This window comes from Varanus komodoensis, unplaced genomic scaffold, assembly GCF_004798865.1.
Source record: "Varanus komodoensis strain SLA01 unplaced genomic scaffold, ASM479886v1 scaffold79, whole genome shotgun sequence".
Taxonomy (NCBI): domain Eukaryota; kingdom Metazoa; phylum Chordata; class Lepidosauria; order Squamata; family Varanidae; genus Varanus; species Varanus komodoensis.
Window position 1 is genome coordinate 633,289 of NW_025336467.1, and position 70,256 is coordinate 703,544.

A 70,256-nucleotide genomic window follows, 5' to 3' on the forward strand; every position below is an offset into this window, starting at 1 on the left:
CCAGCTCAGCTGTTCCAAATCCTAAAAGACGATGCAGTAAAACTGCTACACTCAATATGCCAGCAAATTTGGAAAACTCAGCAATGGCCACAGGATTGGAAAAGGTCAGTTTACATTCCAGTTCCAAAGAAGGGCAATGCCAAGGAATGTTCAAACTGCTGCACCATTGCACTCATTTCACATGCTAGCAAAGTGATGCTCAAAACCCTACAAGCTGGGCTCCAGCAGTATGTGGACCGAGAACTACCAGAAGTACAGGCAGGGTTTCGAAGAGGGAGAGGAACTTGAGATCAAATTGCCAACATACGCTGGATCATGGAGAAAGCTAGGGAGCTCCAGAAAAACATCTGCTTCTGCTTCATTGACTATGCTGAAGCCTTTGTGTGGATCACAACCAACTGTGGCAAGTTCTTAAAGAGATGGGAGTACCAGACCATCTTATATGTCTCTTGAGAAACCTATTTGTAGACCAAGAAGGAACAGCGGGAACTGAACATGGAAATACTGATTGGTTTGAAATTGAGCAAGGACTATGGCAAGGCTGTATATTAGCCCCCTGCCTACTTAACTTATATATAGAGCACATCATGAGAAAGGCCAGCCTAGATGAGTCACAAGTGGGAATTAAGATTGCTGGGAGAAATGTCAACAACCTCAGATGGTCTGAAATTATATGACAAAGCTACTCCAATGGCAGACAGCGAAGAGGAACTAATGAGAGTCGTGATGGGAGTGGAAGAGGAGAGCACAAAAGCTGGCTTGAAACTTAACATTAAGAAAACGAAGATCGTGGCATCCAGTCCCATCCCTTCCTGGCAAATAGATGGGGAAGAAATGTAGGGAGAGACAGGTTTTAGTTTCTTGGGCTCCAAGATACCCACAGATGGTGACTCCAGCCAAGAAATTAAAAGACACTTGCTCCTTGGGAGGAAAGCTGTGGCAAATCTAGACAGCATGCTAAAAAGCAGAGACATCACCCTGCTGACAAAAGTGCGTATAGTCAAGGCTATGGTTTTCCCAGTTGCAATGTATGGCTGTGAAAGCTGGACCAGAAGGAAGGCTGAGCGCCAAAGGATTGAGGCCTTTGGATTGTGGTGCTGGAGGAGACTCCTGCGAGTCCCTTGGACCACAAGGCGATTAAACCGGTCAGTCCTAGAGGAGATCAACCCTGACTGCTCTTTAGAAGGCCACATACTGAAGATGAAACTCCAGTACTTTGGCCACATAAGAAGTGGAGAAGACCCACTTCTTAGTTGGCCAAAAAAGAAGACCCTGATGTTGGGAACAATAGATGGCAAAAGAAGGGGACGGCAGAGCTTGAGGAGGCTGGGTGGGTCCCTGGGGCGGTGGGTGTGAGCTTGGGTGGACTCCGGGAGATGGTGGAGGACAGGAAGGCCTGCAGCAATGTTGTCCATGGGGTCACGATGGGTCGGGCTCAACTATGGGACTGAACAAAAAATACAATGCTGTTAACTTGGCAGTCTTATCAGCTCTTACTCATCTGCAAAACGAATAGCCCTGGCAGCTTCTCAGGCAAGATCACTCAGATTCGTCATGAGCTGGACACCACTAGTGACTTAGATCCTCTAGGGGAGGTGCCAATGTCTCCGTCTGGTCAGATATTATTGGATGAACTTCAGTTATTGTGGCCTGATGATGTGGACAAGGTGCTTGGACAAGTACGTCCCACCACCTGTTTACTGGACCCCTGCCCATCGTGGCTGCCTACCAAAGACAAACACGGGATTGGTGCCTGGATCCTGGAGGTCATCAACGCCTCTCTGAGGGAAGGCGGGTACCTGCCCCTCTAAAGAAGGTGGTAGTCAGGCCGGTCCTAAAGAAGGCATCCCTGGATCCAGAGATGGCCATCAATTATAGACCGGTGGCCAACATCCCGTTCCTGGGCAAGGTGTTGGAGTGGGTGGTGGTGGGACAACTCCAGACACTCTTGGATGAGACTGACTATCTGGACCCATTTCAGTCCGGCTTCAGACCCAGGTACGGTACTGAATCTGCCTTGGTCGCCCTGTACGATGACCTGTGCAGGGAGAGGGATGGGGGGAGGGCATCCCTGTTGGTCCTCCTGGACCTCTAAGCAGCTTTCGATACCATCGACCATGGCATCCTTCTGGATAGGCTTGCAGGATTGGGGGTCGGAGGCACTGCGTGGCAGTGGTTCCACTCCTACTTCAACAGCCGATTCCAGAAGGTGGTGCTGGGGGACTTTGGCTCTGCGTCCATTTTGTCCCCCTTGCTATTCAACATCTACATGAAACTGCTGGGAGAGGTCAGCAGGAGGTTTGGGCTGCGGAATCATCAGTACGCTGATGATACCCAGCTCTACCTCTCGTTTCCACCAATCCAGGTGAGGCAGTGGCTGTGCTGAACCGGTGCCTGGCCAAGGTAATGGGATGGATGAGGGCCAACAAACTGAAGCTCAATCCAGACAAGACGGAGGTCCTGTTGGTGGGTGGCGTGGGCTTCGGGGTGGGGGGCCTGGACCTTGTCATGAATGGGGTTGCACTCCCTCTTAGGGACAAGGTTCACAGCTTGGGAGTGCTCCTCGATCCGGAGCTGTCTTTGGAACTTCAGGTGACTGCGGTGGCGAGGAGCGCTTTCCTTCAGCTTCGGTTGATCCATCAGCTGCGTCCCTACCTGGAGAACGACTGCCTGGCGACAGTGACACATGCATTGGTTACTTCCCGACTGGATTTCTGTAACGCGCTCTATGTGGGGCTGCCCTTGAAGACAGTCCGGATACTTCAGATGGTGCAAAATAGAGCTGCCAGGTTGCTGACGGGGACTGGGCATTATTCCCATATGAGCCCAGTCCTCTACCAGCTTCACTGGCTCCCCATCAAAGTCCGGGCTCAATTCAAAGTGCTGGTCATCACCTATAAAGCCCTTAACGGCTTGGGACCAGGATACCTAGAAACATAGAAACAGAGCGAGTCAGAAGGGGTCCCCCGGGCCATCTAGTCTAACCTCCGGCACCAACCGGCTCTGCTCATGACATGCCCACCATGTGGACGTCCAGCCTATCCTTGAACACCCTCACCAATGGGGCCTCAACGACCTCCCATGGAAGCCCATTCCGCACCCTCGGAGTCCTAACTGTCAGGAACGACTTCCTGGCATCCAAATGGAATCTTGGCTCCCAGGGTTTTGCTCTGTTGGAACGCGTCCTTCCTTCCTTCGCAGGGGAGAACAGGTCTCTACCAACCTCCGTGTGACACCCCCTCACACACCTGTTTGTCACCAACAGATCCCCCCTGAGTCTCCTCTTCTCCAGGCTGAAGAGACCCAGTTCCCTCAGTCTCGTCTCATACGGCTTCCCCTGCAAACCGGCCACCAGCCTTGTGGCCCTACGCTGCACTGACTCCAACCTGGCCATATCCTTCCTGTAATGAGGGGCCCAGAACTGAGCACAATACTCCAGTTGTGGGCTCACTAGAGTCATGTAGAGTGGCAGTAATACCTCTCTCGACCTAGAAGTCACGCTTCTGGCTATGCAACCAAGGGTGGCGTTCACCCTCTTGGCCACCGCATCACACGGCTGGCTCATGTTCAGCCTGCAGCCGACCGGCACCCCGAGGTCCCTTTCACAAGTGCTGCTCTCCAGCCACTTGTCCCCTAACCTGTACTTATGACACCCATTCCCATGCCCCAAGTGCTAGACCTCGCACTTATCCACACTGAACGCCACCCTGTTGTCTCCTGCCCACTTCCATAGTCTGTCCAGAGCCTTTTGGATCTGGAGTACCTGCTCCTCAGTTGTGGCCACTGCTCCAGTTTTAGTGTCATCTGCCAATTTGATCAGAGACTGGTCACCCCTTCTTCCATGTCGTTAATGAAAAGATTAAACAGGATCGGCCCCAGGACAGAGCCCTGGGGGACCCCACTTGTCACTGGCCACTATCCCGATGATTCCCCGCCAATGGTCACCCTCTGCTTTCGGTCAGTCAGCCATGCCCTAATCCACCAGACAGTGCTTTGGTGTATCCCAAAACTCTGTTTCTCCACCAGGATATCATGGGGCACTTTGTCAAAGGCCTTGCTGAAATCCAGGTATACCACATCCACTGCATCCCCTCCATCCAGCCACCTCGAAACCTTGTCATACAATTCCACAAGGTTTGTCTGGCAGGACCTGTTATTGCGGAAGCTGTGTTGTGTGGCTGCCAGCCTCCCTTCCCTCCCTGGCATCACTAGATCTCTCACTCTTATGAGCCTTTCCATTGTTCTTCCTCCAATGGACATAAGGCTAACAGGTCTTTAATTCCCCATGTCCCTTCTACTACCCTTTTTGGAAATTGGGACCACTGATGCCACCCTCCAGTCCTCTGGAACTTCACCCGTTCTCCACGAGGCCTCAAAAATGGAGGCCAGCGGGCGTGAGAGAACCCCTGCCAATTCCCTAAGTGCTCTCGGGTGTAACCCATCAGGGCCTGGTGCCTTTGTAATGTCCAATGCCCTGAGGAGCTCCTTGACTTCTTGGGGGATGAATCTAATTTGTGCCCCTAAATCCCCAGCTTCATCTAATCTCCCATGAGGACCTCCCCCGTCCTGCTTTGGGGAGAACACAGAGGCAAAATAGTCATTTAGCATCTGTGCCTGTTCCCTCATATCAGTCACTGGATCTCCTTCCTCCTTATTTAGTGGTCCCACCACTTGTCTCCCCTTCCACTTCCTATTTACATGCTGAAAGAAGCCCTTTTTGTTGCTCTTGATATTCTTGGAAAGTCTCGGCTTGTAATCAGCCTTAGCCTTGTGAAGAATCCTTCTGCAACGGGCCTCCTCCTCCCGCTATACCCTTTTGTCTATTTGCCCCAGTAACCATTTCCTACAGAGGTTCCTCTTTCGTCTAATCCCTCTAACCACCTCCTTTAGCATCCATGGCGGCGCTCTCCTCCGCCTCCCCACCTTACTGACTAGAGGTATCATCAAGGCTTGCGCCTCCAAAACCTCCCTTTTGAGTGCCATCCACCCCTCCTCAACTCCCTTGCCTTCCAGTAACCTGTCCCAGGAGACTTTCCCCAGTCTGGCCTTCAATGGCCCAAGTTGGCCCTATTGAAGTCCCAGCTTCTAGTGCTTGACCTGCTGCACGTCCCCAGTCCCCTGATCTCAAAGCAAAGGATGGAGTGATCGCTCGCATCCAGAGCTCCCCTAATCTGTACCCCATCTATCAGCGCCTCCCTATTGGTCAAGACCAAGTCAAGGATGTTTCCCCCCCTCGTCGCCTCTCGGACCCTCTGTGTGAAAAACCCTCCCTCTATAGCTTCTAGGAAGCGACGTGACGTGGCTGCCACCGCCGAGTGAGTCTCCCAAGTAATATCCGGGAGACTGAAATCTCCCATAATTACTGTGTCCCTCCCCCGAGATATCCTTAGAATCTGGCCTGTCAGGACATCATCCAGGGTCTCAGGTTGACCTGGAGGGCGATAATATACCCCCACTGTCAGGTCTCTTTCCCTGTGGAAACCCCTAAGTTTCACCCAGACTGCCTCTCCTATCCCTTCCCTGACGTATAAAGCTACGCCCCCACCTCTCTTTCCCTTCCTGTCCTTTCTAAAAAGGTGATACCCCTCTATGTTCACGTTCCAGTCTTGCCTTTCATCCCACCAGGTTTCCGTGATCCCCACCAGGTCAGACCCTCCCATTCCCAGGAGAGCTTCCAGCTCTTCCTGCTTGTTACCCTTGCTCCTAGCATTGGTGCACATGCACCCCAACTCCTTCCCACCGCTCCCTTTCCTTGGAGTCCCCAGCCTCCTCCTTCCTCCCATCCTCCCTGATACCTGGCCCCTCTCTGTAGGAGGCCTGTCAGTCCCTGCAGTACCTCTAAAACCTGATCCTCCCTGCACAATTGTCCAGTGCAGACACGTTTCTGGGGGGCCTGACCCCCCCCCCCCGGCTCAGTTTAAAGTCTTCCTGATGAAGTTCGCTGGAGCATCTCCAAAGGACCTTTTCCCATCCTCGTGAGGTGCAACCCGTCCCTTGCCAGAAGTCCATTGGCAAGAAACCGGGTGCCATGGTCGAGGAACCCGAAGCGTTCCTTCTGGCACCGCACCTAAGCCAGTCGTTCACCTCGGAGGCCCTCCTGTCCCTGCCTGGCCCAGATCCCCGGACCGGTAAGATCGACGAGAAGGCCACTTGGGCCTTTAGCTCCCTGAGTTTCTTCCCCAAGGCCTCGAAGTCCCTGGTGGTCCCAACCACACCCTGCCTGGCCACTTCGTTTGTGCCCACATGGATCACCTGGAGCGGCTGGTGACCCCGGAGCGAACAAGGCGCTCCACTCTGTCCTTCACGTGCCGGATGCGTGCGCCCGGCAGGCAGCAGACCTCCCTTGTCTCCAGGTCGGGGCGGCCTCAGTGCCCCTCAGCAGGGGGTCCTCAACAACAATCACCCCCCGCTGTGTCTTCCTGGTGGTGGTGGGCGGCCGTGCCCTGGCCCTCGCCTCTCCTGCAGCGGCCCCCTTGCTGCCTGACGTCCCAGGCTGGGGGTCCTGCTGGTCCCCCAGGCCTCCTCAGCCCCAGCCTCCCCAAGCGGAGAGAACCTGCTCCCAGCTCCAGATCAGCGCCAGGGAAGGAGGAGGCCGTGCTGGGCTCCCCTCCTGTGGGTGACGTGCCTCCGTGCCTCCCCGGCTGCTCCTCCCGTGCCCCCTCGACCCTCTGTCCTGAGGGGGCTGCTCTGGGGGAGCCTGGAGGGCTCTCCTGGCCTGGGACACCTCACCTCCTCCTCCAGGAGGGCCACCCGCGTGCACTGAGGGCGAGTGTCTCCCTGCCTCTCCTGGGGGAGAAGGGCGGACATGTCGCAGCTGCCGCAGCAGCAGCAACACCGCGACTCTCGCCCGGCCGTCTCCTGGCCTGCCATCGGTATCCCTTCCGAGACCTGACCTTGGTCCCCTGCCTTGTCTGTCCTGCAGCTCCTCTCACCCAACCAGTTCTCCCAGACAAAAACCGACTCGCACACACACACAAGGATAAAATAAACTTAAATTTAAATTGGAAGAAAAGCAAAGCAAAGCACAGCACAAAAACAAACAAAGAAACAAACAAACACACCTCTGTGTCCCAGGGAAGGGAGTGCCTGGACAGCCCGGGCTGCAGCAAAGGGCCGCAGACAAGGGACGACGCCAAGAGGCCCGAGCCAAAAGGGCGGGCAGTGGCCGAGCACGGCCCTATATGCCTCTCAGGCCACTGGCCCCGCCCCCTGCTCCCTCCTGGCCCCTCTGGCCCTGCCCCCTCCTCCCCACTGCCCCTGCCCTGCTCCCCTCCCAGCGCCCCCCTTGCCTGCGCCCGCCCCCTGGCCACCCAGCCCTCTCCCCCAGCCGGTGCCTCTGCCGCTCTGCCAAGAGGCCCGAGCCAAAAGAGCGGGCAGTGGCCAAGCGTGGCCTCCTCAGTCCCTCCGGCCCCGGCCCCGCCTGTCTGCTCATACCAAAAGGAACGCCTTCTTCCATATTTGCCCTCCCGCCCCCTGAGATGAGCAGTGGAGACCCTCCTCCGGGAGAGACATCAGGAGGCAAAGTACCCGGAGGAGGGCCTTCTCTGCGGTGGCGCCCCACCTGTAGAATGCGCTCCCCAGAGAGGCCCACCTGGTGCCATCGTTATTTGTTTTTCGGCGCCTGGCTAAGACCTTTTTATTGAAACAAAATTTTAACAATTTTTAATATCACCTATGGGTTTTTAATTTACAGCCAGGGTGAATCTGGATTTTAATTTGCACTATCTGTATTGTTTATTTATTGTATGTAAGCCGTCCCAAGGCTCTTGCGATGGAACGGGATACAAAAATTCTAAATAAATAAATAAATCCAACTTCTTAAAGTAACAGCAAATGCTAAACAGTAACCTGCTCAGAAAGAGGTGCAGGTTTGATTTTATAACACAAAGGCACATGTAAGGAACCTTTTTCTACCAGGATTTATTTGGATTTTCCCCACAATACTGGAACCATAGGATCATGCCACACCACCCATTCTCCAGTCTAAGTCACCCACTAGAGTGACCAATGTGGTTTCTGCCCTTTAATAGCATTCCAGTTGGGCAGGAGCTAGCATGGTGCCACCACCTCCAAGACCATGCTGAGAAATGGGGCATCTGAAACTTGCACAGCTAGGACACTGCAACTGGTATGTATGGACCCCACAAATCTCTGACAGATATAAACACATCATATTTGGAAACTTCCATCTGAACACAGGATATGGAAAAATATATTTTGCATGGAGTGCTTTATTTAGCTGCAAACTGCTTCAGGTATTAGTTTTAAAAGCAGAAGTTAATTCTGAAAAGAACAATACTCTGCCTGTGTGTGGATTTTTTAAAAACAAAATACCCCTTGGTGTTTACGGCTCAAGTTGTACATAGGGGGGACAGCAGAGGAAAGAATGCATGATTATTTCGTTATTTTTAAATATATATATTGTGTTTCTCCAACAGATCAAGCGTAGGAAGCGTTAAAATATGCAGGAAGGCTTTGTGAGGAATGCTGAGTCAGGTAACGCCCCTTCTATTTCTTTTTAATTGATTCCACAACCAATTTTCGCTTTGGGAATCCCTCAACGGCTTGCACTGGCTAAGACAAAGTGGTGCCATCTTTCAGAATGGCCGCAAGGGATTCAGCTCAGGCTTCAACACGAGGTGCCTTTGGGATCCCTTTGCCCATACCCAAAATGGCCTTCCGAGACAATGTTGGTAAATGGGGAGCCCGTATTCAAAACGGACGAGGCGCCACTAGCCACCTATTCTAAGATGGCCGCCGCCCGGCCTTCACTGCCCGCTCTCGGCATGGCCCCGCGCGTTTCGCGGTGCACAATCGAGCCGCGCGCCGGAGGTTGGGCCCGCCCCCGTCGTTTAGCCTCAGCCAGTGACAGCTCTCCCCTGAAAGCTCTTCGCCGATGCCGCGCGACTCAATGGCCCGCCTCGTCAAGCCGACAGCCCAGGCAGCCAATAGATTTCCAGCGCCGAGAGGGAGCAAAGGGCGGCCCCTGTCCTCGCCGCCATTTTGTGACTCTATATAACACGTAGCCGTTGGGTTCGCTCCTGCTACTCCAGCGCCTGCACTCCGCTTCCCTTCGGGCCGCCTTCGTGTGCCATGGACGGGTGAGCCGATGAGGCAGGGTGGCGGGCGGAGAGGCGGGGCGGGCTCGGTGGACGCGAAGTTATGCCGGCGGGTCCCTGAGCCAGCCGGACCGCCTCGCGTGGCGGGGGAAGCGAGGCCGCGCGTCGGCTTCCCGGCAGGGGCGGTCCTAAAAGCTCGTGAAGGTGGGGGGAGAAATGAGGTCGAAGCTGGGCTCCTTCCCTCCCGGGGCTGAAAAGCTCGGGCGCTCTCCTGTGCTTGGGGGAAGGGGGCGCGTCGCCCCCGCACCCCTTTCTCAAAGGCTCCAGTCAGCGCTGCCCCCATCCCGCCGCCTTTAAAAGTTTGGAAGCGCGCGCGCGCCCGCCCGCCCGAACGCCCCTCCCGGCGTTCCGAGCCGCGCGCGCCCGCTCGCGCCTCTCCCCGCTCGACTTTCGCCTGCGATCGCGCGCGCGCTCCCCTCCCCCCCCGTGGACATTCCATTCTCCCCCCTTCGTTTGCGGGGCGCGGCCCCACCGGCCAGGTGCGGCGTCCTGCGCGCGCACGTGCCTCTCGCTGCCCGCGAGGTTTTCAGCCAGCCTTTTCCAACCTGGCGCCCTGCCCTGGAGGCGGTGGGCCACTCTCAGCCGGGTTGGGGGTCTGCTCTGAAACTTTCCCCTGATCCCCCCCTCCGCCAGCGGGTGGTTCACTCTGGAGGGGGAGGGAGTGGAAACTTACTGCTCCATTACAACCTACCCCCCCTCCCGGTTTTGGGTAACTTTCTCCCGAGGGGTTTGGGCGCGCCCGAAGTTCTGCTTTCGGGCGGGGCTCCTGGCCACGCCCCCTCCTTCCCCATTTCTGCTCCTTGTTCCTCTTTTCTGGACGCCCTGGTCTTGCCCCAGGGGCCGTTCTTCCCCGAGGCCTCCTGCCTCGCCCGCCCCCCCCCCACCTCGCTTAGCGAGCCAAAAAAAGAAGGAAGTGGCTGGCTTGGTGGGGGAGGCAGGAAGTGACAAAAGGCCCACGAACACGTGCGAGAAAGGGCTCAGACACTTGTGCCAAGGGAAAGAGGGAGCAGCATGCTTCTGCATAGTTTCTGGCAGTTTTATAACAGGTACGAGGGTGACTTGTCGGTATAGACAAAAGGCTGCCAAGTGATTGTCACCCATCCCTTTGAAATCTTTTTGTTTGCTGCTGAGAAGAGGGTGTGTTATGGCCGCAAGCAGAAAGGGAAAATGTGCACAAACTGGGAGAAAGGTTAAAGTCTGATGAAGCTTTACTTCCTCCTCATTTAAATGTCCACTCATAATAGGGCAGGGGTCCCATTCGCCTGGTTCAAAGTAAACTTCCCCACTCACTCTTTCTCTATGTAGTATATGTGGTGGGGGGATGGGCAGGAAAGTTACTTCCTTCCATTACTATGGATTGAAGTGTCCCTTTGCTTCCTTCACAAATTCTTTCCCTAATCACTTATGTTGTCCTCCTCACATTTGGGGGCAAGGACCTTTTTAACTGTTTTCACTTGTTTCAGATTCCTGATTTCCCTGCTTTCCTGAAGACCATTTATTGGCTTTGTTCAATTAACAAATATTCCTCCTTTTCATTACTTGTGCAGTGGCCATATATTTCATATTTCTGCAGACAAAATGCAGCAGTAGTTGGCGATACCTGCTCTTTCAGACTCCATACTACTGACCGAAGTATTCCTGAATACTCAGTCATTTTACAAAATGTGTTGTAGGAACCATCTTCCAAATAACCTTGTAACACTTTGAGTGCTATACTTGGAGAAGACTTTCCTGTCAGGTCCATCCATGTAAGCACTTTTACCCCCCATGTAGCCCTTTTTATTGGAATCTGGCCTTCCTCTTGTAAAGGCCCTACTGCAGTGCCAAAGAGGAAGGTGGGGTTCTGTGGCAAAAGTGATTCTTGCTTAAAGAAATGGAAGCAGCCCTAACGACCACACCTCTGTGCTTGTTTGAAAATGTTCCAGGGTATGCCCCTTCCTTTACTTGTTTGCTTTGTTATAATAAAATGATTCAATGTGTTGTTGTGTTGTACCTTCTGCGTTATCGCCTGCTGCAGTTTTTTCTGGGTGGCAGGAAAGTTCTGCTTTTCTGGGCATTACAGCAATACTTTGCAGGTGGGGGGCTGCTGTTTTCTGCCATCACTGCTTCCGCTTGTACATTGGATGAAAGGGGAAGGCGAACACTTCCTCCTATGTTGTGCATGAGAACATAGGCTTGCCCTGCAAGATCACATAGGTGGGGCTTTGTTACCTGGGTGTGTAGGCTGGCTTATGTTAGAGGTGACTTTACTTTTCCATCCAGAGTCATCTATAGGTGACCTTGAACTTAACAATTAAGTGTTCCCCACATGGAAAGGCAGCCAATTTTAAATAACCAACTGAAGATTCCATCTGCAGCAGCCCACCACTTTCTTAGAGAAATTAGTGGCGATTTTAGACATAGAGCTACTTAAAATGCTAGAGATGCTAAGCAGAAGCTTGCTTATTGGAGAGAAAGATCAGACAGTAGCTATAATCTGAAGAAATTGCAGAGGTATTCTTGTACTATTCTCCCCCCCCCCCGGCCTCATGCAGAATAATAACTGGAAAGAGTTGTAGATGTGGTACAGTTGCTGTCCTTTGAGTTGAGAAGCAAGACCTAAATAAGTGATTACTGATGACAGATCTGCCTTTGTTTCTGGGTCACTCTTCTTTCCACATGTAAGTGATACTCTCTGCCTTGCTAAGGGGAAATGTGGAATCAAATCCTGTTGGAAATGTTACTCACTTTCTTGCTAGCTTGCATTTAATATTCTTGCCTGTTAAGGTGCTGAACCACGGCTTTGGATGTATTCGGAGCTCCTGAGCCTGGCACAGTTTTCATTTGCATAACTTGTGCCCCAAAGTGTGTCATCCTACAGGAGAAAAAGTCTATTAATTGAACTTGCTTATGTGCCTTGGAGAGCAGATAAAAACTTTGTTAAAACTGGGTCTTCACTGAGCGGATGGCAGAAAGGTCACAAACTGAAAACACTGTCTAAATGGCTAACTTTGATTTCTTAGCAGTAGCTGTTAGGCTTTTTGAAACCTAACCCATTTCCTTAAAATAGGTCACTAAACAAATTGTCCCAAATAAAGTTTGTTTCTTTACATTTTGCTTGTAGGAGCCCTCCTGCTCTGTAACAGGAAATGGGAATGCTTGTACGCGGAGACGGCTTTTGAGCAGGCCTCTGAAGGTTGTTTTCCTTGTGAGCTTCCTCTTGCTGATTAACTGGAGCAAAACAGCATTCCAGTTCTGAATTGAAGGAGAGTGCTTTCACTCTGTAATTTGGACACTAAACCAGGGGTCCTCAAACTTTTTCGATAGGGGGCCAGTTGAAAGGCCATGGCTACATGGGCGGGCCGGTGAGGTGGGGGTACCTGTGAGTGCAGGCTGGTGCTGTCAGGTGCACACGAAGCGGCATCGGGCAAGTGCAGCGGTGGCTTGCTCACTCACAGACCATCTCTGATTGAGCAAGCCACCACCTTCCTCCCCCCCACCACATGTGCATGGGGGAGGCAGGCAGTGGGCCGTAGTTTGAGGACCCATGCTGTAAATCATTCCTTCTGTAATTTGGACACTGTACACCATTCTTTAGTTGGGCTTAGGTGCTAAGACACAGATGGGTCTAATTAATTCGCTTGAGTTTGCATTCAAGATCTCGACAAAACCCATCTGTTTCTTCTGGCAATTCTGAACACAAGTGGGGATTTAAAAAAAAATCCTGTGTTTCTTAGTAGAGCTTTTTTTTTTTAGTAATGGTTTGTAACAATGAATCTTCCGTTGCAGCCATTCTTGAATCAAATGGAGTGGCAGCTGTGAACAGCTGGGGTTGTGATGACATGGCAGAGGTTGACGTAAGAAAGAAACATTCAGGCAGCTGGGAATAAATGTAGGGTCTGCTTGGTTTCTTTAATGTTAACACATTGGAACTAATTGACCCAAATGAGCAAGGGAAGTAGTAAATTAATGCTTACCTTAACCTCTTGATGAATGACGTTTGACTCATCTGTGAAGGATTAGCATCAGAAATGGAAATGTCCTTTGCAAAGCAGTCGGTAAGCTGAGTTTTGTGTACTCGGGAGGATTGTCCATTTTGAGGCCTGTTTTGTCATAACCTTCATAACGGATTGGAGGAAGCGAGTCAAGCTGATTAAGCCTAAGGAAGAGTATTGAGGGGAAGATGGTGCTGGTTGGCTTTTGGTGTAGTTGTTGAGGTGGCATTAATGGCAAAGGGGGCTGTGCCCTCTGGCAGCACTGGGAACTTGAGAAAGGAAGGTAGAATTAGAGCACCAGTGGACTAGGGGCTTGCGGAGTGCAAGCTCCACTGTTGGGGCTGGAAAGGCACTTGGACTGGAAGCATACTTTCCTGGAAGCATGAGGTGGAAGGTGATAGGCCCAGACCTGTTAATTGTACTTTCCAGCCAGATTCTCTGAGTTTGCTTGCTTGCAGTAGAGGACCATATTTTAAAGATGCCTTTGAAATACTGCACTTCTCTACTCAGTAGAGCAGGATGGAGTTAGGAGTCCAGCTTGAAACAGGTCTGGTTATGCTTTGTTCACCATGATCAGTTTCAGCGGGGCGTTGACTGGGAATTCTGGGTGCTGCAGTCCAAACTTTTGGAGAGCCCCAGGTTGTGGAAGGTTTGAAAGGTCTTTTATCATACCACATGTATTAATTGGCATGCCTTACCTAGTGCCAGGATGTTTGTTACCAGCAACGGTGGCTCTGGAATTACTGCTAGCAATAAGAAGCCTGTCATTGTCATCATTTAATTTCCTTCTGTTGATGATTCCTCCTCCCCTACCCCATATGTACCTGAAACTCCATAATACTCTGTGCATCTGATGAAGTGAGCTGTAGCCCATGAAAAAGTTATTTCAGAGTAATTCATTAGTCGTTGGTGCTGCGGGACTCTGTTTTCACAGCGATTAAGTTTCTCTTGCAGTGATTAACTTAATGAGGGGATAAATGTCACGATGTAGCTTTTATGGACTCAAGTTGCATGAAGCACATCTGTCCTTTGACTTGGAAGTGCTCCAAAGTCAGTTGTCATTCTTGGGAACATCAGACCCTTGCCTCATCATAGACGTCCTGTGTTTGAAAAAAATGTAGTTTCCTAAATATCTGAACACTTGGCTGTTTGTTCCCTGTATCCTTTTAAAGCATACAAATCTATCTTGCTAAAAAGTGTGTATTTTCTGTCAATAGTGCTGGATAAATGTGCAAACTAATTTTGTAACCCTTTCCTTTACAGCATTGTCCAAGATATAACAGTTGGTACAAAGGTAGGTACTTATCTTTCTTGGTTAAGATAATTGCTAATTGGTTTCAGCAAATGTCTTGTACTGTAAGCCATTACATTCCCAAATACATGCTGCTTTAAAGCACTGGCTCTTTGTGATTCCATTATGTGGTATAAGCTTATACAGTAGTTGTCACACCACAGTTGTGCTTGAACAATGGCCTTTTGGCTTTCAAGCTGGCTTCTAGGAAATTGAGTTCCTTCGAGGCTCCTTGGGCAAGATTTGTAAAGGCAGAAAAACAATGTACTCACTCTCAAGCTTCCCTTGAAACATGCAGTTCCAAGGACATATCTTCATTCTAGAGCTGACATCGGTGAGATTTGACAAAGAATATGCATGGACAGGGTCTGCAGCCTAAGAGTGCTCTCGACCCAGAGCTGTCTCTGGAAGCCCAGGTGACGGCAGTGGCGAGGAGCGCCTTCCTCCAGCTTCAGCTGGTCCAACAATTGTGTCCTTACCTGGATGAGCACTGTCTAGCAACAGTGACACATGCCCTGGATTCTTGTAATGTGCTCTACATGGGGCTGCCCTTGAAAACTGTCTGGGTACTTCAATTGGTACAAAATAGAGCTGCCAGGTTACTGAAGGGGACCAGTCATTATTCTCGTATAACACCAGTCCTCTACCAGCTACACTGGCTCCAAATTAAAGTCTGGACCCAATTCAAGGTGCTGGTATTAACCTATAAAACCCTAAACAGCTTGGGACCATGATACCTGAAGGAACGTCTCCTTCCATGTATTCCCTCACGTCCCTTAAGACTTGCAGGAGAGGCCCTGCCCCTGGAACCCTCCTTGAAGGATGTAAAGAGGATATCTACCCTGAGTAGGGCCTTTTCTGTGGTGGTGCCCAGACTGTGGAATGCACTACCCAGAGAGGTTTGCCTGGCGCTGAACTTATATTCTTTTTTGACACCAGGTGAAAACCGTTTTATTTAACCATCATTTTCAGAATTAGGGATTTTAGATGCTTAATTAAAATAAAATGCAACTGTTAACTTGTTTATTTATTATGAATGTGATTCATTCATTTTTGCTTATTCTTGATTTAACTTGATGGTATTATTACTGATTGTATTTATTATCTTTTCATATTATGGACGGTATTTTTATTGTTGATATGTTTTGAAAGCCATCTTTAGATGTTTAGTGAAGGACAGGATAGAAATGTCTTATTAAATGTCTTACATTAAAATGTCATAGAAACTTCTATAGTGTTCCACAATTGTATGATAACAAGGCACCTTGATGCTTGGAGAGTTGGTTTACAGGTTAAAATGGTCAGTCACCCTATTTGTGGCATTTTTATACTGCTTCTATTTAGTCAATGACCCTTAGGGTGGTTTACAACATATTAAAAATTTAAAGCATAGCATACACAGCCAAAATTTATAGATTTAATCCCAAAATAAAACCAAGAATAATATCACATTAATGGAAATGAAACAGTATAAAACCAAGAATATACTCTTCATAGAAAAATTATAATATTAATTAAATTAGGAACAGATTAAATAACCACAGAGTCCTATAAAATGAAAGAGGGTACAGTAACACGGCACGTGACCCTGGCTCTGCTCTTAAATAAAACCTTTCCTCAACACACTTACCTACAGAAAGGCTAGTAAGATAAAAACATGCTGGGGAAATATAAAGGGAATTGATGGTTTAACTGAGAAGGTATAGTTAAGGACAGAATTTTGTAACTTAGAGGAATTTAAAGGCTAATAAGCTGCATCCCACTCCAAATTCAGCTGGGAGAGATGGTTACCTATAGCTTAATGTGTTGGTAACTTTACAAGTTCTCCCTTTAATTGTGAATTTTAAGAGAATTTTAAGGCTCCCTAGTCTATTGAAGGTCCCCCTAGCAAGGCCCCTTAGTCCATGGAAGTTAGTTCTAATTCCATCTGAAGGCAAGGGAGTTGTACAGCCCAGAGGCCCACAGGATGGGCCCAGGTTTGACAAAGGAGAAAAAGCGGTGTTGGCTTTGGGTAGATGGATCAAGGAGAGGGCCTGGAAAAAATCCAAGGTACCCAAGTTCCCAGGTGTGCAAATATTTGTGGATGGTGCCTCCATTTTCTCTACTCTGGCCCAGCACTAAGAAAATGAGGTGGCTGTTAAAATATTTGCCTGTGCCTAAGCTAGGAATTAGGTTTTACTTGTCCTTGCTGTTTATAATCAGGGTAGAATATAAAATATTCCCAAATATTCTAATTCCAAATGTACTTTTCAAACACTGATTGAAAAAAAACCCTAACCTGTCCTGTTTGTGCCTAAACTTGTTCCACTGGTAATATGACACTAAAATGCCTGAATACTGCTACAGAAAGGGTGCAGACTCTGTAATATACTTCAGTTGTACTCAACAAGCTTGGGAAGCCCTGTTAGAGAGCAGTTTGGTTTGCCTGGCTGGATAGACCTGGTTTTGTAGGGAGGCCAGGATCTTTGCCATGGGAACAGCAATTACGGCTTTGGGCCACGGGCCAGGAATGCGAGAGAAGGAATTCCAACCCTCAGCTTGCATCTTCAGTTCAAAGGCTGTAACAAGCTGGCTCTTGGTGGGCCTGCTGCAGCAGGCTTTGCTGCATCTGTGAACCACATGTGCCGACACAAAGGGATGTCGACTAGCATTTCCGCAGTCTGAAAATATGAAAAACACGTAGGGTATGCTGCTAACATTGCCCTACATGTGAGGAGACTTCTGTTCTCTGCAAAACTTCCCACTTCTTGGGTTTTTTGAATGCATCTGCAGCAGTCACACAGTGGAATCCTTGTTAAGAGTGGATGGTTGTCTAAAGAGAAACTTTCCTGATTTGCTTTTGCAAAAACATGAGAGCTGCATCTATCCTTGCAGCGTTGATGAGGCATAGGACAAAGCTGAACTTTGTTGTGTTGCAGCTACGGTGTTTTCAGATGTCAGCCTGGTATCCTGGCTTCATCCTTTGCAACACCCTTGTCGGATTTTCCTCTGTCAGGCGCATCTTCTTGCAGTATCCACAGTGTGGTTTTGCATGGCATGGTTTTCTGGGTGCTGCTGTTGATCTGCACGGTTTACCCATATGTGAGAGCTCCTTGAGTGGATAGCCTCTTTATAAGACCACATTGGCAGTTTCTCCCCATGGCCATGCCTGCCTGAGCACTGCTTGAAGGTCAGTTTCCCATGGGCCCCACCTTCCTATGTTCCTTCTCCTGCACTCACTGTCCAGAACCAAGGCTGTAGCATTCAGCCCCCTCCAGGGAGCCTGGCCAGCATCAGGTGCCTCTGGACAGTTCCCAAGGTCAACCTGTTGCAGGCCATCCAGGGTTTTGAGTGCAGTGTTTGTTTGTTTGTTTGTTCGTTCGTAGACCAGTAGCCAAGGTCTATGGAGGCTTGAGGCACGTTATCTTCCCTGGATCTCCCCCCCCCCATGTCCTGTGCAATACAGCATTAGCTGTGCCCCCTTTTTGGCCACCACCACTGCCCTGTGTTTGCAGTGATACTTAGACTGCGTTGAGCAACTCACCTGCTGTGATAAATTGCAGTATGCTTACCTTCCTAGAGCAGGCTAGTTTCAAATGTCACTGGTTCGTACAGCACAGTATCTTAATCTCTAAAAGATAGTCTTGTGCAAAGCAGAACAGTTCTTCAGATTATCCGTTACTACAGCTGTGCTCTGAAATTGAAATTATTCTGAAAGTTCTGAGAACTTTCTTCATCATCGTTCCATTTTAAAGCAAATTGCAAGTTTATAGCCCTTATAAAGTTTAAACTTCTACAGTATAAAGGTTGCTGAGTAGATAAAACAATCCATTCAGAGGCAAAGTTCGGATGATGGAGGCCAGGTTCCTTTTCTTTGTCACAGTGTAATTCAAATGTTTCCACAGGCCCAAGTTTTAGTTTTTCCTTTTCCAGTTGCAGGTGGGGTTTGAATTTGAATGAATCTGCACCCCATGAATTGTGGGCCATTCCAGATTTTGCACACTTGCTGCCTTGTTCTCATGCCAGTCTCCAAGTGCCTGGTCATCAATGGTCATTCACTTTCAAGTGGACACTTGAACCCATGCTGAGCACTTGCTAATGGCAGTTGGAGCAGCGTTGGTTTTTCATGTGTAACAAAAACTGGGCTTGAGATGCTGTGCTGTCCTCACCAGAACAGTAAAGCTGTTAGATTTTGTTTGGGTGGGAATCATGTGGTACCTTTATAATTGTAAATGCCGATGGTAATTAGCCTGGGTATGGAGTTACCCTATCAAACAAGAATGACTGCTTAACTGGGTTACTCTGAAGTCAGGAATTCTGAGCTATTTAACTGTAGCCACACGCCCCATAACCACTCAGCAGGGGAGTCAGTTTATGGCTTCTCTCCATAGGAATCTGGGGCTTATAAGAGTAAGACTTTGTGTTACTATGCCTCTCCAAGCACAAACAATACTTCATGAAAGGGATAGAAGCTGACCAGCTGTGTCCTGAGAAACACAGACTTTGTACCTTTTCAGATGGCCGATGTGGTTTTCCTACTCTATCATGTACAGCCTTATTTATGGGAATTAGTGTGCTGTACTTCTCCACACAAGTGAAGGGGAATAGGTATCCCATGGAAGTTAAGGTGTTGTACAGAGACTCTCAGAAAGGCACTTGGTGAAGTTCTTTCTGTCTGGGAGGGGCAAAGGAGCTATGCTTTGCTCCAGAAGCACCCAAGAGTTCAAACACTATGCTGAACTTGTGTGATAACGGGAAGCTTAAGTCCATTTGCTTGAATATCTCCACTGACAAACTGGAGCTGTGGTGCAGTCACAGGAGTGGTCCATATGGGAAATGAGAGCAGAGGTGCAGCTGTGAATTGTAGTTTCCTGAACATCTGGGAATCACAAGCCTCTAGGTCACTGTAGGTCAGTTTGCCTGCATGTTTCGAAACTCCATCTGTGTCCTGACTTCATTGCTAGGGCTCTAGCAAACCATAGTGATGTCCAGTTTGAGTGGCCACGTTGCACGCGTCCGGAGGAAATGCCAAAACTATTAGCTATCAGCAGCGTCTCCCAAGAAGGGCGCTGTCGACAGCATTATGGACAAACGGCCAGAATTGGTGTGCCTTTGAAGAGAGTGTGGGCAGGGCTGCCTTAACAAGAAGAAAGAAAATTGTTTGTTTGCCTCCAGATTGAAATGAGGCGCCTTTACCACCTCCTTGCTGTTTGCTCTGGGCAAACAAAATTAAATCAAATGTCTTCAGTGAGTCAGTTCCCTGAAGCCTACTTAGCCTACTTAACTTGTTTGAGGCATTAATTTTGAGAGCTGGGGGAGTGGATGGCTGTTCATACGACATTAACTATTGGGATTGTCCACTGGGTTCTAGATCCTCAGAGGTAGCATTTCAGCGAACAAAATATTTTTATATTAAATGGGGAAGGTGACACTAATCGCTTGATGGATCTGAAAGGTGAGGCTCCAAGTTTAAGTTACAAATGCCAGTTTGTATGGCCACTTGGAAGCTCGGGGTAGAATGGTGTAGCGGAAGGGGAGGTGCTTTTTATTTTCAACAGCCTCATCCAGAGCTAGAAACCCCTTAAGCTCCTGTGGGTCCTGTCACCAAGTCTTTGGGGATCCATTTTCCACCCGCACAGGCTGTATTCCTGTGGCTGCACTGCTGAAACTGGCCAGAGCAGCACAACCAAACACCAGCTGTTTGTTGCTGAACTTGCGTAGGGCTAGTTTTCAGGCTAAATTTTGGCTTTTTATGCATCCATAGCAATTGGCTTGGCTTTGGCTTGGCTAGTGCTGTGAATTTTGGTGGGACCTACCTGTGGCCCAAGCGGAGTGTTGGCCACTGAGTGGCCTCACAGCTTTCTTTGAATGCCCTAGACCTTAAGAGTTCAATACAGGAGCTGTCTTGAGAAGCTGTGTGTCTTCCCAGAGGAACTAATTTCCAGTATTTGCTGGTGGGCGGTGAATTAATTTAATGTCAGGTAGCAATCCAGAAGTTATTTCATTTCAGCATTTCATAACATTTCAGCATTATAAACAAGGCAACGGCTTTTAATCTTTCTGTCGTTGCCTTAGCTGGAATGCCTTCTTTTGACCTAGGCAAGAATGTATTTGTAGCACATTCTGGAAGCTAAGTTAAACCTGCCTGGCTATGGTGTTCAATGAAATTAGAGAAATTTTAGACATAAATTTAGAAATGTCACCAAGAATAGTGTTATTGTTGTTGATTGAAAAATAAGACATAAGTGAAGCGAAGAAAGAATTGATTCTAAATTTGATAATGGCAGCCAGGTTAGTTCTGGTTAAATATTGGAAACAGAATTGGGTTATTCAAAGGAAGGAATGGTACAATGAAATATGGAATATGGTTGTTAATCATAAATTGACTACAGAAATGAAAACCAAAAAGGGATAGTGAAAGTAAATATGAAATATTGGAAGATTTTGTAAAAGTAGTACTGATGGAAGGGAAAGGCTGTAAGCCTAAACAGGACTATATATATGAATTTTTGGAGGGGATGGGGTATAATTAAAGTACATTATATACTGTTAATTGTTACTTCCATTTCATTTCACATATTGTATCAATTGGTCTCCTGGGGAGTGGGTGCACAGTGTTCATTGTTAAGTGAGATGCTAATATTATTGATATATCTTAAAGAATTTGTTCTTGTATTTCAATTGTATTTATGTTTTGTTTAAATAAAAGGTGGGGGGGGGGAATTAAACCTGCCTTTGAATGCTAGAGACATTGTCATTCTGAGCTTCTTGCTGTCTCCAACTGATACATTTGGGTAGTATCCAGGATGGGAAGAAAGCTTAGAAGTCTCAAAATGGGGCTTGTTTGGAAAGGGGGTTGGGGAGGATATATGAAATTACCTTCTCCAAATCTATGCCTGCAGACTGGTGCCCAGGGCAGCCTTTATGCCAGCCCTTCCGTGTGCCCACACCCATTGGGAGATCAGTGCACAGCTCTCCAGGCTACTTTTGCATACAGCCCACCCAGAAAAAAACAGTTGCTTAGTTGACCGAAGCATCCTGCCAGAAATTGTTTTCCAGAAAATGGAGCAGTATAGATACACGGGAGCTGCAGGTGGGAAGGATTTGAGGAAAATATCCGGGCCAGTTTTCTGTAAGCAGTTAAAATGCCCATTAGTGGTCTTATTCAAGCTTTTTTAGCATATCAGATCTGAATATCTCCCATCATCTGGACTGTTGCCCCAGTCTTGTATATGATTGGAATGGCCCTGCAGCCTGCATTCAAGACCACCAACCAAGTGTGTGTGAATTGCACAAGACCCAGATACACTTCTGCATGTGGTCCTTTTTAAAGAGAGATCTGCTCCTGGTTTGTGCTGGTGCTTAGTTTCCTTGCTTGCTGTGCATTAAAACGTGAGTGGGACAGCCAACACTCAAACTCAGTGTTACATTTGAGCCAATAAAATGTGCTTCCAGCTGGGCAGAGCTGCAACCTGCAGTGTAAGTTGTGTCAAGGCTTAGTTGCCACCCTTGATAAAAGCGCCTGAAACTGGCTATGTGTGTTCTGCATTTTTTGTAACAGAATGTTTGCTGTCCCCTGTGTCCAGTCCATGGTTAGAGTGCATTCAGGACTGTGCCACAAAGGAGACAAGCTAATCCATGTCTAGACAGAAAAGAATCACAGCTCCAGGTATGCCTCAGCTGGTAAGTGCAGCTGGAGGTAGGCTGACATGATGCTGTCTAAACTTGCGTGGGGTTACACCATCAAGGAGGCAAGGGCTTCTGGTTTTATATTGGGGTAAACGACCTATTCCCCCCACTATTCCCGACAGCCACGATTTCCATCTCTGTCCATGGGCCATGTGGGTTGCCACTGGCAGAAGTTGTAGTCCCAGATATTTAGAGGGCATGAGGTTCCCTGCTCCTGGTTTGCACTAACAAAAGTTCTGAATGGGTGGTTTTCTCAGGCTTGCTTTCGAGCCTGCCTGGTCTTTCTGGGGCTTGGGCTGTAGGGCCACAATAGGCCTGCGAGGTTGTCCGTGGTCACCTGTTACAGACCGTGTTTACAAAACTGAATCAGTAAGCCAGTGCTCTTGCGACTCTCAGTTCGGCATCCTGCTTGCAACTGCACACATCTCTTGCTGTAATGCCAGCCCAGTGCTGCAGAGTAGCAGTGATACTTTTAAGATTCGACAGTGCCTGATAGCAGTCCCACAGGGTTCTTCTTTTGGCCATGCTGAAGGCACCGTTGACTGGTAACTCAGGAGAGTCAAGTGGGGGCTATGTGTACGTTCAGCTTGTTTAAGTTTATGCAGTGGCTTTCTCTCTCCAGCTTGTGCTTAACCTTATGTACAGACATGTTCTGAATCCTGAACTGTAATGAAAATTCACCCTCACTGAAATTCAGGTAATGACATAGTTAGCATACTCCCGAAGAAGGCAGCAGCTGCATTTTTATTGCTTTAGGTGTGCAAAACAGCATCTCTTTTTGAAAGGGCAGGAAAGATGCTTGTCCATCCTGGCTAATATTTTTTTTTTTTTCAGAACTGAATATCTCTTTGATTTTTGAATGTCACAACCTTTCCCCGTTCTGTTGTTCTGCAGCAGTGTTTTATTACCAGACTCCAAAAGCAAACTAAAGAACCAGATAGATTAAGTTTTTTGAGTGGAAAATGGGGCTGTTAGGCCAATCCCACCTGCAGTCCAGTTGTCATAGCGACTTGGGTAGGCTTGGGCAACCTGGCAAGTGCGTTGTTAATAGGCCTTCCAAAAGTCACACTGACTGTATTGCAGTAGTCATCTCAGTATGTTACCTTTATAGCTGTGAATGCAGTACTTTCCCCTGGCTTTGCACTTTGGTAATAAAGTGTTTGTTGAGCAGGCTCAGAAATATTTGGTCTGTTTCATACGCACATGAACATTTTATCTCTGACCTCCAGGTCTCACAGCAGGCAGGTAAGACCTGGCACTTAGTTATGGAGCAGCTTGATCCGTAGGCAAGTCGCTGTGCCTGAAGAAATGATGGGTTAACATCAGTAGTATTTTACTTTGTTCGAAAACCTGGTGGCTTCACATGGGATTGGGCTGCTGTTTTCCTTAAACCTGCCCGCTTGCTTCCAAGGCAAACTGTGTGGGTCCCTAATCTGCCTTGTATTGAGGAAGGGGAGGGGGGCTGGCTGCCTTGGAGCATGGTTAACACTGGATCTTGGGCCTGAGGTGGTGCTAGCTTAAAAGCTAACACTTCAAATGCAAGGGCACATTTGTGGCAAAGTTGAATGCCTCCTTAGGATCGCTTTACATTTGCTCAGAAGTCAGTCTGGTTCAGCAGCCTCAGTGCATTTGCCTGTGGTACTTCAGCCAATCCAGTCTTGTTGGTGTTCCTGCAATGCATCTTGGTAGCACTCATGCCTCTGTGTTCTCAGGTGGATATTTAGTTGTCGTACAAGTAACATTGCAAAGCCAGAAAGCAATCCGTTGTAGGGTTGGAGAGCCTTAGAAAGAAACTAGCAAGAAGAATGCCAGAGGTGAACAAAATGTAAGGGCTCTAAACAAAACAGCTTTAGCTTTCAGGTGCTGTGCTTAGCAGCGGCATTAAAGTCAGGCTGGTCGGCTTTCACTGGCATCTTTACTTTGTCTTGTTTGTGTTCAAGGCAGTTTCTAGCATCGCAGTCCCTGTTTTGGAAAATAAACTCTGCCTTTGGTCTTTGGAACGGTTGGAGTGGTTGTGCTCCCTTGCTTGTTTTGTTGTTATCCCAATGCTTTTGCTGATTTTTCATGTGGGTGAATGAATGGGTGGTTGGAAAATTAAGCCTCCCCCTTGCTTTCCCCAGCCTTCTGCTCAGTTTCTCTGCCACTTCAATTCTGGTTCGTTCTCTTATTTCCACAGTACCTAAGTAGAAATTAGCAAAGTGCTGTCGACTTACCTTTTTTCCCTTTCTTGTTTCTCTTCCAGCGGGGATCTGACGAACTTTTCTCTACTTGTGTCACTAACGGACCCTTTATCATGAGCAGCAACTCTGCTTCTGCAGGTAACATTGCCCGCCCAGAGAATTCAGCACTTCCTTGGGGCCAGTGGCCTAGTGGAGGTCAGCCATCTTGCCTTATTTAGATCCCCTCCCTCGGTGCTTATCCCAGGCTGCTCTGCAAGATTTGGCCACAGCAGCCTTCCCCAGCGGAGCTGCCACTGTTGACGCTGTCCTTTATTTGTTGGTGGATTTCAGCAGGCAGCCCTTCTCAGACATAATACCCTGGCCTTTTCTGTCTAGAGGCCCATGCAAGGTCCTATGCTAGTGGCATCCTGCACAGCTTTAAAGTATCAGGAAAGGGCCAACCCTAGTAGAAGGGGTTGTTGTTGGCATAAATCCCAGCACCCCAGTCCCAGGAAATTGCTCGGATGGTGTGCATGCTAGATTTGTGACTTCTGGGAACGGAAAGGTGCCTCTTTGTTTGGGGTGGGTGAGCTGGCTGTGGCTGCTGGCCTTCTTTTCTTGCTCCCTCTCACTGTTGGTACCCGCAATCATAATTGACTTAAAGCCCCCTCTTAAGTGTAATGGCTGCAGTATTTGAATGTCTGCTGAAAGACCTGTTGGATTGGCATTTGCCACTTGGATGGTAAACAACAGGAGAGTCATTAAAAAAAAATCCATTATCTTGTCTCCATTGTCTTAGCCTTTGGGCCAGGGTGGCCCTGTGAATCTGAACGCTTAGTTGTTTGTGGTAAGCTGTTAGTTAATGTAGTGTGGCAGAATGTCGCCCAGAAGCCCTGCGTGGCACTCCCAGGGCTCTTCTGAGAAGCCTGTGAAAGGTCACACATGGGTGGACCAAACGGTGCCTTAAAATGCCATCTTCCTGGTTTCATGCCATTGTAGCAGTGTGTTGTGCAGCTCCCGGGGTTCATTCCTGGCACTGGCCTGGGCTGGCATAGTAAAAGCTCCATCCTATTTAGAAGAACCACACACAGGGGCTTTGCAGCAGAGGGAAAGGCAGTGCTCCATAAGAATGTGGTTTCAGGCCGGCTCCCTGTTGTTGTGGCCTGCCAGCCAACCCCAAAAAAACTGCTTCTCCACAAACCCGAACATGGTAGCTGTCAACTTGGGGAAGAACTTTTAACCAAATTGCAGGCGTCTAAAAATCTTTGGACAGGAATATTGCTGAGATACAGCATGTGCTGCCAACCCCCTTCTCAGCTGCATTTGGAAGGAAAAGAAGTAGTCCTGTTCGGTAGTGGAAGGGTTAAAGAAGTTAATGTAGAACCACTGTGAAGCTGCTGAAACTTACTTTGGACTGCTCATGAGAAGACCAGCATGCTGGGGAAAGTCAAAGGCAGTGGGGGAAAGGGAGATGAAATCAGAGCTGGGTTGACTCCAGAAAGGAAGCCACAACCTTGAACTTGGATGAGCTGAGCGGGGCTGTCATGCAGAAGCATTTTGGAGGGCATTCTTTCATAAGTCAGAGCTGGCTCGACGGCGCATAACAAAAAACCATCTGGCAGCATGTTCTCAGGCTGCCTGTAGCCTTCTTAAAGTATCCCTTACATGTACCAGTTGTTTTGCTTTGGCCAGCCACAAGTTGCCGTGGCTAGAGCTGGGCCCCTGAAGAAAGTGGATCTCTGGCGGCAGGGGCAAGACACCTGGACTTCCTTTGTGGGAGCTTTGTGCATATTCGATACCTCTGCCGCTTGTACAAGTATTCCACCCATTCCAGTTGCCACCTGTAGCGCTCCATAACAAATGCAACATACAATACCTACCACCCCTTCGTGAATCACTCTTGCGTGTGCTGAACTCGGCATGTGCGAGCTGTTGACCCTATTAAGGTGCTAGCAGAGGTGGTGTGATCTCTCGTACCAACAGGTCTAAGTGGTGGTTGATGGAGGGATAGAACTGGATCACGAAACAGTCCGAATGGAAATGGCCGTTTATATGCTTGCAGCAGAAGCTGTGAAGTGGGTACGCAGCTCACGTTCTGTGTTGGCTGGCTAAACCGGGCCAGAAATACAAACCATTCCTTCCTCATCTTATTCCAGCCAATGGGAATGACAGCAAGAAATTCAAGGGTGACAGTAGAAGTGCAGGAGTTCCATCCCGAGTAATCCACATCCGCAAACTGCCAAGTGATGTTACAGAAGCTGAAGTTATATCCTTGGGGCTACCATTTGGCAAGGTCACAAACTTACTCATGTTAAAAGGAAAGAATCAGGTATGTGAGCCTTTAACGTAACAACTGTTGCTCTGTCATCATCCAGATTTCCCTGAACTGGTTTCCTCCAGATGTGTTGGATGGCCGCTCCTGATCTCTTGGGGGTGACAAACATCATGAGGCAACATATCTAGCAAGATGCCGGGCTGGGGAAAGATGTTGGCATTGTATAGCTTCTGTAAAGCTTTAACTTCAGCCTTCAACTCAAACAGCATGTATCTGTTTGTGTGGGCTTCACCCACACAAGGCAGCCTACATAAGAACAAAACATAATGCCACTTAAAAACAAGGTTGCAGCAGCTTGTAAAGGACTTGTCCAACCATTCCAAGAAATGCTGTCTTCTCCCATGCACAAGCTCAATAATGGAATTATAGCCATCATACAGCCCCCGCCCCCTTCCATGCTTGAAAAGCCTCCCTGGAGTCATAGTTGCCAGCAGGAGAAGCCTTGAGCCTTAATACGATATTACTGGTGCTTCGGCAGCAGCGCTCAGCGTGTTGATTAACCCTGAGAACTATCCAGGATGGGGTAGTGGACAATGGGGCATCAAAGGGGGGGAGGCACATTTCTTTTAATGGCTGTAGAAGAAGAGGGCAGGTCAAATGAGGAAGTGCTGCAGCATGTGTGGGTCTGAAGGCAGTCGCTGAGAACGCCAAGGGCACAGAGGAAATTAAGGTCAGAGCTGAAAAATGACACCAGGGTTGGCCCTCATGTGCAGAAGCCGCACTCGCATATCCTGCTGTTTCTGAGTCAGGCAGTCTAGAGCAATGGTACCTGCAGCACATGAGTCTGGCTTCATTCCAGATTCTGAAGTGGCTGGGCGTTGTTTTAGCATACATACAGTTCCAGGTTCAAGGCAGGGAGGGTTGGGAAAAGGCCCCAGCAGGACACCCCAAGACGACGCTCCGACTGGCATTCTTCTAGCCGGTGCCTCAGTTGGGATGTGTGCTTTGCTCCGTGCAGACGTCCCCCAGCTGGGGAGCGCCCAGGAGGAGACAAGCCAGCTTCGTGGCTGAGGCGCTGTGGCTCCATGGGCGAGAGGCGCGAACCGGCTCGGGCACAATTGAGGATGCAGCCACGTGGTTTCTCTTGGGTGGTGAAGGTGGAGGAGGAGTACAGCAGCTGAGCCGGTCCCGCGTCCCTCTGGGCTGTTCCCATGGCCAAGTTGGCCTGTCTGCTGTGGCTGGCACTGGACCAATGGCCTGCCTGCAAAAAAGAGTTCGGCATATTTTAGGGAGCCTGGTGGAATTCATGGAGAGAAGTTGAGCTTGAACGTAAGAAAATTAGGCCGGTGACTTACCGAGCCTGCAATTGGGTTGAAGTGGCTTTATGTTCATGTCAGCAGCTTCCCATTTGCAGTATTTAAATTCTGAAGTCAGAGGGCAGTCATGGCATGTAATGCCTGCGTTCTTCCCTGCCAAGTGCCTTAACCTGTTTCTTCAGGCAGGCCAAGGTACGGTCACAGTTCTCACTGGGGATGCAAGGGGCCATGTGTGCAGACGGCTTGCTCATAGGTTCAGCAGCGACATTCAGGGTAGGCACACTTGCGCTCGTGCATAGAAGTACACAGGCGTTTCTCTTTTTGCAACATCCTTTCAGGCTTTCATCGAAATGAACACGGAGGAAGCCGCTAACACCATGGTGAGCTACTACACCACAATCACTCCTGTTCTCCGGAGCCAGCCCATCTACATCCAGTTCTCCAACCATAAAGAGCTGAAGACAGACAACTCTCCAAACCAGGCCGTGAGTCCAGCTTTGCCGCATCCCCGGGCACTCTGCTCTCACCCCTGTCCCGTGGCTTGGTTTTGCGCAGGAAGGAACTCGACAGCGTCAGCTTTGGGCCTGGTGGTGGGTCTGGGGGAGACCGTGCCAAACTCTGACACCAAAGCCCTGAACCCTGCTTCGCACCCTGCCACTCGCTGCAAAGCATTCAGACCTCGCATTGCCCCGGCAACAGTCCTGGAACTTAGGCTGTGGTCATTCCCCTTCAGCAAGTGGAAAGCCTGGGGTGGAGAGTAGCTTGCATGAGTACTGCCGGGTCTGTTTGCCACAGGCACAGCTGGCTCTCAGTATTGCAACGGGGTTGGTGCAGAAGGACAGTAGGGTAGTGTGCTTGCCCACCCGCCTGCTGCCTGATGCACGGAAACGTTTTGGCTCCGCAGCGCGCCCAGGCAGCCCTGCAAGCAGTGAACTCAGTCCAGTCTGGGAACCTGGCGCTCTCTGCCTCCGCCGCCGCAGTGGATGCCAGCATAGCCATGGCCGGTCAGAGCCCAGTCCTGAGGATCATTGTGGAGAACCTCTTCTATCCTGTGACCCTTGACGTCCTGCATCAGGTGAGGGCGGCCTTCCGCACGGTCCAGCACCCGCCCCGTGGCAGCGCTGGCCACAGCAGGCAGCACGTCCCTGAGGAAGGCTGCTGTGTCCGGACAGCACCCTCTGAGCCTCAGGCCATCTTCCCCTTCCTCTTCCAGGCGGGTGACACGCCCTCTTCTTTTCGCTGCAGCTGTCTGCAGCATTGCAATTCCTGTCTCAGAGGCATCTGTTGGGTTTCACAGCTCGGACTTAAGACTCCCCTAGCAGGCCCAGCACACCAGCCATGATATTGGGGTGGAAAGCATTGGGTCTGAGGGCCAGCGCAGTCCTCTTGGAGCCCCAGAAGGCCACTCTGTTGACCCTGGCTTCATTTGCCTTTCTCCAGCCACTGAGCAGTTACTGGTTTTTTTCAGCACTCCTGCAGTGCTTGTCCCAAAAGGTCCAACATCCCCCTACATAGGGCTGGTTACTAACAGTGGGTGCTCTGGATTTTAATCTTACAGGGATGGGTGTAAACTTCAAAAAATGGGGGGCATATGAGCACCCCGTGCAAAGTTGATTCACACGCCCCCATCTCCCTGTCCTGTGCTTTCTGCTACATTTTCTGCCCAATCAGTGGGCATTTTGCCTCTTAGCAGGAGTGAGGGAGGAGGTTGCAGAGGTATCGGCATAGCTCAGATCCTGGCCTCACCAGCTTCATCGCCACCCCGTGAAACACCCGTTCCTTGTCTCCATTGCAAGGCTGCTTTCCTCACCGTGAGGGTGGACACGGCCTCTTGCTGCAGTTCTGTGGATCTGAGCGCTCCTGTGGCTCACGGACGCAGCCTCTGCACGCTCTCCAACTGTCGTATGCTGGCCACACCCATTGCCCCTTTGGTTCCACTTTCCACTGGAATGCAGCCCCGAGAGCTGCTGGGAAAGGCAGTTCAGGGCTTGGGCCGGAAGGGTTCTGCACTGCTGTGCTCTGGTAAACAGTCTCGTGGGCTGAGTGGGTTCAGGCCAAGGATGGGAGGACCTTGACCTGCTGGGGCTTTGTCTGCCCACTTTAAACTTGGCCACTGTCGCTGCTTGGCCCGTAGGTACCAGTCGCTAAGCAGCATTGCTGCTGAATGTTGCAGAGCTGTTCTCTGCTTTCTAGGTAGGCATAATTCTTGTCCTTGTCAAGGCAAGGAGTTGTGTTTGTGTGGGAGGGTGAGGGGCACCCTTAAACCTGGCCGCTATTGCTTGCTTGTGGTGAAGACAAGCCAAAACACATGATCACAGGTTCCATCCTAGGTGAGCATAGTAACCTCTGAGACACATTAACTCCTCTTACAAAGGAGGGCTTTGCCACTCCGCAGGCCACTCATCCAGACTCAGTATGCCAGAGTCCGCTCCCAAGTCAGCTGCCCGTGCTTGGATTCCATCCAGGGCTTCACCTGCTCTTCTGTTTCTCGAGCCCAGCTTGCCTGCAGGAAACGCTTCTGAGTTCCCAAAAACCTCTGCCAGCGAAGCGCCTGGCTTTCCCTGCATTTGCTCCAGACCTGGGGGCTCTGGGCAGCTGAGGGCAGGCTGCAGCCACTCAGTCCACCACCCACCGGAGGAAACGATGGGGTGGGACTCCCCCCACCAAGCAGCTGGGGTTCTTCTCTTGCGTCTGGCGCCATCTACAGCAGCCCGAGCTGGCGTGGAACAGCACCCTGCAGATTGCAAGGGAAGCAGTCCATGGGGCGTGTCCTGGGCAAAGTGCAGGATTCTGTGTCAGCAGCTGCAGCGTTAACAGGCCACCTCTGAGCGGAATTGCAGTGCTGCAGTTCCAGGTTGGTGTGTTTTGTCTCTGCAGTGTGACTTGGACTCCTTCCCTTTCCTCTGCATGGCAGAAAATGCCACAAGGGAACAGTGCTTCTGAAACAGCCTTGTATGATTTCCCCAACTTGTCCTGTGTGTGTATAGATTTTCTCCAAGTTTGGCACGGTGCTGAAAATAATCACCTTCACCAAGAACAACCAGTTCCAGGCACTCCTGCAGTATGCAGACCCTATGAGCGCCCAGCATGCCAAGCTGGTGAGTTCCCATCGCCCCTTCAGAGCCCAGTGGAAGTGTCACAAGAAACGACTTTGTAAATCTGTGGGGGGTGGGTAGCAAACATTGCCTGGGACATGGTTTTGTCTCCTCGGAGAAAATCTGAGCTTAAGAAACTTGGAAGTCGGTGCCAGTCTTAAAAAAAGTAGCAGTGTGGTTGAAAGATAGAACATTAAGATGCCAGTTGGAAACAAAAATGCCAACTCTTAGTAATTACCGAGGGGTGGGGGGGTGCATGCTGTTAGGTTAAACATCCCTGCCCTTCACCATGCAGGCATGTTTTGGAAGGAAGGAAAGAACGGGCATGTTTTCCTTTACCCGCTCTTCAAAATAGCCCTCCCCCACTTCTGTATAAGACGACAAAGAAAGACCTTGATGTGGGGCAGGAAGAGGGTGTCCTTTTGCCCCTTTCATACTCCTGACACCTCCCAGGATGCCTTATGGGGAGGCAGCCTCTTTGGTGGGGGGGGGCCTGCTGGAACCCCGTTTTTCAGGCTTGCGTGAGTATGGCGCCTGTTTAATAGAGGCAGAAAAACATGGCACTCTCCTGGTCTGATAGGAGTCCTTGCAGGCCACTCCCTGGCCAAGCCCTTTAAAATGGCGCCCGCACGCCTGAGCACTGAACACATCCGGAGTGCCTAGAATCGTTGTAATAAAGCGCCGCTGTGGGCTTCAATGCAACGAGTCCTCTGCTCTGGCTTCCCTGCAGTCTCTCGACGGGCAGAACATCTACAACGCCTGCTGCACACTCCGCATTGACTTTTCCAAGCTTACAAGTCTCAACGTGAAATATAACAACGACAAGAGCAGAGACTATACTCGGCCCGACCTGCCCTCTGGAGACAGTCAGCCCTCTCTCGACCAGACCATGGCTGCTGCTTTTGGTGAGCATCTGCCGCACGTCGGCCAGGGGATGCTGGAGCCCAGTTGATGTCCTAGTGATATGTCCTGGATGTCGGCAGCAAGGGCCGCCAAGGGCACTTTGGAAGAGGCACATGGTGACAGAAGCGGCATCGAAGACGTCTGGTGAAGCCCCCGTCTGCCCTGGGAATGCTTCCCCGACAGCTTCTGCGAAACGCGATTCTGCCCTCCTCGGCTTTAGAGGGGAGAGTAGACAAACCCAAGAAGGTCTGTCCAGGACTCTTCTCGTGGTTGCAGGAGCCTCCAGGTTCTGAGGCGCTCAGCCTCTGAATGCCAAATCAGGATGGGAAGGGACGGCTCCCTGGGGATAGAGAGAGCGCCAGTCTTGTGAGCAAGATGTTAAACTCCGCTCTAGAATGAGCAGCTGATGACCCCCACCCCTCACACCTGCAGTATCCATCACCCCTCACCTGCGTAACCAGTGGTGACGAATGGAGCTGTAGCCTTCCAAAGGCGTTTGGTCTCCTGCTCTGGAGCCCTGAACTTGGGAGAGTTTCTTGGGGCTTAGCAGGGGAGGGAAAAGGTGTGATTAAAACTCAGTCAAGCATCCAGTGAGTTGGTTAGAGATTTGAGCCCTAGGTAAGAAAGATGAATTATTGCAGACAGTGAATCTCCTCTTGCCCTCATGAACTGCGTGACCACTCATTGCTCTCTCTCTAGGTGCTCCAGGGATTATTTCTGCCTCGCCTTACGCAGGGGCTGGCTTCCCTCCTGCTTTTGCCATTCCTCAAGCTGCAGGTACTGTTTCTTCAAATCTCAGCTGCCTTCCCTGTCATAGTTCATGGTTTTGTTGTACCGATGTTGGCCTGCTCCCCCTCCCCTCCCGCACCGTTTGGTTGGTCGTACAGACTGGAGGACCTGGGAAGGGATAGAATTTGAGAAACCGTGGAGCATAATTCCAGAACCTGTTCCAGACAGATCTGAGGACCAAAGTCATATGAAGGTCTTGTCCGCCCATGTCAAGTTGCCTTATGAATCTTCTTGACTTTCAAAATGGGCTTTCGATAGACCCAGAGCCCCCCTGGGTGAGATTATAGTTAGAACTCTCCTCCCTTGCCCTCAGAGCTGGTTGTATTTCTGGGTCGCACTTTATTCACAGCAACTCCAGTGATTTTGGGCCAGAGGGCTGAGATGACTTGTTGGCAGTTCCTCCCATTCTGCCCTTCTGAAATACCCTATTTTCCCCTAAACCAAGCAGTTCTGAACAAATTTGTTTTTAGTTGTTAGGGTGAGACTATTCTTGGAAGGCAGCACAGCTTGAAAATGGATACCTTTCCTTCCCCGGGCCCCTCTCTTGTGCCTCCCCTTTCTCCCCACTCAACAAAAACTGAACAAATCAATGATCTTGCTCAGTCCTTACTGCCCTGCATTTCTTCCCCTAATGAGGTTTTGTACTAGGTACTAAGAGCCCTTGTTAAAAGAAGCCCAGCTTGGATTGGTTGTAAGGCTTTCCCTCTGACATCTCTTTATGTTGATAATGCCACTTCCTAAAAGAGCTCGGTTTTGTGGCCAGGTCGCGGCAGCATCGAATTCTGCCTGGGGAGAAACTCTGCTTTGGCTAAAGCCTTTGAAGCCAGGGAGAAAGGAATAAGAGGTCCTGCGGCTTAATAATCCTAAATTGCTGCCCGTTTAGCAATTCTAGCACAACTCCAGCATTTGGTGAGGATGTCTCCAGTGGTAGCTTTTGCCAACCCTGGTAGCTTTTAAGCTCGGTTGGACTCTTTGCTGGAGATGGTGGGCGACCGAGCTGAAAAGCACCTGGTTGGGAAAGGCTGCTTTGGAGCATATGTGGTTGACATTCTTTCATTTCTAGGGTATGCAGCACACTATGTTAAGAAGTGTTTGTCTGACAGCCCCTTATAGTAATCCTGCTGGAAGCATCAGTATATTCCTTCCTTTTCTGTATGCCATAGAAACATGCAAATTGGTTGCCCTGGTGCACAGTATCTCCCAGTGTGGGTGATGTGCAAGAGAAGAAAGCGGTTGGCGTGTTTCTAATGGCTATGCAGCAACCAATAGCAGCAAGAGGGCCTCAACACGAGCCCAGTGCCTGGATACCTGAGCTGGGGGATGGGTACCCCTTGCAAATGATTGGAATGTATGCAACTGTGTTTTGATATCTTGTGCATGATAAAACAGTGAGGCACTTCTGGCATGCATTGGTGGAAATACCTGGCAAATGCACCGCTTTGTGTGTCTTCCCCTTGCCTGCTTCTCCTCATGGTGAATTTGCTTTAATAAACATGTCAAAGTTATGCAGAACTCGGTTAAAACCAGATGTCTGGTCTGCCCAGCACCCAAGGAGAGCAAAATGCATCCCCTGCGTCCATCGTGCCCATCAGAGGTCGAGAGCAGAGTTGCGAGCAATGCCAGACTTGGAGAGACTTCAGCCCATTAACAGTCCACCCATACAGTCCCCGAGTGCTTGCGTGAGGGTGGAAGGGGCACAGAAGTGCTCAGGAGACACACGGGCCGGAGCGCCTTACCTCTGTCCCACGCTGTCGCAGAAAAAGTGCCGCAGTCTTCCGCACTGGTTAATATGCTTTAATTTTTCCAGGCCTCTCAGTTCCAAATGTACATGGAGCCCTTGCTCCTTTGGCTATTCCATCTGCAGCCGCTGCCGCAGCTGCCGCAGGACGGATGGGTATTCCTGGCCTTACCGGGGCAGGGAACTCCGTTCTGCTGGTTAGCAATTTGAACCCGGAGGTTAGTGGAAGCCTTGTTATAGTCTCTTCTGTCCAGCCTATCTCGTATTTTTTGCTTTCTTCTAGTTACTTTCCAATCTCACTTCTTTCTGAACCGCTTCTCAAAAGACGCTTGTGCTGGCGCATCACAATGCGGAACCTTTCCTCTTTCTGAAAGGGAGTGTCGAAAATGAGAAAGTCCGGCAGCCTGAGATAACTCATAAGGGCCATGGCTGAAAAGCCTGTACCTGTTTCTCCTCCTTGGGTGTAAGCCAAAGGTGTTACAGGTCTGCTCTCACTCGCCAAAGCACAATTCCAAAAAGTCTTCGTTATGAACTCTCCCGCCTTACTTTCACTTGCTACAGTTTTGCCTCTACTTGGGTCGTCTTCACAATGGCAGAAATCCCATAGTTTCTCCTTTGGCATGCCGTAACTTGTAAGCACTTCAGTTGGAGTTGACAGAGTTGGTTCCGTTCCCCTTCATGGGGCGTCTCCGCCCTCTCCTCCCCTGCCCGCTTAAGCCTCATTTTACCTTTTGCAGATATATATTTCCTTTTCCATGCCTTGATGCATTCCCCTTTGCCAAAGTCCTTTGAAGTTGTTGTGTGCCTACTCCTGCTCTTTGACTCCTGAATAATTTTACATTTTCAATCCTATTTAACCTTGTTCTCCACTTTATGAATTGAAACATTTGGGGCATGTTAAAAATTGAAGACTGGTATCTTCTGTATCAAGGGTGCAATTCAAGAGACCCATGTTGCCTTTGAACTGGGTTTCTGTGTAACTCTGCTTCCATAATGCAAAGTGCAAATTGCATTTGGGCTTCTCTCTACCATGGGTTGTGTAGATGGCTTGCACCCTTGTGCCTGAAACAAGGTGAATTTCTACAGGAGTTGTATCAGAAGCTCCAAAGCAGAGGCATGGATGAGAGAATTGCTATCAATTTTAAGCTTAATAGGAGATCAACTAATCTGTTTTGCTATTCCTTTTTCTGTCCACTATAACTGTTCTCTTCGGAACATGAGATTTTGCCAGCAATGCTCACATGCTCCCATGTGGTCTTCAGTATAATGGGTGGTTAGGATCCTGGCAACCACTGTGAGTGGTTTTGTCAAGCCTCTTTCCAAATAAAGACCTCCACAAGATTCATGTTTCTAGCCTCTATTAATCAGAAACATGGCTTTCTAGGCAGTTTACTGTACAGAATACATACATTCAGTACCACACTCACCAAAAGGTACTGAGCAGATTCGGCCCCTTTCCTGGTCAGCAGAATTCTGGGAGGATTCTCTGCTTCCGTGCTCTACTCATAATGGCTTGAGTGCAGCAGGACAACATGGGCACAAACCTGGCCATGCCTATTTTGGGGCGCGCACACTGTTTTCTTCATCAAAATGGCTTTTGGAGAAAAGAGTTGGTGGCAGGAGGGGACAAGGCAGTTAAGAGGAAAAGGACTGCTTGGCCTGCCTCCTGAAATTCAGCACCTCCAGGCTCAAAGGAGGGCATGATTGAAAGATGCCAAATGGAGAGCGTGCCTGAACTCCCCACTGCTGCTTGTGCCCTAGAGCTGTACCTGCCAGAATTGGGTCCTTTCTGCCTCATGGTTGGTGCCTGGTGAGGATTGCTGAGCAACCGATTTCATGCCTCATTTATGTACGTGTGTGGTTATGTTTTTTTACTTGCTCATCCATCCAGCTTCTCCTTTGGGCTAGAAACTGTGATATTCTGTAGTGAAGCTGAACTAACGACTCCAACTTATAATTTTCCATTGCTTGTATAATCAGTGTTATAGAAACTTAATCTGTGCAATGCAGTGAAAGAGGCAGTGTTCTCCAGAGGGACTGCTCCCCAGCACCCAGCCCTGAAAGGGCAGCTTGAGTGAACAGTGGCAGCCAAGGTACCTAGTCAAGTGGGTTTTTCCACGTCTTGCTGGTGTTTGCAGTGGGGCTAGACAGCTTCCATGTCAGCAGAAGAGGGAAAAGCCCTGTTGCCGGGGTCTGCGTGTCCTTGCCTTCAGGGCCAGGTTGAACCAACAGGGCCTGTGAAACTTGGAGAGCTGCCCTAATGGCCCCGGCAGTCCCTTCCACAGCTAGTGCCAGATGGCCTGAGTCACAGAGCGTGTGAGATGGACCGGGACCCTGGCTGGAGGGTTTGCGGCCCTGCCATCCCTGTAGGGAACTCGGTTCTTCCTTCTCAATGCAGAAAAGAGGGCACCAGCAACCTGCGGCGCAAGTAAGGTCAGAGGGGTGACTTTCTAGTGGGTGCTCTTGAGCTCCGAGGGCAGCGTTTCCCAGCCTGGGTTTGCTGACAGATTGCTGCCTCCCTCAGCCTGTGTGGCCAGCGGCTGATTGGGGGAGTGCCCCCGTCCCCTTTCTCCAGTCTACGGGCACCCACAGAGTCAGACGCAGGCACTCAGTTGTTGCCCACAGTGGACCTGAGACTGTTCCAGCTCGGTAGGTCCCCAGAAAATCCCCTGAGGAGCCCATTCTTGTTGCGTCCTCCACTTGCTTCACGGAGGGCCTGCTGAGCTGGAAGGAGCGCTTGGTGTTGGAGACGTGGCTTTTGCTGCACCAGGGGAAGCAACGGGCCCCGCTTCCCACCCTGCATTAGCAATGTCCCAGCTGGGTCATGGGGGATCCAGTCCTGTCCAGGTGGAAGTGGGGTGTGCCCAAAAGGCAGGACAGACAAAGTGGGTTGGGGCAGCCAGCCCACGTGTTTGCAGCCCCCCCTTTCCTCCTGTGAAATTCCTGCCATTCCATAGATGCCAGTTTAAGGCTGGCTTAAATGTGTCAGAGTCCCTCCTGGAGAGACTCCCGGTGCAGCCCCCAGATTTGGGAGGGAGCGCCTGAAATGCCACCTGAGAGCTTAAGCACTTCCGGGCTGGTGCCCACAGCCACTTCCTCCCAGGCATCATTTGTCTGAAGAGCTTTTCAGGGTGGGGAAAGGGAGACGCTTCAGGCCTGGGCACTGCCTTAAGCCCTTCCCAAGTTTTCTCCTTGCAGCTGCGGAGGGTCTGCCTCAGTCTCTTGGTGTTCACACGGTCAGAATTTGGACCTTTGTGCCTTGAAGTCACTCAGCTGCAATGCTGCCTCTCTCTCATAGATATACCTTACTTAAGTAAAGTGCTCCTCTTTTATTGTTGTGTTCCACTAGGTTAAAAAAAAAAAAAAACCTATTAACTAGTTTTTCCTGTAAAACAAAGTGTTGTACGTTTTAGAAATCTATAAATCTTTACTGATGGAACACTACATATTTCTTTTACGTATTTACTGACCTGTGTTTTTTGCTACTTTTTCCTTTTCTCTCCACCCCATCCCTCAATATTTTTTTTTCTCCCCTTCTCCCCGATCCGGAATTTCTTTGCCAACTGACTGCACGGTACTTCTGCTTCCTGTTGTTGCTTGAAACAAATATATATACACATATATAAATGCCCCCCTCAAAACAAAACAAAACAAAACAAAACAAAACAAAAAACCAAACCTTCCTGCTCTTCGGAAACCAACTTGTCCTTCAATATTAACCATCTTGAAAACTTCATCATCCATCAACCAATTTCGCCATTTCCTGCGGGGACTCTACCTTTCCTCCGTTGTCGACGATTTGCGCAAACTTCGCTCTCCCCTCCGATTCCTTACCTCTTCCCTGTCCCTCCGCTGCCTTGCTCTGCTGTCCTCTAAAGAGAGTTACACCCCAATGCCTCTTTATTCTTTTCGGTACGTTACCATTCGCACTTTTTATTACCTTTTTTTCATTTTGAGGTTTTACTTTGGGGAAGGCAAGTGTGGCTGTGGTGGGTGGGGAGTTGTGGTTTGGTTGAATGCCGTACTTGAGTCACCTGCCACTTGAGTTTGGTGCTTTGTTTTCTTACACATCACTGTGCATGTTTTTGGTTGCCTTGCATGCCTGTTGGGAAGGTCAGGAAGAGAGGGAATGTGAAGTGGTCCATCTCTGTTCTGCTGGTGGCACCTGGCATTTTCATGGACTGAGCCCAGTGGTGTGGTTTTTTAAAATCATCCTAAGGATTGTTCCACTTACTCTGTTGCTGATCAGAATATTACCCTGAGCTGAATAAAAACAGCTTAAGTGGAGTGAGCAATCCGGGGTTCGGGTGTTTTCTGGAATGAGTTTGGGTAGAGATAACGGGGTTTGTGTCTGAAGGTTTGCTTTTTCCCTCCTTCCCTTGCACCCCCCAAGGAGTGTACGGTGATGTGCAAAGAGTGAAGATCTTGTTCAATAAGAAGGAGAATGCCCTGGTCCAAATGGCGGACGGCAATCAGGCCCAGCTGGGTAAGCAAGCACCAGTCTCCCTGTTCTTCGCAAAAGCCCCATGGAGGGGCTGCAGGAGTTAGGACGGTGCAACACTCGCCCCAGAGTGAATGCCGGCACTGCCTTAGGTGCAGAACGCCCCCTCCCACAAATCACACAGTTTCATAGTGCGCCTGGCTTCTGCTGCGCTAAAGACTTTGGAGCCTGCTTTTGTGCAGGAAGTCGTCACAAAGACGCCGCTTCATGCCCTGCTCGGGCTCACCAGGGGAGTCTTCTTCTGGGAGGGCTGGTGTCGGAAGCAGTAGCTGTGTGGGACCCTTGTGCCTGGAGGTGCTCAGAAGCACCGCCTTGAGCGTGCCTGCAACCCGAACCAATTCGTTTTTCCTCCTCTTGACTCTCGGCAGCCATGAGCCACCTAAACGGCCAGAAGCTGCATGGAAAGCCCATCCGCATTACTCTGTCCAAACACCAGACAGTGCAGCTGCCTCGCGAAGGCCAGGAAGACCAAGGCCTGACCAAGGATTACAACAATTCTCCTCTCCATCGCTTCAAGAAGCCAGGCTCCAAGAACTTCCAGAATATCTTTCCACCTTCTGCCACCCTTCATCTTTCCAACATTCCGTAAGCAGCCTGAATCCGGCAGTCCCTGTGGGGGCATCCGGGAAGATCCAGTAGTGGAGGCACAGATATTGTGTCCCGGTACTTGAGCAACTTGCTCTGCAGCCTGGGCTTTCTCCAGGCCTCGGAGCCACTGTTTTATCTGACCCAAAGGGCCACCGCAGCCCTGCTGAGACCCCCTTCTTTGTCCACATGCAGATGTAGTGCCTAGTTAGAGCCCAGGCAGAAGCCCCAAAATGCCCTTCGCCCGTGGCTCCTGGCAGCGTGCATCCTGGGCACTTCATCGCATGGCCAGGAAGGACCCAGCTCTACCAGTCCATCCTTCCCTAACCTGGAGCCTGGGCTCACTCTCTCCGGCCGACTTGAGCGTTCTTGGGGTTCAGCAGATGAGCTTCCTTGCCCAGATGGGTGGTGGTTGGAAAGCGCAGCCTCCTCTCAGCTGGCTTCTGCAGCCGTGCTGTTGGAGTGGCCCTGGCTCTCCCTTCCAGGGCTGTGAGTGTGGCATTTTCCCTTCATCCTGATGAGCGGATGGCAAGGGAGGCTGCAGATGCGGGGAATCACAAGAGCGTTGGGCAGCACAGGCATCCCCGCCCCCACACGAGTTGAATGTTCCTGTGGCTGGAGGAGCAGGTTCCAAGCACCAGAAAAGTGTCTGAGAGGGGGGCGTTGCGAGGTGGGGGGAGGAGACAGGCAGCCCCTTTTTTGTGGGGGCAGAAGCAGGAATCGCCGGGATACCTTGCCTCTGCTGGCAACACTCAGCCCCTCCTCCTTTCCCCTCCAGGCCTTCAATAATCGAAGATGACCTCAAGCTGCTGTTCTCAAGCAATGGTGGGATAGTGAAAGGCTTCAAATTCTTCCAGTAAGTCTGTGTGGGGTGGGGGGGGCAGTTGACGGTGCTTCAGGTCCGCGAAATGACAGCAGGCTTGGCCCGGCAGTTCCCTTGCTCGGGGGAGCTGCTGTCCTTAGGAGCTGGAGTCTCCGTGCTCAGGAAGGGCTGTTTGAAAGGACAGCAGCGTCCAGCTTTCTACATCCCAGGCGATTGAGCTTTCCTGCCGTGAGCACAGATTTAACCCTCCGCCCGGGAGCGGGGGGGCTCTGCTCTCGGTGTGAATTCAGTGCCTGCCGTCCCTAGTCATGGGCAAATGCATCATGGGTGAGCAGCTGCTAAATTAAGCTCTCGAGTCTGGTCTGTGGCGTCCTCGTGATCGTGGGGTTTCGGGGCTACATTTGCTTCTTAAAGCGATCCCTCCAGAGAGTAATTTTGCACCACACAGAATAGGGCTAAAAATAGGCTTAGACTTGTGTGGCGACACGTCGAAGTAAGGCTGCTAAAAGCTCTTCTGTCTCAGGTAATTGGCAGCTGCTGCCCCCTGGTCTCTGGCTTGGTTTGCGAAGCCAGGGAGCGGCTGCCGCGCAGGTGGGTGTGCGTGCAGCTCTAGCTAGGGCTGTTCTCTTCGGCAGGCGAGACCGCAAGATGGCTCTCATCCAGATGGGGTCTGTGGAAGAAGCCATCCAGTCGCTCATCGACCTCCATAACCACGACCTTGGCGAGAATCACCACCTGCGCGTGTCCTTCTCCAAGTCCACCATTTAAGTGCTGGGCAGCACACGCCGCAGAATGGACCTGACTGAAAAGCGAACCACCATCGCCCTTACCCGGCTCGCCTTGCATCTTCTTTCAAGGGCTGGACGACCGAAGTGGGGGTGGGACAACTTCCATCATTCCAGAAACAGAAAAGAAGCCACTTTAAAAAAGAGAGAACACAGCTGAAGTGACCTTAGAAGAAAACAGATTTATTTTTTTAAGGAGGAAAAACAATTTACTGGTTTTTTTAAAAAATTAAACCTTAATTCACGTTTCTATAATATTTTCTTGCAGTGAGTGGGTGATAATCTTTGACCAGGAGAAAAAAATCATAAACTTAAAAAAGTTTCCATTCTTGGTTGGAAACCTTGCTGGGCGTCCCCCTCACCTTCCTCCCCCACCCTTATTAAAACAAGCAATCCTTCCTATCTCAGAAAAGTTACTTTTCCCAGTGATGCCTTTACCTTCAAGCTTTGGAAGAGACCCCCTGACTGTGCAGTTTGCTTCAGCATTATGATTCCTTTGAATTAAGTCTCCCAAATATAGATGCCTTTTTCGAAGGTGTTGCCTTTTCCCCAAGCCTTGCATCTAATATCCTGTGGTGCCTTCAGAAGTCCCCCGCCCACCCCAAACTGAAGGTGGGAGAAACAGATCATTGGGCAAGTTGAACCAAGAATTGCCGGTGTTCGGGCTGCACAGGGCAGGGGGCACTTCTCTCAGTAAGCAATCTGGACATCCTTATGCAAAATGTGCTGTAGTGTGCAGGCCATCTTGGCTTCCCCAGTCCATGACACTCCCCCCCCCCCACCCCAATGGAAAGTGGTTAGAAACACTTGCCAGTAGTGCTTTTGAGCTTTTCAGATTGATGTGGGTGGCGGATTGTCATCCTGCCTGTTATCCCAAACTCTAGAAATCAAAGCCTAAGTGCAAATGTGTACAGAAGTGTCAAATTTTGATGATTCTTTGTTCAGATTATTGATTTTGTGGGCTCATGCTTTCAGAATTGGTTTTAAGATGCATTGATGCCTCCCCACCTGATTTCATCCTTTGTACAAGTGAATAGCTTCAGCTTATTGTTTTAATCCCCTTTATAATTTTTTTTTACATGCAGTCTGTTAAGCAATACTTCCAGTTGACCAAATACTTTTAAGGAGTTCTTGTGTGCATTCGCACACATATGTGTGTATGTGCAAAAGGCAATAGCATAACTATGTAGATAAGATGGTATAGCTATATCTAAACTTGTTCTTCTATTACCCTTATATCTTGTATTCTTATATTTTTGCTTGAAAGCTGGAAAACTATTGCAGGAATGTAGTTTATCAAGAAGAGGTCATGACTGAGAATTGTTATACTTTGAAGAATTACTTAAAAGTAGCAAAGATGAGTTGCTTCAAAAGGAGGAGGAGAACCAATTTAAATGGTCATCTTTAATTATCTAAACTTATCTACATTATTTAAAGAATTACAAGTTATCTTTTTGTCTGAATATTATCTGAAATGCCATTTCTTTGCTGCCTCCAGCTTTTCCCTGCTGATCTGCCTTCCTTGTATTCCAACGTTGCCTTACATTTCCCTCTTAATTCACCTGTGACTTTAAGATAACCAGAATCTTGGACTTAATATCAGGGTTACTTCTGCAAATTGTGGACCAAAGTTATTCTTTCATTGTATGTGATGTTGTCTGTCATCACATACACTGTGATGTGTTCCCTGCTCTTTTGCAGGAGCTGCTGACTTGCTTGTGTCACTGAGGGTTTCCGAAAAGTCTTAACACTTTTTTTTCCAATTTCTCCCCAATATTCTGGGGATGCAATCTATGCTGGAGGAGTGTGTGATGTCTCGCGTGAGTGTTCTGTTTGAGTTGTTGGTGCAAGCCAAGGTGGAACCCCGTAACGACCATCCTCCTTGGGCCATGCAGTGCCTCCCCAAAAAAACCTGCAAGGAATCCTAGCTTGGTCTGAGGCTGTCTGTCGAAGACGGCCTCACACAATCCCTGGTTCTCGCTCTGGTGCAGGATACAGAGCGCACGGGGCGACTGGTCGCTTGTGCAGGCCCGGTGGCCACAGCCCCGAGCTCTTGTGTGCAGAAGCAGCTTGTCCCGTGCCTGCAGCTCAGGTGTGTGTGCCGTCAGACATGCAGCCCCTTTGGAGAGAGTTGGGCTGGTGTGATCAGAGTGGCCCTGCGAGCTCACGTCGGCCTCCCTGCTCCCTGGATCCCTTGGCACAAGAGGGACGTGACACTGACGTTCCAGCAGTGGCCTGCCAGTCAGAGATCAGCTGCATCTCCCCTGCCCTTAAAGGAAGAGGTTTAGAGAAGCTTGTGGGTTCTGGAGGATTGGGAAATTCAGCCCCCAATCCATACATGCCTAGTTCACTTTCAGAAGTGCCCCACCACGATGTCAAGGAGCACTTGAAGGGAAGGGCGACTTCCTGCACAGCTGCTCGCTGAGCACCGTTTGCCTTACATACCCACCTGATAGCGTTTGCTGAGCTACCCCCAAGGAAACCAGGAAGCACTCTCTGGGATGCTTTCTTGAGTTGCAGCGTGGGCGGGCCGTGTGCTAGGTGAGACCATCCGCAGCACCCAGCAAGTAACATTTTAAATCCCTCGCAAAACCTTGGCTAGTCCTGTAAGTGTGTCACAGTCCTCTCTTGGGGGCTTCTTGGAACCCAGCCTCTCCATGGCTGGCATTTTCAGTGCCTCGTGTCTGCCAGCAAACCATTAAGGTTTCTGTCATTGCTGTGTGTTTTGGTGTGTGTCGTTCCCCCCCCCCCCCAAGACATGTTGCACACAGACAAGTTAACAGGGGAAGTTAACGGGAGAAGGGGCGCCGGCTTCTTTCCTTTTGTTCCTGTGGGGTTTTTTGCATGTAAATGTGAGTAATGAGAAAAAAAAGGTGTACATATTTATAGTTTTTTTTATACCTGTTGTAAGACACAAGGGGGTGGCAGAACCCAAGTTTTTATGGCAAAACAGATGTATTGTATATTTTGATAACCAGCTATTACAGGTTCAGTATTGGGGTTGGAGGTGGGAGGGTTATAAAACACCAGAAATTCCATTTCTTGGCTTAAAATGTAATACGGAAAAAAATTAAAAACTATTTTATAATGAAACGTATCTTTACCTGTAGCGTTTAGTTATTTGCTTGTTTGGATTGTAGAAAGCAGTCAATGGCCTGTCTGTATTTCTTTTTATTTTGACTTTCAATAAATGTCTTCTGTATTCTTTTGCTTCTGTTTTTTTCCCTGCCTTTATTATTGTGCTGTTACTGTTTTTGCTTACCTCCCCTTCTTCCTGACGTGACTCCAGCTGCCTCCCATTTTTTGTAACTTTTCCTCCCTCTCTACTTGGAGCTGGTTTTGCTTGTACTTGTACACTGTCGCCCTGGCATCTTGAGCCTCTTCCAACCTCAGTTGAAGCCTCTCAGTTTCAAAGATGTTCTTATCTGCATCCTGTGGAGGGAAGGGTCAAAGGAACGGGGACTGGAACCTCCTTTGCAGAAGGGGAAGAGTGGGGAGAAAAAGGGGTTGACTGAGCTGTCCTTCCAGAGAATGGCTCGGACCCCATCATAAAAGTGGGGTCCTCAGCACCAGCCACCCTCCCATCCCTTGATTTTTATATAAAATCAAGCCAAGATCCATGGAGCACAGCAGCTTCCAGCTGGAAGCATCTTCCGAGGTGCTCCTGGTTGGGAAACACACCTGCACACAGTTGGCCAGCCTTTGAGAAATCGTCACACTTCCACCAGCAGATGCACCCGGAGGGAGGTGGGGAGGGTGACCCTTGGTGCCTTGGGCAGAACTGACCTCCAGCTGCTGAGTACAGCAACTACAGAACGGAAAGTGGGGAGGACTGCCACACGGGGCCCGGGAAAACCCCCGAAGGTGGTTGGGGTGGAAGAAAAGGCATTCCCCATTCCCTGGCCCTGAAATCTGGCCTCGTGGACCAGCTACTTAGCATGGGGGCTATTAAGCGGAGTATGCTTGAATGGGAACATGTTGGTGCATGTGCCAGGTACTCTCAGGTGTGCCGCCATGTTTTCTTCCAGAATTGCATGTGCCTTGTTGAAGCTGCTTTCGGAAGACCACAGCAGACCTTAAATTTATCTCTACATTCCGCTGCAACCCCACTTTGTTCCCTTGAAATAATACATGGCAAATTCTAGTCTTCTAAGTCGCATTGAATAAATGTCACTGAAGTGCGGGAGGGGAGAAGGCAAGGCAATTGTAAGCATTATTTCATTTGTTCTTTCAACTTCCTGATCATTGAGTGAAGGTACTTGGTCTCCACCCCCCCGTGCATTCAGGACACAGCAATGCAGGAGAAATGTTCAATTTAACAATCTTGGTTTGCTCTGGAAAAGACTTTCAAAAGTAGCCCGTGTTTTCATGCCTTGTAGGTTCCGGTGAGTAACCAGCAAGACAAATCTTGTGTGGAAATGAGAATATACAGCCCTCCTTTCCAGTACAGCAAAAACATTTTCATTCCTCCTTGAGTGCCAGGTTGCTGGAACTACACCAGTATCTTAAGCAAACCCAAACCTTCAGCTGGTTGATCAGACCCCCATGCATAATTTAAAACTTGGACTACAGGCCATTTGGCTATGCTTAATATTGAAAGAAGAATATAACATTTCATAAATCAGGCCAGGATCAAACTTTATTTTGAATTGCAGTCAGCTGGGTTTGTTGGAAGGGGTAGGAAGGCAACAGTGTTTTCCAGATACAAGGCGCCCAATGGTAGATAGTTTCTCCTCATGAAAGACGGAGAAAAACGGCCTTTGTGGTCATCCATCAGCTGCTAAGACTGCTTTATTTTAATCTTTTCTTTGAAGAGTTATAGCTTCTCGCAACAGCACAGTCTGCAAATTGCATATTATGGTTAGCATCCCCAGGGTTCTGTTTTTTCTGATAACTTTTTTACTACTGCATCTGGGGAACTCAGCAAGGCATGGCCCAAAAAATCCACTGTAGCATCAATTACCCTGCTTGTTTTAAATTAGCCTTTCATGGCATTGAATTGGCAGTGAATTGTTAATTATCAGCTGACAAGTAATTATGCCTTCAGCTCCACTGCAGGGGATTGCATCTGTAGAAACAGTAGTGAGAAAGCAGGAACTGAATTGATGGCTCTTGCATGCTTGCCTCTCCCCTTTGTATAGATGTCTGTAAACCCCATGTTTCTTAAAAATATAAGTAAATGCTTTATTGTCCAGAAAAGCCTGTTAAGTGTTTTAGGAGAAGGGACGCACTCTTAAGTGGATCTCGGTGAAATGTTGCGGGGGGGGGGGGGGGAGTTCCATTTCGTTGTTCAGTGCATTCACCAGGTGGCTGGAATGCAAATATATGCATTTAATCAGTAGATGCATTTAACATCCATCCTAAGGATTTTTGTGGCCATGGACTTATTTATTTATTTATTTATTTATTTAAAACATTTTTATGCCACCCCCCTCGCAACGAACCCTCGGGGGGGCTCACAACAGAAACAAAATACATAAATAACAATATAACAATAAAAAAATTATTTTAAAACCTCCGGTGCATCTTGGCTAAAAATTTAAAATCCTATAAATACAAATAATTTAACAATTAAAATAAGTTTTAAATAAAAAGGTCTTGGCCTGGCGCCAAAAAGCAAATAACGACGGCGCCAGGCGGACCTCTCCGGGGAGCGCATTCCAGAGGTGGGGCGCCACCGCAGAGAAAGCCCTCCTCTGGGTACTCACCCTCCTAATATTCACAGAAGGTTCCTGGAGAAGGGCCTCTCCTGCTGATCTCAAGGGGCGGGAGGGCATTTATGGACTTGCCCCTGTTTTGCATCTACTTCCCCAAGTGCTTCTTGGAGGGTACTGATTCAGGATTTGTCAGTTGTCTGCCTTAAAGACCTTTGACTGAAAAACTGCTGCTCTGAGGGAGTCCACATTCAAGGATGAATATAAATGTGATACTGCTGAAATAAAATTAAGCACAGAATTCTTAAAGTGACCTTCTACCAGAAAACTGGAAAATTGGCCATGTAACTCCATTAGAAACAGAGTGAGTCAGAAGGGTCCCCCACACCATCTAGTCTGACCCTGGCTTCAGCCGGCTCTGCTCACGACATGCCCACCATGTGCACGTCCAGCCTGTCCTTGGACACTCGCACCGATGGGGCCTCAGCCCCCTCCCGTGGAAGCCCATTTCATACCCTGGGGGTCCTAACCATCAGGAAGTACTTCCTGGCATCCAAATTGAACCTTGGTTCCCTGAGCTTTGCTCCCTCCGTTGGAGCTCACCCTGCCTTCCCCTGCAGGGGAGAACAGGTCTCTGCCCACCTCCGTGTGACATCCCCTCACATACCTGCATGACGCCAACAGATCCCTCTTCCCAAGTCTGAAAAGCCACAGTTCCCTCAGTCCCTCCCTGAGACTGCATCCCCTGCAAACCGGCCACGATCCTTGTGGCCCTACGCTGCACTGACTCTAACCTGGCTATGTCCTTTCTGTAACGTGGGGCCCAAAACTGAACACAATACTCCAGTTGCGGGCACACCAGAGTTGTATAGAGTGGCAGTAATACTTCTCTTGATCTAGTAGCCACGCTTCTGGCTATGCAGCCAAGGATGGCGTTCACCCTCTTGACCACCGCATCACACGGCTGACTCATGTTCAGCCTGCAGTCGACCAGCACCCCGAGGTCCCTTTCACAAGTGCTGCTCTCCAGCCACTTGTCCCTTAACCTGTACTTGTGACACCCATTCCTATGCTCCAAGTGCAAGACCTTGCACTTTTCCACACTGAACGCCATCCTGTTGTCTCCTGCCCACTTCCATAGTCTGTCCAGATCCTTTTGGATCTGGAGTACCTGCTCCTCAGTTGTGGCCACTGCCCCTGTTTTAGTGTCGTCTGCGAATTTGATCAGCAGACTGGTCACCCCCTCTTTGAGGTCACTGATGAAAAGACTGAACAGGATCAGACCCAGGACAGAGCCTTGTGGGACCCCGCTTGTCACTGGCCACCATCCCGATGATTCCCCACCAATGGTTACCCTCTGCTTTCGGTCAGTCAACCATGCCCTAATCCATCAGACAGTGCATTGGTCTATCCCAAAACTCCTCAGTTTCTCCACCAGGATATCATGGGGCACTTTGTCAAAGGCCTTGCTGGAATCCAGGTATACCACATCCACTGTACCCCCTCCATCCAGCCACCTCGAAACCTTGTCGTAGAATCCCACAAGGTTTGTCTGGCAGGACCTGTTATTGTGGAAGCCGTGTTGTGTGGCCGTCAGCCTCCCTTCCCTTTGTAGCATCACTAGATCTGTTGCTATTATGAGCCTTTTCATTGTTTTTCCTACAATGGACATAAGGTTAACCAGTCTGTAATTCCCCATGTCCCTTCTACTACCATTTTTGGAAATCGGGACCACTGACACCACCCTCCAGTCCTCTGGAACTTCACCTGTTTTCCACAAGACCTCAAAAATGGAGGCCAGCGGGCGTGAGAGAACCCCTGCCAACTCTCAAATACTCTCAGTTGTATCCAATCAGGGCCTGGTGCCTTTGCAATGTCCAGTGCCCTGAGGAGCCCCTCGACTTCTAGGGGTGTGACTATAGTCTGTGCCCCTAAGTCCCCAGCCTCATCTAATCTCCTATGCGGATCTCCCCTGTCCTGCTTTGGGGAGAACACAGAGGCAAAACAGTCATTCAGCATCTGTGCCTGTTCCCTCATATCAGTCCTGGATCTCCTTCCTCCTTATTTAGTGGTCCCACCACTTGTCTCCCCTTCCTCTTCCTATTTACATGCTGAAAGAAGCCCTTTTTGTTGCTCTTGATATTCTTGGCAAGTCTCAGCTTGTAATCAGCCTTAGCCTTGTGGAGAATCCTTCTGCAACGGGCCTCCTCCTCCCGGTATACCCTTTTGTCCATTTGCCCCAGTACCCATTTCCTACGGAGGTTCCATTCTTTGAATAAACTGGTGAAAAACCTCATCAAGGAAACAATTGTCAAGTGTGTTGAAGGACAAAATTTATGGAAGAAAAATCAAGATATTTACCAAGCCAAAGCTTCTCTCAGGAAACTGAGTTCTTTAAGAGGATCGTGTGTCTAGTTGGGTAAATACCTCGATCATTTTCCAAAAAATAAAAATCTTTTGACTGTCCCTCGCCAAAGACTCGAGCAAATTCATAGCCAAGGGTTAAGCAAAATAATTTTCTGGACTAATACATGGTTCAATAGAAGAAAATAGGGCGTAGGAAGAAATGGTCATTTCTTGGAATAGAGGACCCCTAAGGATCCTTTTTGAAACTGGTGCTTTTTGTTCATAAACATTCTGGGCAGTGAGGCTGACAGTTCGCACCCACTTTTTCAAGGTGGTTAAAAAAGGAATAGCAAAATTCTCCATGCTGGGGAAATGGACATTAAAATCATTGACAAATGCAGCTCATTGTGATGTGAAGGACCACCAGGGCAAAACATCCAACCTTCACATATGCTGGATGGAGTTTGAATAAGGGATATAAAAATAGCGAGGAGTGTGACTCAGTTGTACACAAATTGATGGGGCCAACCTTGGAAAGTTCTGTACACTTTTAGTTGCCATACCTCCAGGATTCTGTAGATGGGAGAAAAACACAGGCAAAAAACACTCAAAATGATCAAGTCTGCTGAGAGGGGAAAGGTGAACATGGAATGGAGAATATGCGTCAGAAGCATTCGCTTCATAATACTTGAAGTTTTTCGTTTGAATGGGCAGTCCTTGAGGTTGTTGCTATGCTGATATGTACTGACCCTAGAAATGAACGTCCTCCAGAAGTCCTGTCCATGATGGCTCCACTCAAGCGCTTCCAAGTTCAAGGCTGCGGCTTCCTTTATGGATTCAATCCATCTCATATTTATTTATTTTTATTTATTTATTTAGAAAATTTCTATGCCGCCCCATTCGCCGAAGCCTCGGGCGGCTTACAAATAATTAAAATACTATAAATTAACAATATAAAACAAGTTAACAGTATAACAGTATGTTTTGGTCTTCTCTCTCAACTTCTGTCTTCAATGGTCCCAAACACGATTGTCTCTCCAGGAACTCAGGCCTTCTCATGATGTGTCTGAAGTATGATTTTTGAAGGGTGGGAAGATTAAGAAATAGAGGGGCAAGAAGTTTTAGCCTGCCCTCTGCATATCTGCACAAGAGGATGGAATTTCAGCTGCCACGTGTACATGAAATAAGTAAGAGGAAGAACCAGGAGATACAAACCACATCAGTGCATCATTAAGCTATGGCTTTTCTTGCCACAAAATGGGTCACTTAGACGCATCCATGGAGCATAGGGCCACCAACAGCTATCGTCTGTCATGCATGCCACCTTGCCAGTTGCTGGGGAACATGGTCGAGATGGTGCATGGCACTTATCCTGGGAACAATACTGGATTGTGGAGACTTTAATCTTATCCAGCGCAACTGTACTTCTCTTCTTGATAAGCTCACAGTGACTGCAAATACATAAGTGGCGAGGTGGTCCAGCAGGAATCCCCGTTGCCAGACACCAAGCCTTTCCCGGCCTGGGAACTGGATCAGATGCACCCGTCTTGATGCTGCCTGCCTGGAGGGCCTGAAGAATCATGCAAAGGCAAGCATTTCAGTTTAGCGAGGCAGACAGGTGAGTGACCTACAGGTCTGATCACTGGCATGGGGAAGCGCCGAGTTGGAGGGTGTACATGTTAGTTTGGCAGAGCCACTTCCACACCCTATTGATATGCTAGATCCTAGATTGCAGCTCCCTCCGACCCCGAGCACTTGGCCAGCAATGCACCTGGATGCTGGGCTCTGTTGGCTGGGGGCAGCTGTCTTAAAAGTCCCCTGATGCATTCCATTTTGTGAACGCATCTCCACCTCCACTGTGCTGTGCCATCAAGTCGTCTCTGACTTCTGTCCAGCCCAGGAAGGCACGCCCTCCAGAACCTCCTGTCCTTTTGCAGCCCTGTTCAGTTCTTGTCAATTATGGAATTACGTACCTCATAACTGGTAGTCTTACCCTTTTTGCTTTGACTTGTCCATCTTTCTGTCAGTCCTGGATATTCTCAAAGCTCTCAGTGTTTTGAACATATCCATTATCTTGTCTGCTTTCTTTACCTTTCAGCTTTCCAGAATAAAAACACAACTTAGAGTGCGAAGTACACACTGTACAAGTTTACATACAGACAGTCCACAATTGTCCCAATCCGTCTTTGACATCCATCTCCGGGGAGCTTTCTCTGAGGGTTCATAGGTCAGACAGGACGCCTTTCCAGGAGGGAAATCCATTGAAGGATGTAATTAAAGGGACAGTTTCCCTCTCTGTTAAAGGAATCTGCGGACATGCTGGATGCATAGCAAGAAGGAGGGAGAAAAGTGGCACCCCGCTGTGATACTTTGCTGTTTTCCCCAAGGTTTTGAAGCTGCTCCCAGCCTGACACTGTTTCCAAACATACATCTGTACATAGGAACAAGCACATGCTTATGTTAGGCAAATCCTGCTCTTCTGGGCTCCCCATTACAGGACGGATGTAGCCAGGTTGGAATCGGTGCAGTGAAGGGCCACAAGGTTGGTGGCCGGTTTGCAGGGGAAGCCGTATGAGGCGAGACTGAGGGAACTGGGTCTCTTCAGCCTGGAGAAGAGGAGACTCAGAGGGGACCTGTTGGCGACATGCAGGTGTGTGAAGGGGTGTCACAGGGAGGTGGGGAGAGACCTGTTCTCCCCTGCAGAGGAAGGCAGAACGCGCTCCAACGGAGCAAAGCTCAGGGAACCCAGGTTCAATTTGGATGCCAGGAAGCCCTTCCTGACAGTCAGGACCCTGAGGGTGTGGAATGGGCTTCCCCGGGAGGTGGTTGAGGCCCCATCGGTGAGGGTGTTCAAGGACAGGCTGGACATGCACATGGTGGGCATGTCATGAGCGGAGCCGGCTGGAGCCGGGGGTCAGGCTGGATGGCCTGGGAGGTCTCTTCTGACTCACTCAGTTTCTGTTTCTTTGTCCACTTGGCAATTCGTAGGTAGCCATCCTAAGAGCTGTTGGAAGAGGCCTTGGAACCACTCCCTTGGGAAACTAGGAAGTATGGTTGCCTGTTTCATTTCGAGGAACACTGGTGCAGAGAGATGCTCTAAACGGGGTGGCTGTCGCTATGACGACAGCAAGGTCACCCACTGAGCAAGGGCAGCCATAAATCAACTTGCTGAGCTGTGGGAACAGGGCAGAATGTGACAGGCGGTGGTGCTGGAGTGCCACCCCCAAAGATTTCAAGAGGATGGGGCACCTCTAGCACACTGCTGCCTTCTCCGCGAAGACCCCGCCACCGGTGGAATGGGCTGCAACGTGAAAGACGGTGCTCCTCATTCCTTCTGTCAACAGAGGTCATATTCTAGCATATTCTGCTCACCTTTACACTAAGATCGCTCTCTTTCTTACCCTTCCATTCACTTCCTGCTTTGTCGTGTCAAACCCGGCCTTCCTCCCACCATCTCGGAGCTCCCACACTTTGCAGCTATTCCGTGACCCTTTAGCCCCTACCTCCTGCGTCTTGGCTTGCTGAGGCAGGTGGCATTGTACTCATCCTTCTGCCTGCACACAGAATTTGGTGCAGCTTGGATAAACAGAGCTATTATAGTTTTGCAGAACTTGGGGTCCATTTGTGGGGACTGGAAATTTCTCTTGCAGAACATGGGTATTTTTTTTCCTTCCAGATGGTGGGAGAAGGGATGGAGGAGTTCACCCACAAAGAGTTATCATTCCTTTCACTTTCCAAAGAAAGTTTCACATTTGATTTTTGAGTTCTTGGAAAGGAAGCCAACACACCTCTCTACATCTCTGGTGTTCTCAAAAGCCTTTCATTGGCACAGCTTAAAACATCTATTATCCATTTAAAATAAAAGTGCTGAACTTGGGGTTCATAGAAACATAGAAACAGAGTTGAGTCAGAAGGGGCCTCTGGTCCAACCCCTGGCTCCAGCCAGCTCCGCTCACGACATGCCCACCATGTGCATGTCCAGCCTGTCCTTGAACACCCTCACCGATGGGGCTTCAACCCCCTCCTGTGAAGCCCATTCCATGCCCTAGCCCTTGGGGTTTTCCAGATGGCCTCCTCCTTTTCTCCATTGATCATGTAGAGTTGTCCCCTTTTAGTGCAAATTTCTGCCCAAAGATTCACCAGTTACTGAAAGATAAAATTGAAGCCCAAAGAGGTCATTAATTTGTCTGCCCAGTCCTTTCAGCTTCCAGCTCCATATCTGAACTTGGCAAAGAGTTTCAGCACATTGGGTTTAAGACTCGGGATTTTAAACTCTGGTTAGGCATGCAATTAGTGCTTTCCATGTGAATTGGACAGTGCATAATTCTTCATGTGCTTCAAAAGTTTCTGAGCTTGTGCTTAATTCAGCACATGGGGGCTGCCAAACATGCGGGGCATCATTGCAGGCAACCCCCCCCCCACTGGAAGTCCTTTCCAAAAGGCATGCTGAATTTGTTCTGAAGCAGCATCCCCCCTGCCCGACTACAGGTGCCCGCCTGATGGGGGGAACTATAAGGCCGCTTCCATTGCTTCCTCGCAGTGCTGTCCTCCACAGTCGATGTGATTCCATTACGGGAGGTGTCCAGAGCGCCGTCTGGTCCATCCTTGTTGGATGAGTTCCAGTGATTGCGGCCTCATGAGGTAGACCAGGTGCTTGGGAGGGATCGCCCCACTGCCTGTCTTCCTGCCCCTGCCCCTCATGGCTGCTTAAAGAAGCCCATCACGGGATTGGTCCCTCGGCCTGGGAGGTTGTCATCGCCTCGCTGAGGGAGGGCTGGCTGGGTCTCTGACCCCTTAATGGAGGCGCTGATTCGGCCTATCCTGAAGAAGACGTCTCTGGACCGGTGGCCAACATCCCGTTTCTGGGCAAGGTGCTAGAGCGGGTGGTAGTGGGACAACTCCAGGCACTCTTGGGGAAAACTGATTATCTGGACCCATTTCAGTCTGGTTTCAGATCCAGTTACAGTACTGAATCTGTCTTGGTCACCCTGTAGGATGACCTGTGTGGGGAGAATGACAGGGGGAGTACATCCCTGTTGCTTCTCCTGGACCTCTCAGAGGTCCATACCATCAACCATACCATCAACCATGGTATCCTCCTGGATAGGCTGGCCGGGTTGGGAGTTGGAGACTCTGCATGGTGGTGGTCCCGCTGCTACCTGGCCGACCAATTCCAGAAGGTGGTGCTGGGGGACTATAGTCCTGCGCCATAGCAGCTGTGCCATGGGGTTCTGCAGGGCTCTATCCTCCCCATGCTCTCCAACATCTACATGAAACCGCTGGGAGAGGTCATCAGGAGGTTTGGGCTACGGAGTCATCAGTATGCTGATGACACCCAGCTTTACCTCTCGTTTACATCTAATCCAGGTGAGGCGGTGGCTGTGCTGAATCGGTGCCTGGCCGAGGTGATGGGCTGGATGAGGGCCAATAAACTGAGCCTCAATCCAGATAAGGTGGAGGTCCTTTTGGAGCGCAGTTTGGGTTTTCAGGTAAGTGATTTTGACCCAGTTCTGGACGGGATTGCACTCCCTCTAAAGAACAGGGTCCACAGCTTAGGAGTGCTTCTCGACCCAGAGCTCTCCCTGGAGGCCCAGGTGACAGCAGTGGCGGGGAGCACTTTCCTCCAGCTTCACCTGGTCCATCAGCTGCGTCCTTACCTGGATAAGCACTGCCTAGCAACAGTGACACACACCCTGCTAACCTCCCACTTGGATTACTGTAATGGGCTCTATGTGGGGCTGCCTTTGAAAACAGTCCAGATACTTCAATTGGTACAAAACAGAGCTGTCAGACTGCTGATGGGGACTGACAGTTATTCTCATATAACGCCAGTTCTCCGTCAGCTCCACTGGCTCCCAGTCGAAGTCCAGGCCCAATTCAAGATGCTGGTTTTGACCTATAAAGCCCTGAACGGCCTGGGACCAGGATACCTGAAGGAACATCTCCTTCCTTATCTGCCCTCATGCCCCTTAAAATCAGCGAGGGAGGCCCTGCTCCGGGAACCCTCCCTGAAGGAGGTAAAAAGGACCTCTACTCAGAGCAGGGCCTTCTCTGTGGTGGCGCCCCGATTGTGGAATTCACTCCCCAAAGAGGTTCACCTGACAGCAAACCTGGACTATTTTCAGTACCAAGTAAATACCTTTTGATTTCACCATCATTTTTAAGAATTAGGGATTTTAGAGTTAAGTTGTCACTTTTTTTTTTTTTTTTTGGTGATTTACTTATTTTTAACTCTCACTGTATTTATATTCTATTAATTGTATTTATCATTACTAGTTATTTATTATTGTTTATGGTATTATTGTTTTTGACATTGTTGTTGAATTTATGCTTGCAAGCCATCCTGAGACACTGCCGTAAATGGTGGGCATGAAATGTTTTATAAATCATTAAATTAAATTTAAAGGTGCTGGGTTCTGTTGTGCCACATGGAGTTGGGTTTGTGAGCTTTGTGCCCATGGGATTATGGGGGTTTTTTCCCTCCAAAAGAATGGTTTAAATTCAAATATGCTGAGCTGCAGAAAGGAAACAAAGAACCAGGCCTTCCCCTCTTGCTCTGTACAATGCCCACCCCACTGGTGATCAATGGGGGAAGGTGCACTCGCACACTGGACTCCTGTGCTTCTCGTTGTCACAGCCTGGTTGCAGAGAGAACGCGGCCACTGGCATTCTCCAGCCTTCATGCGGAGAGGAGAAGGGGCTGAGCACACATCTTCCCCTCCAACCCTTCCAGGCCTCTCCTCCAGCTAGTCATTCCCCCCTTTCTCATCCTGGTCCCTCCACAGATGTGTTGGAACTGAAGCAAGAGGGGTATTCAGGGCAGAAGGGCGTCGTCAGTGAGCTAAACTGATTCATCCTAAACTCTCTCGTCAGCCATTCGATTTGGTCCCAGCTCGACCCACCCCTTTCCCTTCCCTTCTTTGCAGAAGGTGTACTGCAAAATTAAGTTTCCTGAGCTGCAGAACATTTACAGCTTTGCACCTCCAAACATGGCAAAGCAGTCCAAAAATAAAGCATAGGTATGAGTCAGAGGATTATTTTTATTGTAAGGGAAAGAAACACACACAGATCAAACAGGTGGCTTCTTCCAGAGACGGGCCAGAACTTGGGAGCTGGTTGCCAGATGAGCAAAAAGCAGCTGCCAAGCAAAGCTTCCCAGGCTTCCTGAAATCCAGCCCCATGTTGGGAGAAGCATCTTTTCCTACATGTTGCTCCTGGAGATACACGGCAGGAGCAAAAGAGGATTGTCCTTTGAACAAAGAACAATTGATTGGCTTCCTTTTGTTCATCCATGTTTTACAGCGGTGTAAAATAAAGACACCCAGGTGGGAGCCCTCTCCAGGCATGGGTAATCCTGGTCACAAAAAGATGGCTTGGAAAGTAAAAGAATAATCTTCTGGGGATGGAAGGTCAAGGTCTCTTCATGCGTATGCCAGAGTGCAGGACACGGAATAATCAGTTCAAGCTGCAGCAAGCCAGATTCTGGCTGGACGTCAGGAAAAGCGTCCTCACTGTCAGAGCAATGGGGCAGTGGAGCCAGCTGCCTGGGGAAGTGGGGTCTCTCCCACACTGGAGGCATTCAGGGAGAAACTGAATGGCCATCTGAGTGGGAGGGTGTGAACGGCTGCCCTGCAACAGCAGGGGGTGGGCTGGATGGCCTTCCTGGCCCCTTCCAACTCCACTGTTCTGTGGTTCTGTGATTGCCGCTTTGCTCACCCGGGTTGGTTCTGTCATTCCAGCCTAATGTCCTGGTCCAACCCATTCCCCAGATGAAGGGGGATGAGCTGGGCAATCCAAAGGAGCCAGCTGTGCCCTCTCAGGCTGGCCTGACTGGGCCTCTGACCTTCGCATTTTGCCCTAGGCAAAAAGGGATTCCATGCAGGGAAGTGAGGGAGAGAAGAGAGGGACCTTTCCATCCCGGCTCTGCCAAACTGCCCACTGGATTTTTTAAAGTGTGTTAGCCTGCGTTTTCTTTTGCTTGTTTGTGGCTAGCCATTTTTGGAGGCCTGGCTTTTGTGTAGGTTCCTATCCAAGCCATTGCTGTCTGTTCTTTCTGTTCTCCACTTGGAAAGTATTCACAATCTGTACACAATTTAAAGTGTGTTTAATAGCTATTGCTGTGCTTCAGTCATTTGTTGAAAGGTGACCTTACATTTTGAATAGGAAGATGTTGCCTATATTTTAAACTAGAGTCAGTTATAAAGCTTAGATTCCCAAAGTATCAGAGACACAACAGGAAAGTATACCTGTTGTGTCTCTGTATGATGTCTGGGCTTTGCATCTATCGCTCTAGCCTCTATTGGGGTTGGTTAATCTTGTCACATGGATCTTTGTAGGAAAAGCGAAAGGCTGATTCCTGAAGCAGAACTGCAACGGAGCTATGCAGACCCTCAGAGAGAGAGTGCCCGCTGTGTCTCTCTATGCATCACTGTAGCAACCTTTGACAGATTCTGATTTGGTGCCAGATTTGCACATGTGGAAAAATTCATCCACTAGCTCTCTATTTGCATCCTGTGGTACATTCTGCAAGAAACTGCATTCTCCTCGAAATTTGAGAGGAAAGAAGGCGTGGTCTCTAGAAGAATGGCAAAGGCAGGTGGTGTTTCTGAGTGATTACGTGTCCTTTCTAACCTCTGTGTACCAGTTCTGTTCATAGTTAATCCCAAGGCCCAGATGTTTAGCTTGCTAAATATACGGGTTGATCCTTCTCAGCTCAAACACCAAATGCACTGTCAGGACAGGGAGGGCTGCTTGCAATGTATTCTCTTTTCCATTCTGTGTCGACTCAAAGTGACCCCCACTATGGTTTGCTTGCATTCTTTTTTAGGGAAAAATGATTAAAAATTGAGCTGCATATCCCAGAGGAAACATACTTTGTATGTGCGGGTGGGTACACATGCTGCCCAGAAAGTTTTGGCAAACAGGATATATACCTTATTTATCTTCCAAAATAGAAAAAAAAATAGAATATATGGTGGAGAACTGACCAGTGAAACACCTGGGAGAGTCGCCTCCTCAAGCCCTTGAATATTTTTGTATGACTTTAAATGCCTTGCTTTGGGGGGTTGTCTTAAGCAGGTGCTGATACTGACAAAGCTGGTGCCACAAAGGGGGGGGGTCACCACTAGGAAGACCTTCCCCCCCACCACTGCCCACTCAGCCCTCCTTGTTGCTGGGACTTGGGGGAATGTCCTGGATGTTGTCCATAGCATTTGGGGAGGCGCACTGTGCTGCACTTCCCTGAGCCAGGTACACCTTCGTGAGTTAAAACCAACACTTTCAATCAGTCTTGGAAGCACGCAGACAGTTAATACACTCAGGCCAAAATGGGTCACTCATGGTCAGACCTACTGGTCCAGTTTGGCTGCCACATTTTGCAGCAGCTGCAGCTTCCAAACAGTCTTAGCTGGAGCTAGTAGAAGGTGCCCCGTGCCCCTGGGGGGCCCTGAGCCTCAAACAGCAAAGATGGATCAAGGAGAACCAACTCCCCCCAAGCTGCAAATTTGTCCTTCAAGGGGAGCCCAACTGCATCCGGAACAGCTTGAACATAGAAACATAGAAACAGAGCGAGTCAGAAGGGGCCTCCTGGGCCACCTCATTTGACCCCCGGCTCCAGCCGGCTCCGCTCATGACACGCCCACCATGTGCATGTCCAGCCTATCCTTGAACACCCGCACCAATGGGGCCTCAACCACCTCCCTGGAAGCCCATTCCACACCCTCAGGGACCTAATTGTCAGGAAGTGCTTCCTGGCATCCAAATGGAACCTTGATTCCCTGAGCTTGGCTCAGTTGGAGCGCATCCTGCCCTCCTCTGCAGGGGAGAACAGGTCTCTGTCCACCTCCGTGGGACACCCCCTCACGTACCTGTATGTTGCCAACAGATCCCCTCTGAGTCTCCTCTTCTCCAGGCTGAAGAGACCCAGTTCCCTCTGTCTCGCCTCATACGGCATCCCCTGCGAACCGGCCACCAACCTTGTGGCCCTACGCTGCACTGACTCCAACCTGGCTACATCCTTTCTGTAATGAGGGGCCCAAAACTGAGCACAATACTCCAGTTGCAGGAGCACCAGAGTCGTATAGAGTGGTAGTAATACCTCTCTCGATCGAGAAGCCACACTTCTGGCGATGCAACCAAGGGTGGCGTTCGCCCTCTTGGCCACCGCATCACACTGCTGGCTCATGTTCAGCCTGCAGTCAACCAGCACCCCGAGGTCCCTTTCACAAGTGCTGCTCTCCAGCCACTTGTCCCCTAACCTGTACTTGTGACACCCATTCCTATGCCCCAAGTGCAAGACCTTGCACTTACCCACATTGAACGCCACCCTGTTGTCTCCTGCCCATTTCCTTAGTCTGTCCAGATCCTTTTGGATCTGGAGTACCTGCTCCTCAGCTGTGGCCACTGCTCCAGTTTTAGTATCGTCTGCAAATTTGATCAGCAGACTGTTCACCCCTTCTTCCATGTCATTTATGAAAAGATTAAACAGGATCGGCCCCAGGACAGAGCCCTGGGGGACCCCGCTTGTCACTGGCCACCATCCCGATGATTCCCTGTTAATGGTTACCCTCGGCTTTCAGTCAGTCAACCATGCCCTAATCCACTGGACAGTGCTTTGGTGTATCCCAAAACTCCTCAGTTTCTCCACCAGGATATCATGGGGCACTTTGCCAAAGGCCTTGCTGAAATCCAGGTAAACCACATCCACTAGAACCCCTCCATCCAGCCACCTCGAAACCTTGTTGTAGAATCCACAAGGTTTCTCTGACAGGACCTGTTGTTGCGGAAGCCGTGTTGTGTGGCCGCCAGCCTCCCTTCCTTATCTAGGGTTAATAAATCTGTTATTATGAGCCTTTCCACTGTTTTCCCTACAATGGACATAAGATTAACCTGTCTGTAATTCCCCATGTCCCTTCTACTACCCTGTTTGGAAATTGGGACCACTGACGCCACCCTCCAGTCCTCTGGAATTTCACCCCTTCTCCACGAGACCTCAAAAATGGAGGCCTGAGGGCATGAGAGAACCCCTGCCAACTCTCAAATACTCTCGGGTGTAACCCGTCAGGGCCTGGTGCCTTTGTAATGTCCAATGCCCCGAGGAGCCCCTCAACTTCAAGGGGGGGTGACTCTAATCTGTGCCCCTAAGTCCCCAGCCTCATCTAATCTCCTATGCGGATCTCCCCCGTCCTGCTTTGGGGAGAACACAGAGGCAAAACAGTCATTTAGCATCTGTGCCTGTTTCCTCGCATCAGTCACTGGATCTCCTTCCTCCTTATTTAGTGGTCCCACCACTTGTCTCCCCTTCCTCTTCCTATTTACATGCTGAAAGAAGCCCTTTTGTTGCTCTTGATATTCTTGGCAAGTCTCGGCTCATAATTGGCCTTAGCCTTGCAAAGAATCCTCCTGCAATGGGCCTCCTCCTCCCGGTATACCCTTTTGTCTATTTGCCCCAGTACCCATTTCCTACGGAGGTTCCTCTTGTGTCTAATCCCTCTTACCACCTCCTTTCGCATCCAGGTCGGTGCTCTCCTCCGCCTCCCCACCTTACTGACTAGAGGTATCATCAAGGCTTGCGCCTCCAAAACCTCCCTTTTGAGTGCCATCCACCCCTCCTCAACTCCCTTGCCTTCCAGTAACCTGTCCCAGGAGACTTTCCCCAGTCTGGCCTTCAATGGCCAGAGCTGGTCCTCTTGAAGTCCCCGCTTCTAGTGCTCGACCTGCTGCACGTCCCCAGTCCCCTGATCTCAAGGCAAAGGATGGAGTGATCACTCGCGCCCAGAGCTCCCCTAATCTGTACTTCACCTATCAGCTCCTCCCTGTTGGTCAAGACCAAGTCAAGGATGTTCCCCCCCTCGTCGCCTCTCGGACCCTCTGTGTGAAAAACCCTCCCTCTGTAGCTTCTAGAACAGCTTGTAAGAGAAGCTGCAGGTACCTTGGTGCATAAACAAAAGCATTGGCTTGAGCTTCTGGTTTTTGGCCCACATCCAGTTTGTAATTGCCGCTAAATACTAGTTTAGCACATCCACAGCTCACCTGCAGAAGGTGAAAAGAAGAATAGAGCTGCGTACTGATATGCCACTCCAACGTGCTGGGGGTTCTACTCCGTGGTTTCGTGTAGATGTTGAATAGCAGACTGGCTTCTGAGGATCCCCATCCTGAAGAGGCCAAGGGGCCAAGCCATGCCCTGCAAACACAACCTCCTGGAGCCCCAAGTTTTGCGGAGGGGGGGGGACTCCTGCAATGTAGCACCCTCCCCTGCTAGCCCAGAAAGTCATCTTGGAAGGATACCTTGCCTGAAGATACCAAAACCCAGTGACAAGGTTCTACGTGCTTGCAGAGGGCCAGTGCTGGGGAAGGATTGTTTCGGGCATCTGCCAGAATGTGGGGTATGCATCAGATCAGTGAAGCTGAGGCCCAGCTTGGCAGTGGGTGTTTCTGGCAGTGGGTTTAACCCCTTTTGTTTATTTATTTAAAACATTTCTATTTTCCCAGAAAATATTGGGGTTTTTTTGTTTTCCCAGGCATTTAAAGCCTTTCACAATACTAATTTTAAAAGCCACATTGTTTGTTTTATCTCCTTTCTGTTGATATTTTGTATGGATTTTTGTGAGAGGGGCAAAACGCCCCAGAACCTCTCTTGGGGGAACAGACTGTACTGAAATATTTTAAAATAAATAAAAATTACCACTCCTGGGCTCATTCTGGTGGAGGGCTCATTCTGGGGTACTGCTCCTTCCCTTTTAAGGGAGAGAGAGCATGCCTCAGGGCATTGGGAAGTGAAAGGTTTGGTTGTAATAGCTAAGAAACAGCCTTCACAAGGTCATTTTCATAGATTAGGAGAGATGTGCTTATAGGGAAATAGCTTGTCCACAAAACTCTCTGCATAGGACTTTGGCCTGCCACTGAGATTCAGCTGAACTGGCTACGTGTTGCTGTGAGGATAAAATGAAAACCAAGAAGGGGAAGTTGCACCATTTTGGTCTCCTTGGAGAAAAGATGGGAGGCAAAGGTTAAAAGGAAATGACAACCTTCTGATCCTTCAAAAAGGCTGTGTATTGTTCATCCATCAAAGAATTAAAGCAGGGCAACTCTACCAACCTCCATCTTCCCTACCCAGCAATGAAGGATGATTGGAGTTGTAGTGTGCAAGTTACCCTCCCATGATTCAAAAGATGACATCTGGAAGGGAACAATAGTGAAGATGACTGGAGAGTGAAGCTGGAATGCTGCTGGTAGCAAAAGAAAGTGAATTTTCCACAAATTATATCTCTCTTTTCAAAATACTCTGAATCAGATCTGACAAGAAAATTCGCCTAGAGTTGTCTGCTGTTGTTACGGATGTCTGTTAAAATTGCAGCATTCTGAGAACAAACATGAAAAAAATGATAAATGCTGAAGACACAAGATGACAAGTTTGCATGCTGTATCTTTCCAGGGGAGAAGTTCTGGTTTATCCGACTTTGAATTACGGTGGTATCCCTCTTTTCCACATGGGGTGACCAAACCAATAAATGAAGGAAAAACTTGAAGAGCAAAGGGAATCATAGAACAGTAGAGTTGGAAGGAGCCATGAAGGCCATTGAGTCCAACCCCCTGCTGTTGCGGGACACCAATTCACACCATCCCACTCAGGTGGCTGCCCTGTCTATTTTTGAATGTCTCCAGTATGGGAGGGCCCCCCACCTCTCCGGGCAGCTGCTTCCACTGTCCTGTCGCTCTGACCATGAGGAAGATTTTCCTGATATCCAGCCTGAATCTGGGTTGCTGCATCTTGAATTGATTATTCCATGTCCTTAATTATAGCATCAACAAGAAGAGATCTTGATTTTCCTCTTTCTGAAAGCCCTTGAGAGACTTATGGAGCGATACCATATCCCTCTTCAGACATCTCTTCTCAAGGCTGCACGTACCCAGTTCTCTCCATCTCTCCTCACAGGGCTTTCTTAGAATCATAGAATCATTCAAGAGTAGAGTTAAAAGGGGTCATGAAGCCCATCGGGTCAAACCCCCCCATCCATTGCAGGACACCATGGGACACCAACCCACCCAGAGGGCTTTCAAGTTTCTTTCTGAATGTCCCCAGTGTGGAAGAGCCCCCACCTCTCCAGGCAGCTGGCTCCACTGCCGTATTGATTTGACCATGAAGAAGCTTTTCCTGATGCCTAGCTTTTTCTGGGTTCTTGCATCTTGAATTGATTATTCTGTGTCCTACACTCTGGTATCAGGAAGAAGAGATCTTAACCTTCTTTCTGAAAGCCCTTGAAGCACTTTTAGAAGGATCTCATGTCCCTCTCCAAACTTCTCTTCCCGAGGCTGAACTTTCCCATGTTTTTCTGTCTCTCCTCACAGGGCAGTTTTCAAACTTGATCATGTTTGTTGCCTTCCTCTGGACCCTTTCTAATTTTCCTGCATCTTTTGAAACAGACACACAGAAGGGAAAAATCCTTCCTAGTTTTAAAGCACAGTAGTTTTAAGACAATCTCTTCCACTCTTGTCCCCTCTAGATGGCTTTAGATGACAACTTCTAGCATTCTTGACCATTGGCCATGCTGACAGGGGATGATGGGCATTGGAACTGAGGCCATGAGTTTAGAAAAGATTGCAGGCTGGTCCTAATGCTCTGTGTTCACTCAGTGTTAACAAAAGTTCACTTGGTAATTTTAACCAGTTTCAGGGGTACACATTTATGTGGATTTTAGGGGCTGTCAAAATGGAAAGAAAAGGCTACCTTCCATGGCTCTTTGAGAACTGTAGGATTTTTCTTCGTCCAAGCATGTTTAGAACTGCTTCCTAAATGACTTGGCTGATTAATCAAAGATTACCTGAAGATTTTTTTTTAACCATTAGGCAGTGTATAGGTTGCAGAGCCTGGAGCAGAATAACCAGTTCTTACTGCTTTGCTATTTCCCTTGCTGGATGTGGAAGGAAAAATTCACCTGGTTCTGGAGGCCTATGTAGTAAAAACAGCTATTCCAGATGCAGAATTGGTGTTACTCCCCGGCACAGAATTTGCAAAAAAGAGAGGAGAAAGAAGGATAATCTGCAGGGGGAATTAACTTGACTAGCTGCAGGCTGCTTAAGAAGAGAGATTCTCTCCCCCCATTTAGAGTAGCAAGGTCATAATTACCTTTGTGCATCAACTGAGAAAAGAGTGCATTGAAGAGCAGTTTTAAACACATAAGCTCCTTTGAATGGGTAAATTGGGAAGAGTAAAAGCCGCTGTTTTCACCAGATTGCATGGAAATAAGAAAGGAAAGGGGCAAGAGATGACCTCGAGTGTCAAGTAATTGTCCGTTGCCCTGTGGGTTGACCCATGAGGTTGCCCACAGATGCTCCGGACTCTATGGGAATCCAAAAGCAAGAGCACTTGGGGCTGGCTCATTATTTTGCCCGGGCTTGAACTCTGGAGTTGCAAATTCTTCCCCTTTGTACCATTCCTACCCAAACTTCAGTTGCATTAGAAAACTTGTTAGCGTAGGAATGCCTGCCTAGCATTCGACTAATGCATATTAGCATATTACTAATGATTTATTAAACAGTAAACTCTGTAGTACGCTGTGAGCAGATGAATTTCAGAATGAATGGTGTGCTATTAAAGCAGGTGACACAAACATCATTTATTTTGAAGAGGCTTCCTGGGTAAAATTCCAGTGTTGTGCTGGGTTAAAGTTAAACCATGTGAGGCCTGAACAGCAAAACTGCCAGCACAGTTGACAAAGCTCTTAACTCCAGTAGCTAAACCCCTGTAGAAAAGCTGGAAGTACGCCCAGTGTTTGGGGGGTGGGGGAGCAAAGGGGTGGGGCTAAGAAAAGGGGCGGGGCACCTGCAGAACCAGTTCGACACTCTTATGTTAAGGAACTGAATTATTTGGGGGTTCTGTGCATTCAAAGAATGTAGAAAGAATCTACCCATCCAAGGAGTCTGCCTGAAGCATCTCTGCATGAGTCATGGCTCTGGGCCTTCTTTCCATCCATTTCCCAGTGTGGTCCATCTCTGCCATTAGGTACGTGACAGAGGGACCCAACTGCTTCCAAACACTGGTGCAGGCAGTGGAGGCTGGCTATCTTTGTGAACCTGCTGCAGGTGAGTTCATTTTTTGGTCTTTGCAAGAGGTGAGGTAGTGCCGGCCTGATGGGAGAAGCTCCCACTGTGTTTCTGCATGAGTGTCTGCTCTCAGGTCACCCTTCCACATCATTAACTGCTCATGTGCAAACACCCGGCAGTGCAGTTTCAGAGATGGATTTTTCCTTGGTGAGAGTAAACCTCTGCTGGACACACCCAGCTAGCCGAGGTTTGCCAGCCCAGTGTGGAGTTTTGCCCTTGGCTTGTTCAATTGAATGTCTAAGCACGCACAAGCAGCATTGCCAGAGCCAGTGCCTGGAAGAGGTGTAGATTTGTGAGAACCGTTCAAAAGTGTAACTCCCCTTTCTGTGTTTGCTTTACCATGAATAAAGCCCGTACCGGCTGCATTTCAGGCCCTGCAGCCCGATGGCCCATCTAATGGGCCAGAAAGGAGCCGGTGAAAGCAGTAGAGGCTGGAAACCAGCGCCAGCCGTGGGTCAGAGAACCCACAGGAAGTGGAGTTGCACATGCAAAGCTCTCCTTCTAAAGCCCGAATGCCCCAGGGAGGGCCCAGGGGGTACTTAGCTCAGGGTCAGTACAAAGCCCTGTCAAGCTCCTATAATGGAGCGCTGTCCATCCATGGAAATCTGCAGGAAGTCATTAGAGGAGATGGGCTCATCTTGGGTGGCCGCTTGGTGTGCGTACAAAAGGTCCCCCTTCCACCAGTTCTTCCATTGTGTCTGTGCTTGAGACTATTCCTAAATGTATTTAGGAGGGAACAGCTGCGCTGAAAACCACGGTATTTGCATTCTCGGTAACTCTGCATAGTTTAATTTTGATGCTTTTCTTGTTACGTGCTTTTTTATTTATCAGGTGGCAGCTTGACTACTTTCCACAAAAAGGTGGAGTATAAATAATGTTTTTGCCATAATAACTAATAGTACCCAGTGCAGACCATTTTCTCCCCCCATGGCAAGCCCTTGTTTGTTTGCGTTTGTTTTAATTCCATTTCTATGCCGCCCCATAACCCAAAGGTTCTCTTTGTCAATTCCTTATTCCCGCTGTTGAGACCCTAAAAGAACCAGAGCCACACTTATTCACTTCAGGAGGAAAATAATTTTTAATTAATGGAAACAATTTAGGATTCCAACCATCTCTCAAAGACATCAAGTCACTGGACGACTAACTTTACAGGTGTCTGTGGGAAAATCTCGGCAGCTCCTGGCGCAGAGAAACCAACGATGGGGACCCTATAAGCATCATTAATTCCCATTTAGTCCCTCCCTTTCCACTAACTCCTCTGTCTAACCACCATTCCCATGCCATTGGTGGAAGCCCTCCTAAAACCCCCACTGCTCCCCATAAAATTACATATTTTCCCCTTAGGCAAACCCCTTGACTCATGCCCCTGTTCCCACAAAAAAAAAAAAAAAAAAAGGATCCCTCACAGAGGCCTAGCATTCTGTTTAGGCTTTCTCCCTGGCCTCATGCCTGGTGAGTGGCCTTTCTGGATGCACCCCAAAGCTTTTGGGTCCCCTCACTTTCTTTCCAGCAGCATCCACCTTTCATTAAACCCTCTGTAGCTCAGACCAACACTGTACAAGTCAGAAACGAATCCTCAGACAAAACCCATCACAACAAAAGAACTGCCAACTTGGATACGGTTGATAATTCCACCAGAAACGATGGAGGAAAGTAGCCATTAAAAAGGACATGATTACACACCCTCACATTGACGGAGAGAACGACAACTTCTACATTAGAACTCCCATGTTTTATGTCCCAGTTTCCATCTCGCCCAAGCAGAAGAAAGGGTATTCAGTCCCCTTCAACCTGCCAGCACCCTGGCTGTTTTCTTCATGTGTGTGAGTAGCTAGTCTTTTGCAAAACTAGCCCCTGTGAAAGGTTATTTGAGCATTCAGGGAGAAAGAAGCCACCTCTCCCAGCCTCTCTGGGAGCACAGTTGGATCCTGAAGTGCTCATTAAATAGCGAAAAGTATACCCCTCCCCCATCCCGCCCACACAATAATAAACCCATCTCATGCTAACAAGCACGCCTCCAACATGACTCCACAGTTTCGGATATAATTATACATTCATTCCCTCTGGAAGTGTCCCTGGAGCTTTTATTCATGCCCTTAACGTCCATCCTCATAGAAATATACCCCTGGAAGGGTTCTGGGAGAGCATCTGGTCCAACCCCAAATGACCACCCAACCTCCGTTTAAATCAATCCAGTTGTTACCCTTGAGAAGTTCATCCTAAGGTTTAGCAGAATTCTACTTCCTGGCCAGTTCCACCAATCGGTTCTGGCCTGGCTGCTGAAGACCAGTCTCTTCTTTCATCTGTGGGGCAGCCCTTCAGATATTGAGAAAATGCAATCATGTTTTTCCTTTGTCACCCCTTCTCCAGCCTAAAGGGACCCAAAGTGTTCCCTGGACCCATTCCAAGGCACCCAACAAATGCACAACTCTACCCCAAGTTTGATAACTTTCAGCTACAGTCAAATGGCCAAAGTTACATGTATTCTATATAGCTCTCTATATTCTATTTTTCCTCTCCCCACACTTCTCTAATGGTGTGACTTGTAGGTTTTTGTATTGCACAATTTCAAAAACAGTAAAAGCCATAGTTTTTCAATCGATCAGCATTCGCAATGCAGGGACTAGCTTGTGCGTGTATCACACAGTTCTGCATTTGTCTTGTGTCTGAAGGTAGAATTCAACATCCTAGCAATCTCTCAAGTTTCTAGTCCTTATGACTACGATGGCATGCTTGGTGGAGACTCAGATGCTGGCAGAACTAGACTCCCAGCCAGTGAGGAGGTGAGCATTTCTGTCCTCCGTGTGCCTTCTTGTGGCAAAGCAAGTAAACCGAGCAGGTCCCTTCTTGGATGGCTTGGTGGTGGTGCCTTTGCGGGATGAAGAGCGGCGTCCTTTTGGCCGCTTGCTTTTCAATGCAATGCCTGCACAACTTGGGGCACCACCCAATCTGGTGTGGCCCTTTTGTGGTCTGCCACTGGGCACACAATCCTTCCACCCATTGCATGACCCGTTCTTGTCCCGGGAGAGGGACACCTGGAGAGTCTTGCCTTGACAGACGGTTCTTCCTTAAACCCTTTGGGACAACCCAGCCTTTCCCTTTCTTGTTCCCTTTTCTCTTCCACTTCCCACTGGAACACTAAAATATTTACAGATTCCCAACTTGAGTCCAAGACAGAGAGAAAACATCTTCACTCATCTCCGTGAAAGAGGTCGGCTTCAGAGTTAAGTTACCCCCACTGAGGGAGGACACTTCTGTAGAAACATGCAACCAGCGTAGCTCTGAGGAGCACCTCAGGTGTAAACTCTTTCTGGGTGTTTGAATTCCAACTTCACTCCCCCAACCTTGCTGGTTTCACCATCAGTCACTGGGGATGAGCCATGGGCTTTCCTTAAAACCACCAGCCGCTGGATCCACTGGAAGCACCAACGTTCCTTCAGAAGCTTCTGTCGCCAGTAAGGTAAGATAATTCTGAAGTGTGAGGACCAATTTCTTGGCTAAAACAGTCATACGAAAAGCTCCCAGAAGATTAGTCTTTCTAGGAGACTCCATAATTTCACCATGGTTGATGTTGGATCCAACACCACTGTCCAATTCTTGGGAAACAGTCCACTTTGGACATGATTGCCCCAAAGACCACCATCCATATCAATTTCCTGGTTTTTTCCATTCGGTCCATTCCATCCTGGTGTGGCCGGGGAAGCTAGGCGAGCGGGATTACTCCTTAAACCTCCGGTTAGCTTGCATTTTCTTGTAGAAGTTTTCTGTCTCTTCTGTTGGTCCATCCTTCTCCCCCACAGTAAGGCTGGTTGGCTTCCTCCGCAGCGTCGACTCCCGGCTGGCAGCCCCCAGCACATTTTCTGCAGGGCTCGTCTCTGCCGAAACCAGCGCCGGGCCTGCGCCCATGCCTGCCGAAATATTGATGGTGGCCACGCTGCCGTACGGAGGCTCGTCCCGCTCGATGTCGCTGACCGAGGAGCCAGGTGACACGCCGGCACTCTTAGCGGGCCGGAAGCCACGATAATCCTTGCCCATCTCGTTGAGCTCATAAGCGTCTTGGCCATCAGAACTTTTCTGGGCGGCCTTCCACTCCCAAGGGCCGTTCCCAGAAGACAAGTGCACGACCGGGTGATGCGGGGCATGCGCGTCGATGGTGACGACGCTGGAACTGTCTCTCTCTGACGGAGAGCGGTACTGGGAGGAGTCCGAGCTGGTGGACGAGGAGGAGGTCTCAGATTGCTTCGGCATGACCGACACCATCCCTGGCTGCTTGGACATTGCGATGACCTGCATGAGGCGCGGGGGGTTGCCCACGCGCTGGGTGGCCCCCTTCTCCGCCATCATCATCCATTTGGCCCTCACTGCGGAGCTGCTTTTGGGCGAGACGTTGGCGCCCGCGTTCGCCTGGCTCTCCTCGGGGATGTGGACCAGTTGGGTTGCACCCGGTCTTGGCTGGATGAGGACCCGTGGTCCCATAGAGGCCCGCTCGGCAGTCCGAGCCTGGACAGTTGGGTACAAGGCCGGTGGAATGGGTTCTTCTTCATCGCCGGCTAAAGCATCCGAGCCGACCCGTCGGGCCACTTCCTCTGCCAGGGTCATGCCACGGCCTTCCACCGATTTCTGCTTCCACTCCGTGATCAGCTGCTTTGATCGGGAGGCGTCCACGGGGACGTGGATGGTCATGTGTCGGCGGGCGGGGTCGTCCATGGAGGGGGTGTTGACCCTCGGCAGCGTGTTGCTGAAGGTGACCATGTTCTCCTTGCCCATGGGGCTCCGGGGCGCCAGGAGGTCCACGTCCACACTGGCCCGCTTCAAGCTGCCCAGCGAGTTCTTCTCCCGCTGCACCTGCCGGTTCATCCCCTCCAGGCGGGTCTGGGGGTTGAGCTCGTCCGTGCTGACGGACTTGTTCTGGTGATAAACGGAGTCGTGGCCCCGCTGTGTCAAGGCCCTCAGGGCATCCTTGGTGGGGGGGTTGGAGGGGGCCTTCTCGGTTGGCGCTCGGAAGTTGCCCACGGCATGGTATGCCTGTATGCCACAGAGAAGGTGGCAGGTAAAGGTGAGCACACGTACTTCCGGAATGCAATCTTCTACATGGCCTAATAAAGGTATGGATGTTACAGCTATTCTTGCGGAG

General features: G+C 49.4%; 2 protein-coding genes across 4 annotated transcripts in view; one reads left to right on the forward strand and one right to left on the reverse strand.

The window, feature by feature from the left end:
• The first annotated feature begins 8,999 nt into the window (after positions 1 to 8,999).
• PTBP1 (polypyrimidine tract binding protein 1) lies at positions 9,000 to 44,232 on the forward strand. Of its 3 annotated transcripts, none has more exons than XM_044453408.1 (15): positions 9,000 to 9,101; positions 14,357 to 14,387; positions 24,295 to 24,427; positions 26,368 to 26,540; positions 28,141 to 28,287; positions 28,707 to 28,877; positions 30,790 to 30,900; positions 31,628 to 31,802; positions 32,500 to 32,577; positions 34,397 to 34,545; positions 38,206 to 38,239; positions 38,721 to 38,813; positions 39,197 to 39,413; positions 40,192 to 40,269; positions 40,872 to 44,232. In XM_044453408.1, the coding sequence occupies exons 1-15, from the start codon at positions 9,094 to 9,096 to the stop codon at positions 41,002 to 41,004; spliced, it is 1,731 nt and encodes a 576-aa protein (XP_044309343.1). In that variant the 5' UTR covers positions 9,000 to 9,093; the 3' UTR covers positions 41,005 to 44,232. The 3 variants fall into 3 exon arrangements, with proteins under 3 accessions (XP_044309343.1, XP_044309344.1, XP_044309346.1); XM_044453409.1 differs by having other exon boundaries at positions 9,001 to 9,101; positions 24,295 to 24,370; XM_044453411.1 differs by lacking the exon at positions 24,295 to 24,427 and having other exon boundaries at positions 9,001 to 9,101.
• Positions 44,233 to 68,442: 24,210 nt separating this feature from the next.
• The window catches only part of PLPPR3 (phospholipid phosphatase related 3), an 11,380-nt gene continuing 9,566 nt past the window's right edge, over positions 68,443 to 70,256 (reverse strand). The window contains exon 7 of the mRNA XM_044453464.1: positions 68,443 to 70,147. Coding sequence (XP_044309399.1) covers positions 68,840 to 70,147 — 1,308 coding nt within the window. The 3' untranslated portion in view covers positions 68,443 to 68,839. The remainder of the gene's footprint in view (positions 70,148 to 70,256) is intronic.

Excerpts from the sequence above, each read along its gene's own strand:
- PTBP1 (XM_044453408.1), top strand. Across the intron at positions 32,578-34,396 it reads TGCCATTCCTCAAGCTGCAG|GCCTCTCAGTTCCAAATGTA; the intron begins GTACTGTTTCTT and ends TAATTTTTCCAG. Across the intron at positions 39,414-40,191 it reads CTTCATCTTTCCAACATTCC|GCCTTCAATAATCGAAGATG; the intron begins GTAAGCAGCCTG and ends TTTCCCCTCCAG.